We start from the raw sequence: 70,608 nt of genomic DNA, 5'->3' as shown, positions 1-70,608 counted from the left end.
TTTGCCCCACATGGTATAGTGAGTTCAAGTTTAGCTGTTTTCAATTTCCCTACGTCGGAACTCCCGACGTAGGTCGGAACTCTCGATGATTGGAAGTCACAGCTCGCACCGAGACTCCTGACCACCGGAAGTCCCAGCCCAATGCCAGGAGTCCCGATGCAGATCTGGGTCGTTCATTTTAACCACGCCGCGTCGTTTGATCTAGGGTTAAAATCTCATTTATAACCGGCCTGGCCCGTATTACTTCAGTTATTCTCTCCCTCCCAGCACTCCCATCACCCCGCATCCCTCTCCTTGTGCCGCCCCTCGTGCCGCCCTCACTCCTCCTCACGCTGCCGCATCGCGCATCGTCAGTGGCTCTAGCCTGCTCTAGGCCACCGAGAGCTCTAGCCCCCATCCCTTCCGGTTGTGCCGCCAAGGGTCCTACCGGCACTTCCATTCTCTCTGCCCCCTTTCCACCACCCATGTTTTGGTCTTCTTCCTCGGCTTAGTGGTGGAGATTCCATTCGTAGAGGTGCTAGTGCTCGTTGATTTGTTCGTGGCCTGTGGATTTTGTTTTTCCTCTGTCTCCTTTCCTCCTTGAAGGTACTACCATGGTGCCCTAACCCTAATGTCAATGTACCTTATGATTTTCCTCTAGTCCTTCTCCCTCTCTACTCCTCCATCCTCCTTGTGTGAAAATGTGTCAAGATTTGAAGCCCCATGAATGGCGTAGTCACCATGTGCGTCGGAGGTGCCAGTGACCGTTGGAACTCCTGATGTCGGCCAGAACTCCTGGCTATTGAAACTTTTGACTCCAGTCGGGACTCCCGACCCAATGGTCACCACTCCATTCATGGTTCTTCACTTCTCGATATTTGTTCGCTTCTCGTTGTCTTGTTTCTTAGTTCCCCTTCATATTTTTTGTAGCCATAGACGATGGTAGTCCCTCGCGTCTCAAGGAGAAGAGGTCCAAGAAGAATCAAGACCATGCTGTTGTCCCTAGGCCATCTGGCCACACCAAAGCAACCTGTCCCTATGCTAGTGCTGGTGGTTCTCGTGCTACCTGTTGCCATGATGATCAAGGCTCATCTGCTGCCGCTCCTCCTCCTGCTTTGCCTCTATTGGGGATGATCCTATTGTTGATGCAGAAGAAGCTCTTGAGCGTGCTAGCCGCACCATTGCTGCTACACCTGTTCGCACCCCAACTCACGGCCTAGGTTTCGTCAGTGAGCTCATCCTTTTCTCGGGGGTTTTGCTAATCATGCGGGAGCCTGCCATAGCTCCTAATCCTGCTGGTGGCTAGACACCTCCTCTACCAGTTAGACTACTGTCACTAGGTTTGGGACATCAGGTCCATGAGAGGTAGAAATCTTTATGCTGAGGAAGAGAAGGATCTTTGGCTTGAGTATCGCTTCTAGCACTCGTTTCACTTTGACTTCTATGATTCCATCATCTTTTGGAAGTTTTTAAAGAAGAGGGAGCCACCGGTTATTTAGATGAAATGCATTAATGCCTATTCTCTTGGTTTGTTCAAGGAGCCTGAGCTGGTGTAGATGGTTCATGATATGCGCTCAATGGGGTTGTCCTACTTGATGGAATTTAGGAAGCATTGGAACAATGAGATTATCTATCAGTTTTATGCTTCCCATCACCATGAGAAAGATCCTATCGATGCCATTGATATTATCCATTGGACCACTGAAGGAAAGCACTATAAGGTGGATTTTATTACTTTCTCTCGCCTTCTTGGTTTTAGTCACGCCGACCGCACTGCACCTGAACTCACTAAGTATGAAGATGTGGCTTTGGAGGAGTACCAGCACATGTACCTTGATGGACATCCAGCTGATGGACAGACTGTGTATCTAAAGCCCTACTACTATGTTCTCAATAACATTCTATGATAGATCTTGTATCCAAAGTGAGGTGACTCCACTTTCCTTCGTGATGATTCTTAGAAGGTGCTTCAGGGCTTTGGTGATGATTTTTAGCTGTTCTCCATCAGCCGATACATTTGGAACAAGATACATGATGCCACTGAGGATCCTATGAGGCACCTTCCCTATGCCCCCTACATCATGCATGTGATTGAGCAAGTGTCTGGCATTTGGTTCCCCACAAACATTCAGCACAACCTCCTCAAGATCTCCAACAAGACATATATCACAGTTGCAAAAGAACTAAGGAAGAAGGCTGATGTAGCCAAAGCCAAAGCCAAAGGTGCTTTGGGTTCTCGCTCTCGTCGTGGTGCTTCACCACCTATTGTTGCTTGCTCTTCTAGTACCGAGCCACTCTCTTCTTCCTCCTCTAGTAAGAAGCCCAACAAGTTCTAGTTCCTCATAACCTACATGTTTGGACAATGTTGTGCTAGTGCTCAACGTGAGCATGATATGCAAGAGAGGCTCTATCATTTGGAACAGCAGGCTGGTATTGTGTCTTCTCCTCTACCGCCGTTTGTGCCTCCCCATGATCCTTTGGCGCTCTATGATAAGGCTTGTGTGGCATATGAGGATGATGCTGCTTCTTGCCCTCATGGCAAGAGCAAGGCTACTGAAGAAGATGAGGACTACATGGAGGAAGATGATGATGCCAACGACGACGATGGTGGTGATAATGGTGACCAAGATGATGATGAGGACTACGAGGACGAGTAGTCGTTTCTTCACATGGCCTACCCCCTTTTTTGGCACTTGTTGATAAAGGGGGAGTGTTAGGCTTTGATCTATCTTGTAATAAGTTAGTTGGTCACTTAGTTTTGAGACTTTAAAACCTTTAGCTTGTATGAACTATGTCGTGTGGTGGCTAGTATGTGATGAAAAACTATATATATATATATATATATATATATATATATATATATATATATATGTGTGTGTGTGTGTGTGTGTGTGTGTGTGTGTGTGTGTGTGTGTGTGTGTGTGTGTGTGTGTGTGTGTGTGTGTTTGTGATGTGTGATTGTAGGACAAGTAATGGTTATCTATCTACCATATTAGCTTGTGCTTGTCTCTACTTGTGATGGTGGATGTATTTTGGATGGCCATGTGTTGCTTCAAGTTTCTACTTTGAAATCTTAGCCATCATTTTTTTACTTGTGTGAATATAACATGCCATATTGCATCTCTTCTCATGGATATATATTTGTTAACACACACTTGTTGCACCCTACGGATTACAAAATTTAGGGGGAGCTTTTGTCTTGATGTATGCAAATCATGTATAGATGATTCTAATTGAAATTGAAATTCATGCATACATCAAGGGGGAGCTCATCATAAATTTTAGATTTCAAAAGCTTTAAATTCTTTCATTCTTATAAAACTCTAAGTTGGTTGTCATCAATTACCAAAAAGGGAGAGATTGAAAGTGCATTTGCCCCCTATGTGGGTTTTGGTGTATTGATGATATCCAAATTAGGGACTAATGTGATCTTAATGAGATATGTCGCAGCTATTAGTCTCATGAAAGATTCAAAGAGTTGATAAAAATGAAATGGTATCCCACAATTCTTGAAGTTGTAAAGGTGGACGAACTCAAAGCACTCTCCAAAGGTTTTATTTTTGTTTTCGAGTTTAGGATCCACCGCACTATAAAGAGGGATGCAAACTTAGTTGGTCTGAGAAAGATAGAGTGCTCAAGCATAAAAATAAAATCAAAAGAGAGACACTTTAGCACTCCACGAGCATGTAGAATATTTTTTTGTGACTGTTGGTGTCAGAAGTCCCGACGTAATCTAGACCTCCTGACCGTCGGAAGTCATGACTCATGCCGGAAGTCCTAACGTCCAGTCACTTAGCCTGCGCGGTGACCGTGGCCGTCTAAAGTCCCGACGTGAGTTGGAACTCCCGACAGTCGGAAGTCCCGACCCAAGTCAAGAGTCCCAACACCTAGGGTTTTGCTGGTCGGCTATCTACGCCCGTCAAAAGTCTCAACATACGTCGAAACTCCCGATAGTCAGAAGTCCTGACCCATGTCAGGAGTCCCGACACTTGGGGTTTTGCTGGTCGGCTGTTTGCACACGTTGGAAGTCCCGACGTACGTCGGAAGTCCCAACATTTGTCGTGAGTTCTGACATTGACTTGGTCGTGCTGACTTTTGACCCTATGTGAACAGTGTTTTCTGTTAAGGTCGGAAGTTCCGAGATATGCGTTGGAACTTCCAACGTAGATATGAATGATTAGATTTCTACTATGAGTATAAATAGCCCTCTCCTCACTTCTAACCGTTACGGACTCATTCATAGCTCACCAACCTTTGTCCATAATAGTTCCCAAGCAACAAAGGCACCCCTCTCCTCTCTCCTTTGCTCAAATCTTTGATTCCCCTAGGGTTTTAAGTGAAAGGAGAGTGGATTAAGTGAGAGAATCACTTTGGCAAGCTTAAGCATTTGATTTCTTCATCAAGCCGATTGGATTTACGTCTATTACTCTTGGGGCATTGCCCCTAGCCGGCTAGGCGTTGCCCAAGAGCTTCTATCTTATGGAAGAGCCTTGAGAAGTTTGTATTACCCTTGATTTCTCAGTGAAAAGCTCAAGTGACCTTTTGTGGTTGCTTTGAGAGACGCAAGGAGGTGAAAGAGACTTCGACCTTTGTGGTCACCTCAACAACGAGGACATAGGAGCTCATTTGTGGGGTTGCCGAACCTTGAGATAAATCCTTGTGTCCTGTGTGCTTGTTGTTGTGTTTGCTCGAGATTACTTGTATTTGTTTGTCTCTCTTTCTCTCCCGAACTTTAATTTAGGGTTTGGACTCGATCTACGGTTTGGAAGCATTTCGGCGTCAAGGGAGTGAGCCAACATCTTCATCAAACCACTAGGAAGTGGGGTTGTAAGATTATTTATTCACAAAGTTAAATTTGGCACTGCTTTTGCAGTTCACGTAGGCGTCGGAACTTCTGACGTTTGTGCCAAAACTTCTGACGACGTCGAGAGTTCCGACCCAAACTGTCGGGACTTCTGACGTTGACTGACAAATTTGAACTTAGCATTTGTAGTTAATTTTTAGATACGCCTATTCACCCCCCTCTAGGCATTGTTAGATCCTTTCAGGAGGAAAATGTCCACATTACCTCCCTCAATTTTTGTGAAAGCCTATTTTTTTTTCTCTGAACTCTAAAACCGGGTAAACCACCTCCCTGAACTTTTAAACCCGTTCGTTTTACCTCCCTGACTGGTTATAAGCGATTTTCAAAGGCAGTTTTGTCTTTTTATTTTTTATTTATTTTGACTGAATCTTTGAAAAATCATAGTAAATTACAGAAAAATTATAAAAATAGAAAATTTAATTTTGTTGGACTCAACATGAGTAGATCTACACAGTGAACATATAATACGATAGGCTTTAGTACAAATTTTTTGCTATAGCTTTATATCTATGATTTTCTATAATTAATTCATAGCTGTAGTTTCCATGGTCCAATTGTGGTGAAATTTTTATGGTGAGCTAACTGTTATATGCTTGAACTGTAGTAAAAATTTCATACTCATTGGAGCATGTATACCTTAATTATAGATTTATAAATACTATTTAACAAGCATACACCTAAATAAATCTATAACTAGCTCAAGCATTATACATGATCCAATGAGTATGAAATTTTTACAATAATTCAAGCATAAAATAATTAGCTCACCATAAAAATTTCACCACAATTAAACAATAGAAACTGCAGCTATAAATTAATTACAGAAAAACATAAGATATAAAGCTATAGTAAAAAATTATGCTAAAGTATACCATATTATATGTTCACTGTGTAGATCTACTCATGTGGAGTCTAACAAAATTAGACTTTCCATTTTATGATTTTTCTGTGATTTACTATGATTTTTTTAAAAATTCAGCCAAAATAAAAAAAGGTCAAAACTGCCTTTGAAAACCGCCTATAACCGGTCAGGGAGGTAAAACGAAGGGTTTTAAAAGTTCAAGGAGGTGGTTTACCTGGTTTTAGAGTTTAGGTTAAAAAAACAGACTTTCACAAAAGTTGAAAAAGGTAATAAGAACTTTTTGCATGGTGGGACCATGATCAATCTACCAGCCATGGCCCTTCAGTCTGTCCGGGCTAGCACGGTCCCGACGGCCATTAGGCCGTGCCGTTCCTAGGCCAGGCCGAAACCCGTGCCTTGGGCCCGGCCGTGGACCATTTGGCCAGCTATAATATCAAGTTCTCAACCAGAATATGGAGGTAACTAAAGGTCACAAAATGTAAATAACCAAACACGATTTATTAATCACGGTTTGCCTGCGCATAACAACCAAACACCAAGACACTACATACACTTACGGTGGTTTAGGTACTAGTCATCATTTTCTTTTTGAAACAAAGGTATTAGCCATCATCACAAAATAGTTACTTTTTGGCAATCAAGAAAATTGCTTTTTCCTTGTTGTAAATGTAAGCTCTATTCTTCATTGAGGCAGTTTTTTTTATTGCAATAAACGCTTTGACATCATTTGTGCTTTGTACAGTTCGAGATTCTAGCTTGTAGTTCCATTTTATGTTTATCTTTGCCTGTGCCCACTATTCTGTATGTGCATCGGTTTATGTTTTCATCACAAAATAGTTACTTTTTGTACTTGTGCGCTGAGTTGTATAGTGTTGTGCTGTATGCTTCTTCATCCTATTGTCTCGCGCTTACACACGTCGTGACTTTCTTCTTGGCCAACCCATGCGTGTCTACGTTTTACAGCCGTATATCTCTAGCACAAGCACCCAAGTATAGTTATATTTCCTTTTACAAGGCGACACTCAATTTTTCCTTTTTATAAGGTGACAATCAGCCTACAACTACAAGATGAACATTACCAGCCTGTTCGCTGGGTCGTATTCGGCTTATAAGCCATGACTTATCAGTCAACTAACAATATCTTTCTCTCACACCAAATCAGTCAACAGTACTTTCAGCCACGGCTTATAAGCCAAACAAGCCCAAACGAACAGGGCGGTAAACTTTGTTCCAAAAGTTGATTTGTGTCGAAATAAATTTCTAGAGTACCTAAATTTTGGGAGTAAAACGTAGTAGGTCAAGTAAACAGCAGATCCCTGCAACATGTATAATTTGCAATTGGGCCAACTACGTTTGGATTTAAGAAGCCGTAGATCACATTTGCCATACAAAGTTACATCGTACAATAATGACAGGATAGTTCTTACAATTTCGTCATCTCACGTAACCATACAGCATTACCTGGAAATGTTGGAAAAAGGGGTGCTCGAGGCATCTCTGCCGCCCTCACTTTGACGTCGATGACCGAGCAGTGATGGAAGAGTGATACGTTGTGCTCCTTTGCTTACGATAAGAAGAATATACATCATCATACTGTCCCACCTCATTCGGATCGGCAGAAGCTCCGAGACCCAACCGACCGCTGGACCCTGGTTTACTGTCAACGCTACCATCAGCACGCATCCCTGTCTCAGGGTTTGTTACAAGCAGATTCGGTGGGGGAGGGATGCAAGCGCCTCCCTTTCGGGCAGGGAGTTCCCTCTCATAGTCATCATAGTCATCGGGCTCGCTTTGTCTCATTGGACCTTCTGATGGGTTTACCTCCCCAATATCACTGAAGAACTTCGACACACGCTCAAGGATCTCAGACTCTGGGACGGTTGATGGAGGGATGGTAGTGGGGATGTCAAGCAGGCTTAAGGGAGAGTATGGCACTCCACTACCTATTTGCATCTTCCGAACCATTCCAGGAATGAGGCCAGGGGGGAAGAGTGGATAAGGAGGTGGATTCGAATCATTTGTAGCAGCAGTGCTTTGAGGAGCCACAGAGGGAATTAACGATGGTTGCACTGGCAAAGATCCTGCAAAAGTAGTTTGGCCTACAGGAGGATAAACACCAGCTGGAAGTTGGTTTGCTGGAAATTGTGCAGAGGGAACAGATTGGGTTGCACCAGCAACAGGATGGATTGCTTTATCCTTCTCTGGAGGTTCCGAGGACCATTTTGAGCGCAGTGGCGCTGATCCTGCAAAAACATCTAGCAGCTTTTAGGTTTTTTTACTACCAAAAAGCAAAATGTACATGCATTACATTTTAAAAAGCTATTCCAAAAAGACATTGTAAGACCGGAGAATCAAACGACAGAATGATTTAACTGAGAAACACAAGTAAATCAGCCAGAGGATAAAGTTCTCTAATTGGATGATAGGTCAGATAGGTTTCCAGGAATGAATTCTAGAAAGTTATGAATCATTCTAAATAGTGGCTACAACATATAGCAGCTAGTGCAGTCCGGGGCTACTAGGATCACAGCTATGTGAGTTGACGAAACAAATGAAGAAAGATGGTAATCAGATGGAAACTCACAGGTTAAGTACTCAAAGAATACAAAATAGCATCCTTATTTCAGAGCTAGCATCGTCATCAGATAACAAAAAAAAAAGTTGAAGTACCTAGACTGAATGGGAAATAGAGGTAGTAAAGGAAGCAGAGAAAAAAGATACCTGAAAAGGTCGATGGATCTGGTGAAACATGTCGTGGCACCAAAGGATAAGGCAAGCCACCTTTCATCTCTCTTTCAAAATTAGCGATTGTTTCCTGGTCGTAAACTTCCTTTGAACCCCAAAACTGCAGGATTTTCTCAACGCGAGTCTGGTTGTCATCTTTACTCTGTGAATTATTGTAAACCCTTGCAAGCATGGAACCCAGTACAGACTTAAAAGCAATAGCCTCATTGTCAAGGTCCCGAATATTAGTTCGTCTTTGTAAGCTGTAGCATGTCAAATACATTCAGAAATCAGCAATGCATTAAATTAAATACGCATAGTTACAAGTCATGTGCACTTCGAAATTCTCAGAAGCTAGATTTGATCGGTCAAGGGTCAAGCATTAGCAGCTCCTTGAGGACAGGTGTTAAATATCCTAACCAAACAGAATCCTTAGTGATCTAAACCATTCCAATCTTCTTAGTTGGGTATTATTCAATATCATGAAAGATCAGCACATTTAAAACATATATAGCAAAACTTCGTTTCAACTTGATAATATATGCATGCATTTCTATTTTCCTACATGGGCCCCTCCTATTGCAGTGTCTAAATTTATACCAAATTTTAGCACTTCCTTATGCTACATGGAGACTAAGATCTGGTTACAGACAGAGTTGTCAATCTCATTCTGGTACAGGCCAGAACGTCCAGATTACCTCAGATCACCGTAGAGACTGGTACAACAGAGGTCAAATCCAGTACCAGTCATGGTTCTGGCTGATTTCGGCTGTACCAGGCGAAATCTAGCATTCTGTGGATGCCAGCACTAGTTAATAAAGGAGAGTCCCAGTTGTAGAAGAACAGATTCTTCGAGTTCAACTTGGGCGGGGGTGATAGCGATACTACAGGAGCAACCGCTGTTGCTTCTCCCTCCAGGCGGCTGTGACGCGATAAAAAAAAGTTTGGGATGGAGAAGATGTCTGCTTCCTAGACACGGACAGCCCCTGGAACCTCAACTCCATCTATGGCCTGCAGCTCAGGGCCATCCAGCCATGGCAGCGAGCCAGCAAGGATAAGAGAAAGGATAAGGCAGAGAGAGAATGAGATATACTTCTTTCTGGCTTTCACTGAGTGGAAGAAATAGGTAAGAGGAGACAAATGTACACGTCTGTGTAAGCCTTCTGAATATGCAGGTGGCAGTAGCTACCTTCCAAATAGGTAGTGAATATTTTTATTGGAAGAATGGTAGGGCCAGTAATATAGATACACGTGTGTGTAAACCTGATTGTAAGCAAGTAAATTCTAATTTATGCAGCACAGAAAATATGCATACATTGTTATATACAACAACAACAACAACAACATAGCCTTTCAGTCCCAAGCACAGAAAATATGCATACATTGTTATATCTATCCATAATATTAAATAGGCTAATTTTCGACACTTCTAGAGACCTCCTTCATTAGTTTCCCATCCTATTTCGCGCCTATGTCTTTCCCGTGCCTGGATAGGGCTGTGTTGCATGTTTGCCTAAACGGAAAAGCTGTCACACACACAAGGAAGGAACAGACTGCTACTATGGTACGACGCATAATTGAACTCAAGGAATAGCCTCCTACTATAGTACTCTTGCCCTGTTAAAGAAACGGTTCATGCAAGGCAACAAAAGCATTTATATGTAGGTTAGTCAAGCTGGCTAGGGCACACCATAGAATGATCTTGGTGGGGTCCCTCTCTGCATTAAGTGTGAGATATATCTTCGTCCCAATACATTTTAGCGATTCCGCTTTGAACGATAGTTCTAGCTATTTTTAGTCCCCTGTATCTGCCCCTCGCGTGTTCCGCATATGGGTCTAAACATGGTGTTTCTGGTTTCCATCATCTCCGCTCGAGTCTCACACTGATTTTCTGTGCTCACTATTGAACCATCGTTAATCGCGGGAGCACAGTGTTTGGCCTACTCTGAACAGATGTGGCATGTGGGCCTGGGTGACCTGCTACAGCTATACGCCTCCTAGGGGCTGGTTCAGACCTGCCAGCATATGACTATGGGGAATTTTTCTCTCCCGTTGCAAGCCACAGGTATGTTTGCTGGTTTTGGCAATAAATATATAAAAATATTTTAGCAAATAATTACTAATAAATATAAATGCATTTACAGTTTATTATACTCCAGAATGGTACACCGTACACAGATATTGTCTAGTATTGAAACATTCGGTTCCAATGGGTAATCCAGAATGGCATCCTGAATGGTATTGATAAGCTTGCTAGGGTCCCTCTGAACAAAAGGATGTATGCATTTGGTACAACAGAATATTGTTTAAAAAAGCACATCACAGCTTCACCAGGGTCTACCTGCTATGTCTATAACACTCAGTTTCTAATGGACCAAAAAATGTTAACAAGCTGGGGAGTACCACTTTCATCTGCATGAGAAAAGGTTCCTAAATTACAAGATATATGATCTCTCTTATCATTATGAAACAAAGTACCTGGGTATTTTTCTATGTTTATCGATTTTATAATCTGTCAAAAGACAAAAGTAGGTTTGTTTTTTTAAGGCCTTCTATTTGCCTAGAAGTACTTATCTTCCAATGTTAAAATGTTGGCCTTAGTAAAGTATAGTAGTTTTTGAAATGAATTAGGGTGAACTAAGATTGCATCAAGTACTCCCAATCTGGTGAGTGCTTATGAAGAGATAAATAGTGTGGATGCTGGAAATATGAATTGGTCACTCTACAAGCTGCGCGCTACAGCAATGAGATATGAAAACAATATACGCTCATTAGATAACACTTCATGCACTGGTATATCAGTCAGCAATTCAGCATGATAACTGAAGTATTCATCAAAAGGAACATAAGGACTATTTCTCAACAGAAGAACTACAATTAAAAAATAAAAGGCATAACGTAAGCAGTTCTACTTTAATAAAGATAGGAAACAAATCGAGCCATACCTTTCAAAAAGAATATCATTCACCAGGAAAATTATGTGCAGCTGCCGCTCCGAATCCTCCAACACAAATACTCTCTCCTTAAGAGCTTCAGCCAGAGCCGGTGCAAATGGCAATCTTTGCATAAACCATGACTTTGCTCCCTTTATTGATTCCTTAGTGCCGTTAAGATTGTTAAGCACGTCTTGCAGCTCAGCAGCAACATCTGCTGGGAGCGGCCCAGACAGTCCCTTGAACGGTTGTGCTGCAGCTTCATAGTCCCCATGGCCGTGAGCAGCAGCAAACTGCTGGTGCTGGTCATAGAATGGAGGGTACCCCGGCTGGTGGATCGGCGCCCCCCTCATCATAGGGCCCATAGGCGGCATCATATGCATCGAGCCCGGCGGGTAGGGCGCCGGCACCGGCGAGCGCGGCAAGAGCCAGAGCATGTACCTGTAGTAGGCGTGACCTTCCCCGCCGAAGACGAAGGCGTAGTCCGGGTTGTCGTGCTGCTTGTCGCGGATCATGGCCTCGAAATCCGGCCCGTTCTTGGCGATGTACTCGACGAGCTTGTCGATGCGCTTCTGGAGCTCCGGATCGGCGGGGGGCGCAGCCGGCGGCGGCGGGGCGGATTCGAACGGCGGCGGGTGCATGTAAGGGTGGTGCGGCGGCGGGGAGGGCGTGGACAAGACGTGCGGCGGTGGCGGGTGCGCCGCGTACGGGGGAGGCGGCTGCTGGTGCGGCGGCAGGTGCGAGTAGGCCGGCGGCATGGGGCGCGCGTAGGGCCCGGGCGGGTACTGCGGGAGCGGCGCGCCGTAAGGGTGGGGCGGGTACTGAGGCGGCGGCGCCTGCGGGTGGTACCCTCCGTACTGCGGCGGCGGTGGCTGCTGCCCCTGCGCGTACGCCATGGCCGCGGCCGCGTAGTCCTGGGGTTGCCGGTCCATGAGGGGCTCCGGCTAGAAGAAGGGTAGGGCTCCGAGAGCCGGCGACGGCGGCGGCGGAGACGGGACAGGGCCACAGGGGGAGAGGACACGAGGCCGAGGGACTCCGCGAGGTGTCCGAAATTTTTTTAGCCCTTTTAAAAAAGAGAAAAGTCTATTTTTGGCCATCGAACTTTTGGCGAAGTCCGGGAATGACCATCGAACTCAAAAACCAGGAATGTTTCACCATTTATTTTCTGAAACCGAACACAAAAGGCCATGGACCGCAGTCCACCTACACATTCCTGGTTTTGACAGAACTCCTCCCCTTCTCTCATTCTTCTCCTCCAAACCAGCCCTCTCCTCTTCTCACGTTACTCTCTCCTCCCCTTGCTCTCCCATGGCTGCCACTCCCTAAATCCCCTCTACAGCACCAAATCCTTGGGGGAAACTTGCAAATCGGATCGAGGACAACAACAGGAGCAAGAAGAGGTGCATCTTGCATGTGGATCGGTCCTTCCCCATCCCTTCCCGTCGCCCTAGGGTTTGTGGCTGACCAAGGTGAGTTGGATTTCCCCCTTCTCTACACAAGTTTGGTGTTTAGGGTGGATTTTAGCCATGGGAATAGGTGGACTAGTGGGGGAGAAAAGTTGCTTGAATGTTGTTCCTCGGATTTCAAATGAACAGTTTCTGCAGATTTTCTTGGGGAAACGATTAGGGCTACTTAGAGACCGAAATAAGTGTTTTGGTGAACTACAAAGTTGTAGAGGACCTTCAGATCTATTAGCTCGTGAAATTTCATGATTTTATCTCAAGCAGTTTCAGAGATATGTATTTTCGAAATTAGGTGTCATGCTGTGACGAAGTTCTGGACAGAACTGGATGTAGGGGCCTTTCGAAACCCTTAAATGTCTTATTAGACTTTCCAAATATGAGAAGCTTGTAGTACTTTCCATTAGCTTTTCAGATTGGTAAAGATTATGTCGCTTTGTTTGTTGTTTTGCTTGTATATCGGGTTGGGGAGTAGGAGTGCTTAATCCATTGTTTAATGCAGCCACAAACTTGTTTGTCATACAGGCAAGTGATAAAGTGTCCTGGGGATGGATCCATTTGAGTATCTTCCAGTCCGGTTCCATTTTAATGGAGAATTCATAAGAACAGGAAGACAAGTGCAGTACATCGGTGCTCGGATGGAGGTTTCCTTCATAGATAGGGATAAAGTGTCCCTGCCTGAGATTATTGGCCACCTAAAGGACCACTGCAATGTAAGTGAAAGGGCTCTTTTGCATTGGCTTCTTCCTGGGAAAGAGCTCAACAATGGTCTGAGGCTGCTTCTAGATGACAAAGGCTGCTTAGAGGTAGCAGGTACCATTGGGGATGGAGAGGTAGCTGAAATCTATGTTGAAGAACCTATTGCTTCGGAAGAAAGTGAATGTGACGAAGGCAGTGAATATGAAGAGGAGGAAGGAACAAGTGATGAAGATGACTCACTGAATGAGCAGGAAGTGCAAGAGGAATTGGATGATGAAGGACCTGAGATAGAAGAGGATACTCAGCCTGTGCATGCAGCCAATGAATTTTTAGGTGCAGCCATTGTTCCAAGTGGTAATAGAGCTGGGATCCAACAACCAATACAACTTGATGAGGGATGGAAAAATTCAAGGAAAGACAAAGGCAAGCAAGTAGTTGTCCATGATCCAAAGTCTGGGGATAGCAGTGACAGTGACTACTTACCTGGTGATGAGTGTTCTTCTGAGGATGATGATGAAGTTGTAGAAATTCTGACCAAGTTCAGGGTGTTTAAAAGGAGGTTAAAGGCTGGACAGGTAGCCAACTTAGATGAAGTCATATTGGACAGTCCCAAAGAGGTGCCAAATTTGTATGAGATAGAGGATGAAGGAAATTTGACCCCATATGATGGCAGCAGTGATGATGAGGATTTAGTAGAAGAGATGAGTGATGGGGATATTCAGAAGTGTACTAGTAAGTGTCCAAGATTTAATAAGAAGGAACCAATTCCTAAGTTTGAGATTGGAATGAAGTTTAGTGGAAAGAAACAATTCAAGAAGGCATGTATCAAACATGGTCTAGTTGAGAGGAAGCTTATCAAATTCTACAAGAATGAGGCATCAAGAATGATTGCAGTATGTGACTGGACCACATGTAAATGGAGGTGCATGGCTTCTGTCAATTCTAGGAGTAGTAGTTGGCAGATTGCTAGCTACAATGCTGAGCATACATGTCCACCCAGAAGGGACAATAGGTTGGTCACTGCTGGTAGAATTGCTGCCAAGTATGAGAAGATGATCATTGCCAACCCTGCTTGGGGTCTTGACTCAATGAAAACAACTGTGCAAGAGGACATGTTTGCTGATGTGAGTTTTAGCAAGCTTAAGAGGGCTAAGTCCATGGTAATGCAGAAGGCATTAGATGCTACTAAGGGTCAGTATCTACTCTTGTACAATTACCAGCTAGAGTTATTGAGAAGTAATCCTGGAAGCACAGTTATTGTGAGAAGACAAGGTGATACAGACATTTTTCAAAGGATGTACATATGCCTTGATGCTTTGAAGAAAGGGTTTAAGGCAGGATGTAGAAAAGTTGTTGGGCTAGATGGGTGCTTCTTCAAGGGAGCTACAAATGGTGAGCTGCTATGTGCAATTGGCAGAGATGCAAACAGCCAAATGTATCCTATTGCATGGGCTGTGGTGGAGAAAGAGAATAATGATAGTTGGGATTGGTTTTGTGATCTTTTGTTTAGAGATATAGAGGTGTATGGTGGCACTGGATGGGTTTTCATATCAGATCAGCAAAAGGGAATTTTGAATGTAGTGCAAAAATGGGCTCCAGATGCTGAGCATAGGAATTGTGCTAGGCATATATATGCCAATTGGAGGAAAAAGTTCAAAAAGAAGGAGTGGCAGACGAAATTTTGGGCTTGTGCAAAGGCCCCTTGTGTCACATTGTTCAACCTAGCCAAGGCAAGACTTGCAAAGGATACACAAGCTGGAGCTCAGGCTATAATGAACACTGATCCACATCACTGGAGCTGTGCCTGGTTCAAGTTAGGTTCTTTTTGTGATTCAGTTGACAACAATATGTGTGAATCTTTTAACAAATGGATTGTAGAGGCTAGATACTTTCCAATTATTACCATGCTTGAGACAATTAGGAGAAAAGTCATGGTTAGGATTCAGCACAACAGGACCAAATCAGATGGGTGGAACACAGTCATATGCCCAAATATCTTGAAAAAATTGAATGCATATATTAATTTATCTGGAGTTTGCCATGCAATATGTAATGGACAAGACCAATTTGAAGTGGTTCACTGGATTAACAGGTTCACTGTGGACCTGAACAAAAAGGAGTGTTCCTGTAGATATTGGCAACTATCTGGAATGCCATGTCCTCATGCCATATCTTGCATTTTCTTCAAGACAAATGATCTATCACCATTCATTGCTAGCTGCTACTCAGTGGAACAGTTCAAAAACACATATGACCATTGTCTATTGCCGGTGGAAGGAATGAATGCATGGCCTGTTTCAGAGAAAACACCACTGAAGGCTCCTGGATATGTAAAGATGCCAGGTAGGCCAAAGAAGGAAAGAAAGAGAGAAGCACATGAGAAACCAAAGTCTGAAAAGGCCTCAAAGGTGGGCACAATTATCAGGTGTACGAAATGCATGCAAATTGGTCACAACAGGTCCACATGTGACAAAAGGAATGGCCAGTCCCATAATGCTTCTCAGGTTTCAAGAGAACAAGGTGGAACTTCATCAAGTGCACCTCACCATAGCACTGCTGCATCCATGAAGAGGAAAGCAAATACAACTCCATGTACACAGAACAAAAGGACAAGGACAACCAAGGTATGGTTCCAAAACCAGTGTAACATTATTGCCAATTTATGATCCTCACAAAATATGTGTGTTCAATGATTTATTTTTTCTTTTGCAAGGCTGGAGGTTCAAATACATTGGCCAAGACATCTGCAAGTGCCAAAGTTGATACAACTCCTTCTGGTTCAGCAACTATGCACCTGCACTCCAATGTGCCATTTACCAAAGCTGGCTCAAGTGTGTCTATCACTATAAACTCAGGGAAAGCTGAAGTTCGTTTGAATGCTCAAGGACCATCCCCTCCAAAGAAGCTCCTAGTTAGAAGACCAGCCAAAGGCCCTATGTTCTTTCTGCCAGCACCTGGTGATGCCATCTGAAGTATCTGTGATGTCCATGTGCAATGCCAGAATGCTGGCTTAAGTTTATTTTGCTACCATCTGAACTATGGATTGTGAGGTGTAATGCCAGACTGTTGGCTTAAGTTCATGTTGCTACCATCTAAACTAGGAATTGTAATGTGTAATGCCTGACTGATGGCTTAATTTTACCTGACAGCATGTGAACTATGAATGTCATGTGTAGGTGGCGTCAAAACCGGCGTGGCGTCAAAACCAGGTGGACTGCAATCGATGGCCCTTTGTGTCCGGTTTCAGAAAATAAATGGTCAAAGATTACTGGTTTTAGAGTTCGATGGTCGTTCTCAGACTTTGCCAAATGTTCGATGGTCAAAAATGGACTTTTCTCTTTAAAAAAATCACAAATATGCCCCGAGGAAAGATTTCAAAATCTGGACCCCTAGCTCGACGCCATTGTTATCGGCGCCGAGCTTACATGTATTGGCGTCGAGCTCTTAGGCTCGAAGCAGACGTAGAGGTGACATGGCAGGAAACTTGGCGCCATAGATCCTAGCGCCGAGCTTGTATTTTAACACCGACCCCAACCTTCCTGTCCGAGCCTTCTTCCTCTTCTTTCTCCTCCCTCTCGGGTTTTTTCTCTCCCCACTTCGTCCTACCTCACGAATTGGAATATTGGACCTTGGAAACTTTGATTTGATCCGTAGATCTTTGAGAGCAAGGTATTCTTGCTCCCCTCCTAGTTTTTTTCGTATCGATTTGGTATATATTAGTCGGATTTTTAACCTAAGAATCGTCATTACTTAGGGTTTCATTCTATCCATCAATATTTGTATTATACAACCATAGGATGATGCTAAGGCGTCGAAAAGCTAGCAAACCTAGGTAACCGCAGCACATGTAGTTATGTTATGAGTTTATTATTGTGCATCAAATGGGAAACCCTAGTTTTAGGGTTTAATGTTAATTGCTTTCGGTTCTTAAAACGAAATTGGTTGTATTGTAGTTATGGTTCTCTTTGACATTTATTTGTGATGTTTTAATTTTTGTTTGTTAAATTACATCCGTTTTGTTAGATGCAAGAAATGCATCAGGAGGAGTTTTGACGAAAATGGGGTCGTCCTCAAGAATTATACCCCGACACATCTAGCAAAGATGCCCCCATCCCTCTTGACCTCCCTGCCCCTAACTGTGAGTGACTGTGGTTTCCCGACCCACATTTTTCAATCGAAATATTCAGACACAGCAGCACGGTGCTTCTACACATTCAGTCGTTTTAATATAAAAAATTGTTTCCACTATCTTTTTTCTTTATTTGTGTAAGTATGCTACTAATATTTTATTGGAATCTCGTTGTGTAGGATCATGAGAGATGTTTTTTCTTTCAGTGGATTGACGGTGTAGACAAGTTTGATCCTAGGTACCTCCTTTTCGATGATTGGTTTAGAGAGAGAGAGAGATCCACGTGAGCACTTCAAGCGGTGGGTTCCACCCCCTAACCCTCCACCAATGACGGCTAAAGAGAAGCTCCTAGCCGTAGTTAGACGACTCGAGGAACCTCCTCTGTGCGATTGCGGAGATCGAGATATGATAAACCCTAAGAATATGTTAGAGTTTGTGTGTCCAAACAAGCATAAAGTAAGTGCAAAGTGTATGTGTTGAAATGCTGAGCTATATTGTTCATGTACTAATATCACCTTATTTATGTGTTTTCAATGGCGAAGTGTCGTTTCAAGGAGTGGTTGTATGGTCCTAAGAACAAATGGCCGGAAGAACCACGAAATGTTAAGGAAAAGAAGAAAGAAAGGGTAATTTACAAAGCACCTCCTGTCATGTGCGAATGTGGTGTTAAATTCAACTATGGCCTAGTCCTTTCGGAGCTTGGAATATGCCATTATTGCGGCCATATGGTTGACTATGATGAGGTTGGTTATTTTTGTAATAAATATGAAATCGTATTTTATTTCTTTTGCTAACATATATGATATAATTTTTTGTTTGAACAGAGCACTAGAAAATGCATGTGGGAATGTTATGATGGTCAAGCTAAGTTCTTGGATGAACTGAAGGGGAGTCAAGTAATTGCATGGAAGAGGGGATATGTACCTGACTACGTCAACCTATTCGTTAAACATCATAAAGAAAAAGGTGCGTGAGTTTGCTAGACATCGCGGTATTTGTAACCCGATCGATGTTGGGCTTGACAAATGAGGATTGAAGAGACAAATGATGTTAGAGGAGGAGAGGGCAAAGAAGGAGACAAGGGAGGAGACAAAAGTACAGATACAGGTCTTGAACGAGCATGTTGTTGCATTATGTGCTAGTGAGTGCTTGAAAGCCTTTTTTCGTTGCCTGATTTTAAATGTAATATAATCGCGTTGCTAACTGATTACATTTTATACATGAAGGGATTGGATGCAGCAAGGAACATGTTATAGAGGTGACTCATACAAGGTATGAGGAAAAGAAGTTAGATGAGCACAGATCACGAGCTGGTCGCACCGTTCAATCACTGATTGTGTTGTCTAATAAGGGGGACGAGGATAAGGACGACACTAGCAGACTGAGTGAGCTCATCACTCTAGCAGAGACGAGCTTGTAGGCGGAGGAGGCTGAGGACGACACTAGCAGACTGAGCGAGCTCATCGCTCTAGTAGAGACGGGTTTGCAGATGGAGGAGGCTGAGGACGACACTGGCAGACTGAGTGAGCTCATCGGGCAGACTAAGTGAGCTCATCGCTCTAGTAGAGGCGGGCTTACAGGCGGAGGAGGCTGAGGATGATACTGGCAGACTGAGCGAGCTCATCGCTCTAGTAGAGGTGGGCTTACAGACGAAGGAGGTTGACGACGCATTCTTCACTCAGGCCGTAGAGGCCGCAAATGAAGCGGTGGTCACTTACTATAGACGATAGGTAGGTCAGAGCAATGCAGGTGAGCCTAGCCATAGCAACAGGGTTGTAGTAGAGGATTGGTACTCGTATGATGAGTTGCTTACTCAGTATATTTCAGACTGAGGATTTGAAAGTGCATTTGCCCTCTATGTCTACTGTAGGCGCATACTTCTAGTATTATTATGTTGTTTAATGTTGTATAGTATTATACTTTTCATTATGTGGTTGTTTTCATTATTTATGGTCATAATATTCAGCTTAATATTACGAGCGTATTGAAATGTGATCATGTGCTGCAAATAAAACCTAACGAAGTAGGGTATTATATAATTCAACACACAAAACACATGAAATGGCATGTGACAACATGTACCGAACTAGGGTACAGAGTTCTTTTGACTAAACCTAAGATGCCTTAGGTAATTAAACCAAACAACAAACATATAGATGCTGCATGCGAATAAGATAAAGTCATCCTAGTAGTGTGGGCACATAGCAAATTGTGTTGCACTTTCTTCAAAGTAGCCTCCTATTGTTGGTGGTGGCAGCGGGGGGTGGTGGTGGTGGAGGACCCTTGTTTCTGTTATTAGGGCAGGTGCAATATAGATCATTGCAGAGTGTCTCCTATGAACTAACATCATTGTTTTCGTCTTCCTATTCGTCGTTTTTGTAATCACTGCTAACTTTTCTTTCTAGATCAAAGATACGGTCCTACAGGTAGTAGATGTACTCCGCATGTGGATAAATAGGTCGAGGATCGACCTACCTAGTGAACCCATAGTTTTCTTCGACCAAGGAAGACTGCAATAAGTATATCATATAAGTTGTATAGACGAGGAACATATTGAAGAAACAAATACTAATAGCAATTACCCATGCTCGCGGGCATTTGAAGAAACGACGACCTCCATTTATTCCCTCGGTGAACATCTACACTAGGCAGTCCTCACCATGCATGCATTTTAGCTACTCTTCTTTTTGTTCATCGTATCCTCTCAGTGGTGCCTCTTTGGTGAAATCGCTTTTGCTCTCAACTAGGAACCTCTCATAAAGAGCTTCCTCAAAAAAATCAGGACAAAGAGGACTCTCCCACCTAATGGTTGTTCCCTTCCGCTTTCCTCTCCCTCTGGATAACCCTCCATACATTAGTACTGCAACAAAAGAAAATGCTTAGGAGTACTCTTTCTTCCTTGTTTTGTGTGTGAATGAGAGGGAGTGAGGGGTTATTTATAGGTTGAGAGGAGAAACGGAGGCCTCTCAATGTGCTATGTCAGCGATCCGTGTGCCTCTTCACCTTAGCCCTTGGATCAAACAAGCATAAGATGGATGGTGGAGATGAAGTGGAGTTGTGCTTCCTTGCATGCCAGTACTATGTCAGTGAAGTAATAAATCACTGCTGTCCTTGTAATTGAAAAGTCTATTTTTATTATCTAAAAAGCCTTTATTCGTTCACTGTTACTTGAAAAGCCTAAATTCATTTGCAAAGCGTCTGTACGATACGATTAGACTATACATGTTCTAATGAATTTACATTTAATCTGTGTACTACATTTGTGCCTTTTTAGCGGTGTAGAATGATTAATGATTCACGGAAAAAAAATCACAAGAGTTTCCCTTGTTTTAGGAGCATCTATAGTTACAAACAGAGATATCATTATATAATCCAGACATTTAATCATCCAAAGAGCACAATGCAACCACAACGAACACCACAATCAACATAACATGTCATGCACAACCCAAATAGTCCACAATATCCATATAGTCCCAAATAGTTACAGAAAAGTAAATACAAAATCCATAATAGTGCATACTAACATCTACCACAACCCTCATAGCCTCCTACTCTTACCCTTACCCTTGTGACCGAGAGCGCTCGTACCTGGAGTATAAGGGTTAGATGGACAACATCGCTTAGTGCCTGAAGGCTATGTAGGCTGAGTCGAGGGAGCGTCATGGAGCTAAGAGGGGTCAAGCTCCTCGTGCCTCTGGTCCACGTTGTCCTCGTCGTCATCCTCGTCCTCGTCCCCGTCCCCTGTAGCTACTAGGCTATAGGAACCTAAGCCTCCTCTGCCTATGAAAGGAACGTACACATCTTGCGTCATGTCTGTCCTACAACCACAACGAGCAGCCACACGGCGTAGTTGACATAATAGCCTCTGTTGTACAAAATTATGTTAACTAAAAGAATCTAACGTATTAATAATATGTTTGAAAGAATATTTTGAATCTTACGTCTAGGAAGCTACGCATGTAGTCGTCCCTAACTCTCGGCCGAATGCGCTCAATGTCTTCAATAGAGCATTTAAGTGTATTGCCCTGCAACAAAGTTGTCAGTAATAATACTTCTAAACAAATAGCTATAGGTTTTGTTTTCTTTTGTATAAGAATCTAATGTATTATAAGGATGATACAGCTCAAAGGTGGCACTAACTAAAATAGATAACTCTAACGTCTAATGTATTGGTATGCAACTTAATGTAGAAAAATAAGGCAATTGACTTACCACTCTGTCCAAGATCGGTCCTGCCTCCACCTACCTTCCTACATGAGTAGATTGGTCGTACGTCGTGTCTTCATCGTTGGAGGAATCGATGTCAGCGTAGTCATCTTCTATCCACTGTACCCTCAGCCTACAACATGTCGCACGCTGGTACCAAGCTTAGAGGCTGACCTTGGAACCACTCATGATGAGTTAGAACCTCTGGATGACCAACTGGAAGATGTGCCCACATCCACAGCTGGAGCAGGTACATGCATCCACCAAGTGATGCTATGGACGAAGTTCGATGACACCCCTCGCACAGCTGCCGGTATAGAAAACCCAAGACTACAGAGCCCCAGCTGTAGTGACCCACCTGGTCCCAGTCACTGAGGCAGTGGACCCACATCCAGGACATAGTGTCACTCGTGGCGTTGGGGAAGAGAACATAGGCAAACAGGTATAGGATCCACGCCCTACAGCAGTACCCAACTGTCTCCTCATCTGCCTCCTCGTGGCACTATGCAAACTCTTGCCGAAGCTAGGAGATGAGAACTCCAGAAGTGCGAGCCCCTTGCTCGCCAAGCTCATGCCTAAGGAAGGCCTCCACTCATGCTCTCTAGCCTTCTAACCTGCACTGCCTGGTGACTAGGTTGCCGTGAATCCTCAGGCCTAACATCTTCTGACAGTCCTGGAGCATGACTGTTATCTCCCCGAAAGGTAGGTGGAAGCTGTGAGTCTCCGGCCACCATCTATATTTTAGATAAAGCAAGATTACATGTAAAAAAGGCAAGCGCATGAACAAATGCCCATGAATGGAGGCAATGATTGAATATAATACCTATCAACCAACACAGTTATGACCGTTGAGTTGAACTTAGACAACCCACGACGAACCTAAAAAGAGATGACATCTAGGCTAGCTCTTTGTAGGAAAGGAGTGTACCTGTCATCGTACCGCATGTCCAAAAACCCATTGTGGGTTCTAGGATGAAGGAGCGGAAGGTTCTGCATGAAATAAAACATAGTCTCCTGTTACTTTATGAACATATGTACGCTCACCAAAATTTGAACAAAACATATAGATTATTACTTGCCCCTGCGCTATGAGACGTCCTCGGTGGGTCGCCTCGTATGTCGAGTCGAGTAGGTGGAATTGCGCCATCCTACAAAAAAGTCAATGTATTAGAAATTCAATATACAATGAAACATAAGCTTAGAAATGTACAAGTAATTGACAAAATTACAAGCATAAAATGAGACATGCATAATTAATTAAATAATTACGACAAATATGAAATAATAAAATCAACCAATAGTCACACCTCACTAATCTGTCAATGGTAACTTCGTGAATTATGGCCAAGTCTACCACACTTGCCACACTCGTACTGTTCGGGGTCAGTAACAAATGAGGTTCCTCTCCTATGCCTCATTCTTTCGGGTATCTGATCCATAACCATCCTGTGCCTCGTCCTCTTCATTGATCCACGCTTGTTCCAACGGTAAGCTGGATCCGCAATGTACTTCGGCCCATCATATGGAGGCCACTCTCTAGGGGCCTGAAAAGACACAAAGCGGGGGCTCCATGTGTGCACAAGCGTGTCGACATTGAACTCGTGAGGTATCCTACTCTCGATATTATAGTTGTGATGCCTAGCTACTGCCACCAAATGGGAACATAAAAAGTGGTACTACCTTGGTTTACCACAATTGCATTTGAAATCTTGGAGGACAGCCACATGCATCCTTGACTCTTGGACCTTGCCGTCGGACGTTGTACCACCCCTATGCTCAACCTGATAAGTCCTTATGGCATGGTCAAAGCATGTAACCTCATATGTGCTAGCCCTTTCATTTGCCTTCTCTAGGTGTGCCTTTGGTTTCGGAGCCCATATCTCTCCATCACTCCGCAACTTCAATGTATGGGCATGTCTATCGTTGAACCAGGCAACAAGCTTATAGAAGGTGAATTGAACGATTCATTCATGGGCATACCACGTAGACCTAATAGCAACTTATTGAATGACTCTGCCATGTTGCTGCACTAAAACTCGTACCTTCATCCATCGGCGTCGTGAGCTCTCATCCATTTCTCCAAATCCCTCATCAAACCTATGAGCCATTGTTTACCTTCTGCATTTAATGCGGTTCTGACCCGCTCCAACTTTTTCTGAAAGTACTTGTCCTCAAGCTGTCGAGTGGCCTCCTGGAATAGATCAAAGTCCCTTTCACACCATCCTTCATAATTTCAACACTATTGGAGCCACGTAATCCATCTCCACAGTGCACTTGCACAGCAACAGGGGGCACATCCACATTCTCACAAATGTCTCATGCAACATAAGTAGAGAAATAAGGAAAGAATAAAAGAAATGGATGTAAGGAAGGGGTAAGCTCCCAATAACCATGCGGTTAAGACACTTACTCAGATGATTCTGTATCAAAGGGATCTTATGAGGAGGATCTACCACAACAACATGAGTCAGACAAGCATCTCCAACTACCGCATTAGGGATAGATTGAGCATCAGAAACCATGGGTGCAACCTCCACATCCATATCAGGTTTCAGGATGGGAGGGTCGATGTGTGCCTGCTGACCCACTAGTGGGGAAAACCCATGAGGGATGGGATCAACTAACACCCAACGTACAACCACGTCCAAACATTGTAGCTGGCTCTTTATAGCCGATCTCACATAGTTCTCCCACTGATCTGCACACCTAATTGGGATCATTCGCCTGAGGATGTTGGGAGGAGAACCTAGGTGCAGGACACCCTCAACTGCAATGCCATCATCTCCAAGGCAATGCAGCTCCTCCTGAGCCCTTACAACCATCTCACTAAATGAAGGTCTATCATTGAATAGCACATGCACGCTTTGCATGTCAACAAACTCAATATATCCATAGCGATCGTATTCAACGGTGCCTCCATGATATATGGTCACTAGATTGTCTATCTAGTTCAAATACATAACGAAACACATGTCCTTTAGTCCAAATTAGACGATAGATAGTACCTAACAAGTACTTTCTAACTACAAACTAAGTAAATAAAATAATAACTATATACATAGATACAATGTACTAACTAAATATCTAGATCCTATTTAGTTAACTAAATATGTAACTACCTATCTAAGTAGCTATCTAACTATATCTATGTACCTATGTATCTATGTTTCTATCTATCTACATATCTATCTCACTAGATCACTAACTAAATCAACTACCTAAGTCATCATATTAACTAGTAAATAACAAATGCCAAAACTACTACACTACAATCAAAGCTAACTAAGTACACACATTGCAAATTCACAATTTTACCTGTCCGACGATGGAGTCACGGACGTCGACGGAGTCACAGCGGACGCGGGGCATGGGTTAGGCTGACGAGCCAGATCGGCGGTGGCATGGCCGGGCACTGCAGGTGCCAGGGCCGATGGGGGCGTGGTCAAGGATGGCGGTGGTGCGTGGCGGGTACGGGAAGCCCGACGCTCCGCGCGGTGAGGCGCGAACGGCACGTCGGGCGAGCCATGGGCGCAGGGACCGACGCGGCCATGGGACGCGAGGGGGCGGCGCGGCGTGGGTGGCCGGGTGCAGGGTGGACGCTGGGACCGGCGAGGGGACCGATGTGGTGCGAGAGGCCGACAATGGGACCGGCGCGGCGCGGGGCGCGGCGAGGGAGAGGGCGCGCGGGCACGGGCGGCGACGGCGGCGGTGGTTCTCTGCTCAGGCGAGGGAAAAGCGAGAGAGTGATAGAGGGAGAGGAAGAGAGAAAGATTGGGGCCCATATGTAAGACAGGCTCGGCGCCAGGGTTACTGGCGCTGAGCTGCGTGTCATGTCACCGCCACGTTGGCTTCGAGCCCAAAAGCTCGGCGCCAGGGACGCTGTTGCCGAGACGTGTTAGCTCGGCGCCAGCAACGATGGCGCCGACCTAAGGGTCCATATTTTGAAATCTTTCCTCTAGTGGCATATTTGTGAAATTTTTTCAAAAAAGGTCTAAAAATAAAAAATTTGGGCGAGGTGTCACGCTGGCCTCGCAAAGGGCTAATGGCCGCTAGACCAGACGGTTCCGATCCAGACTCCAATCGGCCCATCATGTAATAGGATGGTGTGGTGATTCGTTTTCATGATCCACTAGGCCCACCAATCAATTGCAGATCTGTTTTGGAATGGTTTTAAGGCGGGTTTATCTTTTTTAGTTATATAAATACTTGATAAGATTTTAAATATCTCTAAGCTTTTAAAATTTTCAAAAAAACTAGAGATTGACGAGATATTAGAAATCCAACAAAATATTAAGAACTCGTGAAATTATTTTTAAAAACTTCAAAAATTAGATTTAGATGTAGGAAAATGAGAAATATCCAAAAAAATAAAAAATACAAAACTATAATTGATGTATATTTTTTTAAAAAAACTTTGCATGCATAAGATGTAACCAACATGAATGCAACATACATTAATGTTGAATGCATTCATGCTAGTTGTACATTATGTTTTTGTTTCGAAAAGTTTTCAAAATATGTTTACATATCAATTATATTATAATGTTTTGAAAATTTTCTAGATTTTTATGAATATTTTTCCATTTTCCGAGGGCTAAATCTATTTTTAAGCATCTATAAATATTTTCATGAGCTTTAAATACTTTATTTGGATTTTTCATATCTCATATCTCTAGATTTTCTTCAGAATTCTTATAAGTTTAGATATTTTTTCTATGGTTTAAAAACCTTGTCAAGTGTTAATTGGTTTTTTAACTAAAAATAGACAAACCCACCTTCAAAACTGCTCCAAACCAAGATAGGCAAGTAATTTGAACGATTTAGAGTTTGGTGGGTAGGACATCTGGTTTTAAAGTTTAAGGAGAAAAATGATAGTTCAAGAACATAGAATTTACTTTTTCTTGGTACAAGATAGTGCAAATGCGTCTACTAAAAGAAATTTGGATTGGCAGGAATCAGTATCACAAGGAAATTGATTCTCTAGAGTTTCTGTAAAAAAAAGGATTCCTCGTTTACAGTCTTTATAAGAGCACATAGGTTACATGCATGGAAACAACCAAGCATAAGAATTTTATATACACACATAATTTTTAAGGTGGTGAGGCAAGACATGGTGAGCCACCCCTTTTGTAACAACCCAAAAATCCATACACTAAAAATACCAACTACAAAAATTTTCTTAGAACTCCCATGTGATGATGAGTGTCATGTATAGAAATCCAACCTAAGAGATGCATTAGGTCTAACCCCAACCCAAGTCAACACATAAGCATGTCATGTCATTAGTTAACTAGGTTTATTTAAATACTAACAAATAAAGTATTGCATACATTGTTAATTCAAAATGTGATTTGGATTTCCATTTGAGTTATGAACATGCTTAACAACTCCAATAAAGTAATAAACCATAAAATAATTAATACTCAAACCAAACAATAAAGGTTTAAAGAGAAAAACTAATTCTATTTTTGTATAACAAAACCACACCTATTTTTGTTATACAAAATAGCTAAATAAATTCCTAATATTTATATAAGAATGTTGTGGGCCTCATATCTAAAACTCCAATGAATTTGGTGCACCAATTTTTAAATTCGAATTTCCAAAACCAAATTTGAATTCAAAACAAAGAAGAAAAAGAAAATGGAAAAAGGAAAAGAAGAAAGAAACCTCACAACAGCCAGGCCTGCTCGGCTTCGCGGCCTAGCCAGCCCAACCGCGCCTGCCATTTCCCCTAGTGTGCGCGCACGTGGCCCAAAGCCAGCCTAGCACGCCGCGCACGCCCACGCGCCCTCCGCTTCGCCTGCAGTCGCTGCCTGCCGAGCCCCACCTGTCAGCTTTCCCCTGTTCATCTTCTCCACACCACGCTCAACCGCCCGCTCGACCAAGGACCGACAGCGGTGGCAAGAGCGGGCAGGGGGTCACGCCTAGGGCATGGCCTTGCTCCCCCTTGCGCCATGCTCACGCAACCTCATGCCACCGTTGGATGAGATGCACACGCCTCTGATTCCCCCTCAATCTCCAGCCACCGATCACCGAGCTCCATGGCCGAGCTCGGCTATAAAAGCCTCGGTCCCGGGAGCCCTAGAGCTTGTCCCATCGCCCCGCTGCCACCTTGGTGGCCATCCACGGCGCACCCAAGCCAAGAGAGTAGAGGGAGAAGAGGAAGAAGGGGGGAGTGTAGAAGCCGTGCGACACCGCCGGTGTTGCCAGAGCAGGAGACGACGCCACGACGCCGCGCTGCACTGCTTCTGGAGCTACACGGCTACGACCCGCCACTACACCGCCATCCCATCTTCCACAGCACCATCGGTGAGCTTCTTGCCGCTGAGACCCCCTCCTAGCCCCACGGACGCCGGAGCAGAGCATGCGCACCCCGTGTTCACGACGCCGCCACCATGGCGTGGTCACCGCTAGTGCACCCGGCCACCTCGCCGCACTGGAACATAGCTATAGAGCATCACTGTGACATCTAGACGATAGCCATGTAGACCGTAACCCCGTTAGCCGACCACAGCGCTCCAGCCACAAGCAACAGACCTCGGCTGGAGTCCCGTCGTGCACCGCCACCGCGGCCAGCCAACTGGAGCTGTCCAGCCACCTTGCTAGCTTCACTAGGGCACCCACCAAGGTAAGGCCGAGCTGTTGCCCACCTTAGTTGAGCACCCGTGCCGCTGGAAGGGGCTCACCGACAAGCACCGCCACGCCGAGCCGCCGACCACCATGGCCAAAGCCGTAGGAAGCCCTGGCAATCACCTAGACCCCACCACTGTGTTCGCCGAAGCCTGGTGAAGCGTTCCCCCACCTTGATTGGACGCCAGCGCCTACGGCAAGGCTCATTGACAAGGCACACCACTGGCGGGAGCACAGCCGTGGGAGAAACAGGGGAAAACTCCCCTCGTCGGCCGCCCGTGCCTACACCCGATGTACATGGACCCAGCCAGAGGAGAGAAGGGTGGACTTGGCCCACCATGGACCCTACCTTAGGTCCATGGACCGTGAACTTGGGTCCACCGTGAGCCACGCTCACGCCCACAGCCGTAGACCGCAGCCCAGTGGAGGCCCAAGGTTGTGATGTGGCTGCGTCACAGCCTGCCACGTGTCCAGCCCAACCCGACCCAGACCGGCCCAACCCGAGCCCACCAAAGCCCGTTTGAGACCCGGCCCATGTTGATCGTTGACCGGTCAACATTGACCGGTCAACGTTGACCGTTGACCTGGCCCCACAAGTCAGTGGCACAGACACTATGGGCCCACATGTCAGATGATGACATCATGCTGACATCACATGGGACCCACACGTTAGAAGCCAACACAGTCGGGGTGATGTCATGCTGACGTCGAGATGACATCAGCTGCTAACGTCAGCAGCCCAGGCCCCACATGTCAGTGACTCTGCCCATTGACCATTGACTCACCGTTGACTGACATTGACTTTGACTGGACCCACATGTCAGTGACCTAAGAGCCCCTAGACCCACATGTCAGAACTAATGACGTTGCTGACGTTAGCTGGACCCCACCTGTCAGCCCGGAACCGAGATGATGATGTCATGCTGACGTCATGCTAATGCCAACATGCCACGTAGACCAGTCACAGCGTGACACATGTCAGCCTAGGATTAATTCAGTCTTTTCCATTTTCAGAAATGATTTAAACTTCAGAAATTCATAACTAATTCAAATGACCTCAGAAAAATACGAAACTAGGACCAAAATTCATCTAAAATCAAGCTCCATGCAATGAACCTATGTTTGAGTGCATTTGGCTCTTTTGAATTTTCATTGCTTCTTTGTGCTATTCTATAGACGTCGCTAACGCGACTATGATGCGATCGATGCAGACTCGGAGGAGAACCAGACAGACGAGGATCATGAGTACCGTGAGGAGAACGGAGACGACTACACTGAAGGTGCCACATCCCACCCAATCTCGTAGCACCTATTACGCATGGCTAATATAGAACTGCTATTGCTTTACCTCACTGTTATAATCATACTATGATAGGACTTGCATGGTAGTATGCTTACTTGATGGCCTCTACCTTGATGCAACCTTACCCCTGCTTACCCTGCTATTAGGCTAGACACACGCTTGCTACTATATTTCATTGTTTATTACTTCTACTACGCTTGTACTACAGTGATGCGTGGTGAAAACTGGTGTTATCTGGACTATGGGGAGTGTTGTGTGTGTGCCTTGGGTGCGTGGAGGGTAAGGGTTGTGTCGACCAAGTTAGAGTATACGACGAGCCTGGGGCAAGTCTGGCCATGGGGTGCTACCTGGGCACCCCTAGAAATGGATACCTGTGGTGGGTAAATAATATATAAGGTGGTCCTGGGTGTGAACCTGTGATGGTAGGAGCCTAGGATGGAGGTGCTGCGGTGGCACGATAAATGGAAACCCTGATGGAGACATTCTGGCTTGGTCATCCCTAATGACTTACTAGTACTCAGATTCACTGAGAAGCCTTACGTACCACTCGCCCTATATGGTGCGGGACAGCCGGACTACTTGGTAGGATATTGCCACTACTACTAGGTTGATAGTGGACAGTGTAAGGAGGTACGGGGCATGGAGGATTCCCCCACACCCTTCCGAGACTTCATGGAGACCTTGTGGACCCGGCTCATGACTCACAGTTTCAGCCACCCTAGACTGGACTTGGGGTGTACTAGGGCTGAATGGTAGAGTGGCATTATCCTAGGCTAGCAAGCGGCCAAAATCAGCCTAGTTGACGACGGTCAGCGAAGAAGGCAGATCTTGTGGTTATGTAAAACCTCTGCAGAGTGTATGGTTGATCGATCGATATATGAGCCGACTTGTCGGCTATGGACCTTTCCTGGGTTTCGCTTAAACTAGATAGTGAGATGAGTCCTTCTCTTCTTCCCCCGTGAGAGAGTATCGGTCGTAGCCAGGGGCTACGGGCCTTGAGACAGTGCCAAGAGGGAGTTGGCCTATCGACTGAGCGATGGTATGGTGCCGGTGTGGAGATGGTGGTATATTGATCCCAGGATCGAAACCTGGCTCGGGAAAGGGAATGGGGTGGATGGTGTGTGGGAATGGTGTTAAAACTTGACCAACTATTATATACTTGATATGCTACTGCATAGGAAACTCCAGCCTCATAGGTTCCTTTTGACTATATCTAACTTGCATCCAATTTCCACAAAGCAATGCTCATAGGGTTGGGAGTGGCCAGTACAAATCGTACTGATAAATTTTGGCACACAGGTTCTGCTGAGGAGTATAGCTCCGAGGAGTTTGACGGATAAGGGGTTCGTGCCTACGCTCGAGTTTGGCGATCTTATCTTCAAGCTGTTCTGAATAAATACTGCTTTTGATTCTGCCAATGTGGCGATGTAATAATTTATATAATCCCGTACTATTTATACTCTGATAATATCGTTGTATGGATGTGATATTCGACTGGAATTTGGGTAATATGATCTACAATGATCTTATTACACTTGATGCTATGGATTTCCCTTTGCGGAAATCAGGGTCGTTTTAGTTGGTATCAGAGCCATACTTGACCATAGGACAAAACCCTTAGAAATAAACGACAGAATAGGACGTGAACAACTCTTCTTTTGGTTATATATCGACCCTGCATTTTCTTTTATGCAAGGCTTATCTAATATTGACCTGCTAACACCTATTCCTTAAAACATGCAGATGGCAACGAACGTCAACTGGCCACCTCTAGGACCACTACCTCTGGAACACGCCAAGCTTACCTTCGACCTGTGTGAGCTCAGGGGTTTTGCATAGACCCTCTGTCGAGTTCTCGTCATGTTAGGAGTCCCCAACGAGCTTGTCAAGGTCACCTGCACTGGGAAGCTAGCTCTGGAAGGAGGAATCGAAGGACCGGTTGTCGCCTTAGTCGAGTTCCCAGCTAGCACTACCTTACCTTTTGTCCTAGCTTTCATCGAGTTGACTATAGAGGACACAGTCGAGGAGGGAGTGCAAGCTATCTCACACAAGGCACTTCATAGAGTGATGAGGGACCACTATGAGCACCTGAAGATGACAGAGTTTCGTCTACTTCCCCAGGCCCTCGACCTTAGCCTTACCCCTAGTGAGCAGAGCTTTGTAGCCGGTAGAGTTATCTTTGCCAAGGAGGACAGATGCCTTCGTGTCTCACCTATCCACCTACTAGAGTAGGACAGGTACGTGACCCAGCTAGAGCAGAGGAGACATCAGGACCAGGCCCTTCAGTGGGAGTACTAGGAGCAAGACTCACAGGGAGCACAGGAGCGAGCTAGCCTACTAAAGACAGTTGCCAAGCTATAGGACGAACTCAACCGTCGTGAAGAAGTCCACAAAACCAAGGTCACAGACTTACAGGACAAAGTCGCTGACCTAGGCAATAGGAACTGCTACCTCAATAGCAAGGTCTTGGAGTTATAGAGAGAGTTGGATGACAAGAAGGCTAAGTTCAACTGCAGAGGAGACAGAGAGAGATCCAAAGGGATTGATATGCTGAAGATTCAATCTCGAAACAAGACCATGACTCAAGAGCTAGAGGAGCTTAGGAAGAAGGCCGTTTGCAACCAGGGTCACCTGATCGAGGCACTTAGGCAGAACGAGTACCTACAGGATAAGTGTGAGAGGACATGGCAGGCTTGGCAGAAGTTTGATAGGAAGCGCCTTAGGGAGATGAAGGGTATGTGGGATCAGCTGCCCAAGGAGATTCGTAGCAAGACGAAGCCTAGGATAGAGGAGTTTGAGCTAGCCCTGACTTGCCTTAACCTAGACGCCTGCCCTACTCTACCTGGAGCCAAGCCTATTGAGGAGCTCGCCGAGGCCTTGAAGTACGTGTCCTGACTTCACAAGTCTGATGAGGAGATTGAGATCGAGAATGGTCGTATCCCAGCGGTGGTGTATGAGTTAGAGTAGGATGACCCTGCGTGGTCATGAGTCATGTCAGTAGCTTCCGTAAGTTGTACCCCATGATGTACCCCTTATGAGATATATTATACATTGTGCGTAGTACGATTCTCGCACGTCTTCAAGTGTAGCTACTGGAGATGATGCTATGTAATAAAACCCATGTGATGAATGTTTTAGATCTTACTGCATTTTATGGACCTTATTGCTTCTTTGTGATGAGTGTTGGATAGAATAAATGTTTTCTTTAAATCGTCGAAATCATGCAATCATATTGAATTATAAGCACTTATGGCACAAACACTAAAATTCTCTATGATCCGTGTTGCAGATGTCGAACCGTAGACTAATCGCCTAATGAACCATGGACGTGCGCCCACCCCCAAACCAGTCGAACCAAATGGGGGGCGTGGTGGCAACAACCGTGGCCGTGGCCATGGTCGTGGACATGGAGGGATGCCCTTCCACCTGGAGAATACCCCACCGCCTGAGGAGAACATTCCACCACCACCACCACTGAACCTGGTAGAAGTGATGGCACAATAGACCCAGCTTCTTACAGCTCTTGTTGAAGGAGCAAACCATTACTAGGGAGGTCAGCAGAATAACTTCCAAAGGAAACTAGAAGGATTCCTGAAGCTAAGGCCACCTACCTATGATGGCACCGACCCTGACCCACTTGTAGCTGATGACTAGCTCAAGGAGATGGAGAAGAAGCTAGACCTCACTACTTTCACCGACGATGAGTGTGTTGGAGCAGCCGCACACCAGCTCACAGGTGCAGCACGCGCCTGGTGGGACAGTTTCAGTAACTCCCATGAAGACCCTGCCAACATCTCATGGGATGAGTTCGCCGAAGCATTCACTGAGTATCACATTCCCAAGGGTGTCATGGAGGCTAAAGCTGAGGAGTTCCACAACATTAAGATGGGAAAGGACAGGGTGACTGAGTACACTACTCATTTCACCAACCTTCTATGCTATGCACCTTCCTATGTTGTGAACTCTGAGAAGGAGAAGCTATACTATTACCACAAGGGACTTAACCCGCATATCAAGCTGAAGTTTGGCGGTATTAAGAGTAACATGTTGCATGCTCTGGTGGATCGCTGCATCTAGATCGAGAAAGATCATGCTAAAGCCAGAGAAGAGTATAGGGAGAGGAAGCGTAAGCCTGAGTCCTTCCATGGATGTGATCACAAGAGGTTCCACAGAGATGCACCCTCTAGGGAATGCTCTCGCCACAATAGGGATGACAACCCTAGATCGAGTAGGAGTAGTGGAGGCTACACCGCCAAATACTCCCGCCCTACTCAGGATCGTTACACCCAGGACCGTTATGCATAGGACCGCAACACTCAGGACCGTTTCAACCGTCCCCGCTCAGCGAATGAACGCCCAGCACAGAACCGCCCTGCACCAAGCACTAGAAACTGGAAGGCACCCACGCCAACCCCTACAGGCGGTACACCTTTCACCTACTTTGCTTGTGGCCAACCAGGTCACAAAGCCGCTGAGTACCCTCAGAACTCAGCTGCTCAGAAGTCTCAGTTCAAGGGATCTGCTACTCATGAACATCTCAACCATCTGGACATCGAGGAAGCACAGGCTACCCCTGACGTTGTGTATGGTATGTTTTTAGTTAATGGCAATACTGCATCAGTTCTATTTGACTCTGGAGCAACTTGTTCTTACATATCATCCAAGTTTGCACGAGAACATAACCTGCCTATAACCCCACGTGAAAATCCTATCATCACTAGTTCACCTTTAGAAGACCTAAAATGCACCCACATCTGTAAGGGAGTGAGTCTTACCATTGAGGGTCTTATCTTTAAAGCCGACCTAACCCTGCTACCTTCCACAAACCTAGATGTCATCTTAGGTATGGATTGACTAACCCTTCACCGAGGTATCATATCATGTTCACCTAGATATGTCCAAGTGACCCACCCATCAGGCCAAGTCATTAGATGTGAACCCCAGTCCAGAAAGTCCACCTCTATCCCGTGTGCCCTTAAAGCCAGTTCAGAATCACAGAAAGAGGAGAAGACAATTCATGATGTGCCTATGGTCAGAGACTATCCTGATGTATTCCCTAAAGAATTACCGGGTATGCCACCAGACCGTGATGTAGAGTTCATCATTAATCTATTGCCAGGAATAGGACCCATTGCTAAGAGACCCTATCGCATGTCAGTTGATGAACTGGCCGAGCTCAAGAAATAGCTTAATGAGCTCATCTTGAAGGGATATATCAGACCTAGTGCTTTACCCTGGGGATCCCTTGTTCTATTTGTTAAGAAGAAGGATGGCTCAATGAGAATGTGCATTGATTACCGGAACTTGAACGCAGTCACCATCAAGAACAAGTACCCTCTGCCGAGAATCGATGATCTGCTTGATCAGCTTCGAGGTGCCAAGTATTTCTCCAAGATTGATCTCAGATCCGGCTATCATCAGATGAAGATTCAAGAGAGTAATATTCCAAAGACAACTTTCGTGACTAGGTATGGACAGTTTGAGTTCACCGTGGTGTCCTTTGGACACACGAATGCTCCTGCATACTTCATGAACATGATGAATAAGGTTTTCATGGATGAACTGGATAAGTTCATGGTGGTATTCATTGATGACATCCTTGTCTATTCAACCACCGCTGAAGAACATAAACATCATTTGAGAACCATGCTTGAGAAATTGGCCCAACATCAGCTCTACGCAAAGTTCAGCAAATGCAAGTTTTGGCTACATGAAGTTGCCTTCCTAGGCCATGTACTAACAACTGAAGGTGTTGCTATTGACCCAGCTAAGATTGAAGCTGTGAAAGAATGGGATCAACCCCGCAATGTGACAGAAGTCAGAAGTTTCTTAAGATTGGCTAGATATTATCGTCGATTCATCGAGAACTTCTCCAAGATAGCCCGTCCAATGACCAACCTTTTGAAAAAGACTAAGGAGTTTGAATGGACGCCCGAGTGCGAACAAAGCTTCTAGGAATTGAAACAGAAGCTTACCACAACTCCTATGCTAGCATTGCCTGATATCAGCAAAGATTTCGTGGTCTATTGTGATGCATCCCGTCAAGGACTTGGTTGTGTATTGATGCAAGATGGAAGAGTGATAGCATATGCGTCCCGACAGTTGAAAGAACATGAGAACCATTACCCAACCCATGATCTTGAGTTAGCAGCAGTTGTGCATGCCTTGAAGATCTAGAGACACTACTTGATAGGCAACAAGTGTGATATCTATACGGATCACAAGAGCTTGAAGTACTTTTTTACTCAGGAAGATCTAAATATGAGGCAACGCCGATGGCTAGAGTTGATCAAGGATTATGACCTAGAAATTCACTATCATCCAGGAAAAGCTAATGTAGTCGCAGATGCTCTTAGTCGCAAGAGTTACTGTCACACCTTGATCACTGAATCTGTACCACCTGAGCTCAAGGAAGAGATTGATGATTTCCAACTAGAGATACTACCGCATGGCTTATTGAATGAGCTCCGCATACAGTATGATCTCACAGATCGCATCCATCAAGCTCAGGAAAGTTGCGAAGAGATCGAATATCTCCGTGGTCTAATGAAACTAGGCTACAAGACCAACCACCAAGAAGATAAACAAGGAACCATCTGGTTCAAGAATAGAATCTGTGTTCCATCTGACCTAGTACTACGAGAGGAAATTCTATCAGAAGCTCACGATTCCAAGTACTGTATTCACCCTGGAGGTTCAAAGATGTACAAAGACTTAAAGAAATAGTTCTAGTGGAAGGGCATGAAGACAGACATTGTAGGACATGTGGCACGTTGTGACACCTATAATAGAGTCAAGGCTGAACATCAAAGGCCTGTAGGTTTGCTAAAGCCTCTTGACGTTCCCGAGTGGAAGTGGGAGAGCATATCCATGGATTTCATAGTTGGATTGCCCCATTCACAGAAAGGCAATGATTCCATCTGGGTGATCGTTGATTGTCTGACCAAGATTGCTCACTTTGTACTAGTGAAGGCCAAGACCAATGCAGAAAAATTAGCAGATCTATATGTTGAGCATATTCTCAGACTGCATGGAGCTCCTTCTAGTATTGTATCTGATCGTGGTCCTCAGTTTGTGTCCCAATTCTGGGAAGCTCTGCACAAGTCCATTGGAACCAAACTTGATTTCAGTACCGCTTATCACCCACAGACAGATGAACAGACAGAATGAGTAAATCAGATCTTAGAAGACATGCTTTGCGCTAGTGTACTGAATTATGGCTCTGATTGGGAGAAATGCCTACCCCATGCAGAGTTCTCTTACAACAACAGCTACCAAGCTAGTATCAAGATGTCGCCATTTGAAGCTCTATATGGTAGACCTTGTAAGACACCTTTGATGTGGTCCCAACCGGGAGAAAGATCATTCTTTGACTCCGCTAAGATCCAAGATGCAGAAGGAGTTGCGCAAGTGAAGGAGAATTTGAGAATTGCCCAAAGCCGATACAAGAGTTATGCTGACAAAAGGAGAAGAGAACTTGAGTTCAATGTGGGAGATTTCGTCTATCTCAAGGTATCCCCGCTACGTGGAACTGTCAGATTCCATGTGAAAGGATTGGAAAGCTCGCCTACAAACTTGAGCTACCTGAGGAATTGATGGGTGTACATCCTGTATTCCATGTCTCATAGCTACGCAAGTGTTTGAGAGTGCCCGATAAAGTAGTTTCAACTGATACACTTGACATTCAAGATACACTCGAGTATAAAGAACATCCTATCAGAATTCTAGGCAGAGATACCAAAGAGACCCGAAGCAAGACTATTCCTATGTGCAAGATCCAATAGAGCAATCACACAGAGAGAGAAGCAATATGGGAGAAAGAGTCTGACCTCCGGCTACACTATCCTTATCTTTTCGAAGAGTACGTTACGCTTTAATCTCGGGGACGAGATTCTGTTAAGGGGGTAGGACTGTAACAACCCAAAAATCCATACACTAAAAATACCAACTACAAAATTTTTCTTAGAACTCCCATGTGATGATGAGTGTCATGTATAGAAACCCAACCTAAGAGATGCATTAGGTCTAACCCCAACCCAAGTCAACACATAAGCATGGCATGTCATTAGTTAACTGGGTTTATTTAAATACTAACAAATAAAGTATTGCATACATTGTTAATTCAAAATGTGATTTGGATTTCCATTTGAGTTATGAATATGCTTAACAACTCCAATAAAGTAATAAACCATAAAATAATTAATACTCAAACCAAAGAATAAAGGTTTAAAGAGAAAAACTAATTCTATTTTTGTATAACAAGACCACACCTATTTTTGTTATACAAAATAGCTAAATAAATTCCTAATATTTATATAAGAATGTTGTGGGCCTCATATCTAAAACTCCAATGAATTTGGTGCACCAATTTTTAAATTCAAATTTCCAAAACCAAATTTGAATTCAAAACAAAGAAGAAGAAAAACAAAATGGAAAAAGAAAAAGAAGAAAGAAACCTCACAGCAGCCAGGCCTGCTCGGCTTCACGGCCCAGCCAGCCCAACCGCGCCCGCCATTTCCCCCCCAGCGCGCACACGTGGCCCATGAGCCGGCCTAGCACGCCGCGCCCGCTCGCGTGCCCTCCGCTTCGCCTGCAGTCGCTGCCTACCGAGCCCCACCTGTCAGCTTTCCCCTGTTCATCTTCTCCACGCCACACTCAACCGCCCGCGCGACCAAGGATCGACAGCGGTGGCAGGAGCGGGCCAGGGGGTCACGGCCGGGGCATGGCCTTGCTCCCCCTTGCGCCGCGCTCACGCAACCTCACGCCACTGTTGGATGAGATGCACACGCCTCCGATTCCCCCTCAATCTCTAGCCACCGATCACCGAGCTCCATGGCCGAGCTCGGCTATAAAAGCCTTAGCCCCGAGAGCCCTAGAGCTTGTCCCATCACCCCACTGCCACCTTGGTGGCCGTCCACGGCGCACCCGAGCCAAGAGAGCAGAGGGAGAAGAGGAAGAAGGGGGGAGTGCAGAAGCCGTGCGATGCCGCCGGTGTCGCTAGAGCAGGAGATGACGCCATGACGCCGCGCTACACTGCTTCCGGAGCTACACGGCTACGACCCGCCACTACACCACCATCCCATCTTCCACAGCACCGTCGGTGAGCTTCTCGCCGCTAAGACCCCCTCCTAGCCCCACGGACGCCGGAGCAGAGCATGCGCACCCCACGCTCACGACGCCGCCGCCATGGCGCGGTCACCGCTGGTGCACCCGGCCGCCTCGCCGCACTAGAACGTAGCTGTAGAGCATCACCGTGACATCTGGATGATAGCCGTGTAGACCGTAACCCCGTTAGCCGACCACAGCGCTCCAGCCACGAGCACCAGACCTCGGCTGGAGTCCCGCCGTGCACCACCACCGCGGCCAGCCAACTGGAGCCATCCAGCCACCTTGCTAGCTTCACCAGGGCACCCACCAAGGTAAGGCCGAGTTGTTGCCCACCTTAGTTGAGCACCCACGTCGCTGGGAGGGGCTCGCCGATGAGCACCGCCACGCTGAGTCACCGACCACCGTGGCCAAAGCCGTAGGAAGCCCTAGCAATCACCTAGACCCCACCACTGTGTTCGCCGAAGCCTGGTGAAGCGTTCCCCCACCTTGATTGGACGCCAGCGCCTACGGCAAGGCTCGCCGACGAGGCACGCCACCGGTGGGAGCACAGCCGCGGGAGAAATAGGGGAAAACTCCCCTCGCCGGCCGCCCGCGCCTACACCCGGTGTACATGGACCCAGCCAGAGGAGAGAAGGGTGGACTTGGCCCACCATGGACCCTACCTTAGGTCCATGGACCGTGAACATGGGTCCACCGTGAGCCACGCTCACGCCCACAGCCGTAGACCACAGCTCAGTGGAGGCCCAAGGTTGTGACGTGGCTACATCACAGCCTGCCACGTGTTTGGCCCGGACCGGCCCAACCCGAGCCCACCAAAGCCCGTTTGAGACCCGGCCCATGTTGACCGTTGATCGGTCAATGTTGACCATTGACCTGGCCCCACAAGTCAGTGGCACAGACACTATGGGCCCACATGTCAGATGATGATGTCATGCTGACGTCACACGGGACCCACACGTTAGAAGCCAACACAGCCGGGGTGACATCATGCTGACGTCGAGATGACATCAGCTCCTGACATCAGCAGCCCAGGCCCCACATGTCAGTGACTCTGCCCATTGACCGTTGACTCACCGTTGACTGACATTGACTTTGACTGGACCCACATGTCAGTGACCTAAGAGCCCCTAGACCCACATGTCAGAACTAATGACGTTGCTGACGTTAGCTGGACCCCACCTGTCAGCCCGGAACCGAGATGATGATGTCATGCTGACGTCATGCTAATGCCAACATGCCACGTAGACCAGTCACAGCGTGACACATGTCAGCCTAGGATTAATTCAGTCTTTTCCATTTTCAGAAATGATTTAAACTTCAGAAATTCATAACTAATTCAAATGACCTCAGAAAAATACGAAACTAGGACCAAAATTCATCTAAAATCAAGCTCCATGCAATGAACCTATGTTTGAGTGCATTTGGCTCTTTTGAATTTTCATTGCTTCTTTGTGCTATTCTATAGACGTCGCTAACGCGACTATGATGCGATCGATGCAGACTCGGAGGAGAACCAGACAGACGAGGATCATGAGTACCGTGAGGAGAACGGAGACGACTACACTGAAGGTGCCACATCCCACCCAATCTCGTAGCACCTATTACGCATGGCTAATATAGAACTGCTATTGCTTTACCTCACTGTTATAATCATACTATGATAGGACTTGCATGGTAGTATGCTTACTTGATGGCCTCTACCTTGATGCAACCTTACCCCTGCTTACCCTGCTATTAGGCTAGACACACGCTTGCTACTATATTTCATTGTTTATTACTTCTACTACGCTTGTACTACAGTGATGCGTGGTGAAAACTGGTGTTATCTGGACTATGGGGAGTGTTGTGTGTGTGCCTTGGGTGCGTGGAGGGTAAGGGTTGTGTCGACCAAGTTAGAGTATACGACGAGCCTGGGGCAAGTCTGGCCATGGGGTGCTACCTGGGCACCCCTAGAAATGGATACCTATGGTGGGTAAATAATATATAAGGTGGTCCTGGGTGTGAACCTGTGATGGGAGGAGCCTAGGATGGAGGTGCTGCGGTGGCACGATAAATGGAAACCCTGATGGAGACATTCTGGCTTGGTCATCCCTAATGACTTACTAGTACTCAGATTCACTGAGAAGCCTTACGTACCACTCGCCCTATATGGTGCGGGACAGTCGGACTACTTGGTAGGATATTGCCACTACTGCTAGGTTGATAGCGGACAGTGTAAGGAGGTACGGGGCGCGGAGGATTCCCCCACACCCTTCCGAGACTTCATGGAGACCTTGTGGACCCGGCTCATGATTCACAGTTTCAACCACCCCAGACTAGACTTGGGGTGTACCAGGGCTGAATGGTAGAGTGGCATGATCCTAGACTAGCAAGCGGCCGGAATTAGCCTAGTTGACGACGGTCAGCGAAGAAGGCAGATCTTGTGGTTATGTAAAACCTCTGCAGAGTGTATGGTTGATCGATCGATACATGAGCCGACTTGTCGGCTATGGACCTTTCCTGGGTTTCGCTTAAACTAGATAGTGAGATGAGTCATTCTTTTCTTCCCCCGTGAGAGAGTGTCGGTCGTAGCCAGGGGCTACGGGCCTTGAGACAGTGCCAAGAGGGAGTTGGCCTGTCGACTGAGCGATGGTATGGTGCCGGTGTGGAGATGGTGGTATATCGATCCCAGGATCGAAACCTGACTCGAGAAAGGGAATGGGGTGGATGGTGTGTGGGAATGGTGTTAAAACTTGACCAACTATTATATACTTGATATGCTACTGCATAGGAAACCTCAGCCTTATAGGTTCCTTTTGACTATATCCAACTTGCATCCAATTTCCACAAAGCAATGCTCATAAGGTTGGGAGTGGCCAGTACAAATCGTACTGATAAATTTTAGCACACAGGTTCTGCTGAGGAGTATAGCTCCGAGGAGTTTGACGGATAAGGGGTTCGTGCCTACGCTCGAGTTTGACGATCTTATCTTCAAGCTGTTCTGAATGAATGCTGCTTTTGATTCCGCCAATGCGATGATGTAATAATTTATGTAATTCCGCACTATTTATACTCTGATAATATCGTTGTATGAAAGTGATATTCGACTGGAATTTGGGTAATATGATCTACAACGGTCTTATTACACTTCGACACTATGGATTTCCCTTCGCGGAAATCGGGGTCGTTTCACCTTTGAGTCGCCTAGGCGACACCTAGGCGGTCATAAAGGCAAGACGTCGCCATTTGATTTATTGGAAACTTCAAAGGAGTGGCATGGAGGAGAGAGAAAAATGAAAATGAAAAAAAAAAGAAAAGGAGAAGGCACACAAAAAAAAAGGCCTAGTCGACCAGCCAGTCCATATAACCTTTGTGGCACGTTGCATGACCTTTTGTTGTCCTCCCAAACCAACGTCGAGCATCTCCAACGACCTCTTCCCTTCCCTTCCTCGCTTCCTCACGTCTGGTGCCACCCCCTTCCAGATCCCCATCCCCTTCCTCACTGCTGGCGCTACCTTCTTTCCAAATCCTTCTAGAGCCCCCTCCTAGATATGCAATCTCTCAGAAATTTGCTGGTGAAGAAAGTTGCAATGGCCATGGGAACTAGAGCGGATGGAGATGGGTGCTCAGCCTTGCGTGGTCCTCCAGTTCTCTTCTCCCTCCCCTTTAGCATCTGGACACCTAGGCAACGCCTTCAAAACCATGATTATACATACTGTTGATTTCCTAAGACAAGCATGTCATAGTTAGCATGTCATTCAAGCATAAAATGCTCAGAACGCCCTAAGGTTGCTAACATGTGGAGATTCCATGTTGACAAGTCAAACTCGTAAAGATTTTTTGTGCACTTTGAACATAAGTGCACAGCTTTATGAACCTAAAGTATCAGAATTCATAGACTTAGAAGACATTTGGTAAGTTTAAGGATCACGCATGCATTTCATGACAGGTAGATGAATCATGGATGCATGGCAGAATAACACAACCAATCCAAAAGTCTACTCAAACTGGCTAAGAATAATACATGAAGCGAGTACAGATTAGGATCCTCTTCGAGTCTCAGGAAACACAAAAGGGAAAAAGAATGTACTCATATGTTTGACAGCATCACAACTCAGTCTAAGCACATAAATAGCTACCAAATATACCAGTCCCTATTACCCGATGCAAAAGGCATACAAGTAGTTTTAGAAGCTGGCATCGATGTCGTCTGTTGAAATCGCTTCCTACAGCTTAAATCATTATCAACCACCGACAGCATCCGCTCACTAATCAACATCAACTTCCTCATCATCACCCTTGTACTGAAAAACAGAAGGCATAGTGTCAAGAGTTTGTTTCAAGAACTGCATACAGAAGCTAATTTTCAAAACATATTCAAATGTCTTCCAAAAATGATAAATGAGCTGTTAGTATCCGAAACAGAAAGTGGCACTAACAAAACTTTAGAGCAATGGAGAAAAATCAAAATACATTTTTAAGTCAAGTCGGGCAAACTACAACATAATATTCCATGATACACTAAAATGTTTTAAAAGTTAAATTATAGGTTAGTAAGAGATATGTAGACGACTCGAAATACCAGAAGAATCCATCAGACCCTAAAAAAACACTGCAAACTTCTTGAAAATGATCCAAGGTGACAAGTATTTTTACAACTTCTACATGACTAAGATTTGCCTCATGACATAATTATTGCAAATAATAAGATGCATATCAATGAGTTGCTTGACCAAGAAGGGAATGCTAAAATTAGGCTGTTTCATGTTCTACATAATAGATAATAACAAAGAAAATTAATGGTATCATAACCCAGTTGCTGGATACTACTTGGTAACATGGGGCTACATATAGATAGATAAAGTTATTATTGCTGAACAATTGAAATGTCGATCACCATAACCATTACTGGTGCGACCTATATGGCTACATGAAGATTTAGTCCTATGTCCACATTATTTTGTACAAAAACAGACATCTGTTCCTCCACAGTTAGTGAATCATTCAGTAAGATTGCCCAAAAGATAGCATAGCCTAGAGGGTAGAGGCTCGCCCAGGCAACCAAACACCTCTAGAGAATGAGTGCAACATATCGATGTGTGGCTCTCCTGTTCGTCTCATCTCTTGTGCTGCCATTCCTGCTGGTTGGACCTTCACCATCCATGCTCCACCCTTGCACCGCACCCTCCTCAGCACCGTGTCCTGAGCATGCTCCGGAATTGTGCCCCTGCGAGCCCGCGGCTGAATATCACTTGTCCTGATGCGCCGCCTAAGGACGCCAGCCGCTGCTCTGGAGTTGCGCTGCGGCAGCCAGCTCCAGCAACGTGGAGTGGGCAAAATGCCAGAACAGGAAGCAACAACACAGAATCAAGGTTGGGAAGGTGCATGAGGAGGTAGTATGGGAGGTGCATACTGGCCGGCAGCTCACCTTCAAGGAGTGTGAGCTCTGCATTGGTCGCTCATCAATCGTGCATGAACTAATGAAGCTGTTGACAACTGCCACGGCCTCGTCCACCCCCACAACCAAGCCCCAGAGGAAGCCACAGGAGGATGGCTGCATGGCATCAAGCACTTGGCCACTGTCACGTATGGGCGCCGTAGCACCAAGTAAGGGGAGAAGGAGAAGGAAGTTTAGCGCCTCAATTCTGCCACCTGGACAGCCTTGATGGCATTGGCTCGTGCAATGCTGGAAGGGCCAGGTGCAGCTGTACGGGAAGACGTGCAAGGGGCTCACTCAGTCAGGAGTTGGCTGCCCACATGGGCTCTGTGTGGTGCATCAACTCCAGCCTGGTCGGATCATACCTTGCAATGGCTGGAGAGGACCCTGTGATCCATGTGTGGGAGGTGACAGGGAGGAAGAAAGTGTGAGTTGCTCGGGGAATGATTCACCAGAGAGAGCAAGTGACTGTGGACAGTGGTCGGCCTCCAGATGTATTGTGCGAAGGGATAAGAGGCAACTGCATAATGGTCCACTAACATGTGTTGGGAAATAAAATGGAAAAGGAAAATAAGGGAAACAGAGAAAATGGGGTAGAAACACCTGAAATAAAGACTGGGTGTCTCTAGTGTCAAATTTCGGAAGTCGCGAGAATTGAGTGTTATATCTTAGTGAGGCATGTGTATTGAGAACCATATTCTGAAACCTCTCCTAAATTCTATGATACCAAACTCACAAAACTACATAAATTTCCATGGAATTTGCAGAACTAATAGCTTTAGGATAACAAAGGGCATTAAAGAGAACGTCTAATAATAACATAATGAGGCATCAGATCATGACATACTTAGTAAATGATTATAAACAATTTTGCTAAATGAGTTAATGCAAGAAAGACGTCTCACCCTATCCGCAAAAATATTGCTTGAAGAGACAATGTTTCCTACATCAACATAGTCACCCTCCCTTAACTTCTTCACTGTAAATGATTCTGGTAGATCAGTTGCCTTGCTATCTTGGACATGTTCTAGAGCATCTTCAGGTCTATAGTTCTCTGATGTTGGGACCATATCTTCGTCATTCTCTCTCTGTCTCTTTTCTGAAAAAGAACAGTTTGCACATGAAAAAAAAATGTGGTAAAATGTGCACATATTCAAGATAATGATGCCCAAGTGTGAGAACAGGAGATATGTCAAGCATCAACCATTAAGAGGGGAAAGTGGAGAATAGATAATAACTATCTTGACAGACTTGATCAATATGGATAAACAATATCATTCCAGGATCAAATTTATGTCTACAAAGATTTCATGTAGGTTTACCAGTTTTTGCTTCTTCACTTGTTGGGAGGGAAATAGGTCTTTTTCTCGATGCTGAAACATGGTTTTGTCTTTGGTCACTTGGGTTCATTTCATTAGCATTATATGGATCTTCATTAGCAGTAATCCCGATGGAACCCTGCTCCTTGGTACAAGGCTTCAAAATATCTGAAGCAAGCAAATCTGCTAGCCTCTCAAAGCGAGCCTGAGACCTGCAGACCTCAAAATGGTGAACAGCTATGTGGCAATCATGTAAGGACTAAAACTAGGAGTGCTATTATGTTTTATTTCAGACCATACACAAGTTCAGGTACATTTAATATATGGGGAAAAGAAACCTGCCTCTTTAAATCCTCCTGTGCTTTTATATAACGCCCATGTGCTTTGATTAGCTTTTTGGTTTTGGAGATCATCCTAAATTGAAAAGGAGGCATTAGGGGGGAAAACAAATACTTGGTGATCTTCTCTTACGCTGAAGAACCCACCAATTGATATGAAAAGAAGTATTTTGTAGAAATATAAGACCTTTGGCAATCTTCTTTGTCTTTGTTCAATTGCAATTCAAGATCTTCTACTCTGCTACAAAGTTTGCGCTCTTCATCAGTCTTCTTCTCCAATATCGCCTGCGATATAGTGAACCAGTGAAAAATTGTAATATCTATATATACAGCCAAGGTTGATTATGCTAATTTGATGATCAGGACTGTTGCTTAGTCCTCATCCACAGAAGTTCTACTTGGTCTTAATGGATTAATTTAAATGTCTTGTAACATAGATGAGAAATTCCACAACAATAAAGTTTCGTCACAATAATTACAGTTAAGGCAGAAAAATAACAAAAATGAGGGAAGAATTCAAATCAGAGTGATAGGACCCGGTCATAACATAGAGTAACTAAAAAAATCACAACCGTGATCAACTGATAAATAAAATGACTCATGGAGATATATTAACAACTCGAGGTGATAAGTAATCAATATGTAAGACATGTCCTGAAAAATCATAACTAACCTCCAGCTTTGATTTATCTTCACGCAATGCTTCCATGTCCAGATGCATTTGTTTCAGCTGCAGGGCACATGTAAATATATAAAAAGGTCTAGGAATATGGGGATAGATTCACTTGTATGTTATCATGGCAATTTGATGGATTGCATAGTTCAAACTTACTTGTTCTTCACGACCATTTTTCTCATCACTGCTTAAGTACCTTTCATCTTTTCCTCTGTCTTCGTTATCAGAACTTCTATAACTTATGGATGAATCGGTTTTTCCACCATCAGGACTTTTGCTATGTTTTCTCTCACTGAACAGTCCATAGAACATAAACATAAAGATAGGCAATTTCAGAAGCCATAAAAAGTTACAAATAATAGCATGTATACAGGTCACATGTCTAACATATAAGATCAAAACTCTCCTTGGTTAAACCAACACTAAGACCCTACACCTCCACCCAAAGTTATAAATGGATAATAATTAGACTCCATGGTAGATTGTGGTTGAACAATAGAATAAAGGGTCTCATAAACCACAAACTTAACATTGCAGCTCGCACAGATAAAAAATTAAAGGAAACCAATAAATTATCAGGGATTAAGTCATGATGTCACGCGAAGATAGACTAGCCCGATGGAATAAACAAATTTAAGTATATACAGAGTTAACTGAACGCACAACAAACTGAACAGCGGCCAGATTCTGAAATGAATCCCTAATAATCTTTCCTACATACCTCTTCCTAATAGGTGATCTTGAACGACTAGATCCTGCAAATCAAATTTCAGGGAGTAGTTAGAGGATAGAATGGACAATGGCGAATAATTTTTATTGGCACAAGTGTGCACAGAAAAAGTGATTACCCCTATCTTCAGAACTTGGTCTCTTATCACGAAAGGAACGACGCCTGATATCTCTTTCGGGGGAATACCTCGGTGAGTGTCTTCTCTCAGGCCTGAGTCTAAACTCATGATCTCTGTAATCCCTTCTCCCTACAAACCAGGAAGGTGGAAGATTTACCCAAAAAACATTATGCCATCAAAGAACAAAAGTTAGATGGAACTGCATAGATACAAGGCAACACAGAAACCCATTAAGCTTACCACAACCTTGAGCCATATGGTTATTCAATTAGCTACAAGAATTAGAGGGTCCACAATAATATCAATACACCATAGGCCATAAACACAGACGAGCCAATACAACTAATGAAAGAGAAGATGCCAATGCATGATTATACATCATGATTCACCAATTAGAATAGATCCAGTACTTGTAATACCAATCACCTGAAGTACACTTGGATGGAATCACCAAAATTAATTATAATTAGCTATCATATTCCAATCATCATGACGTAAAATCTTCCAAAACTCCAATAGCACCAAATAAATTTAATTTCACTTGACCAGATGTTATCCATATGACTGCCAAAAATCTTGTTCCAAGATGATGCTTGAAGAGCAGGTAACAATAAAGCCACGGATATAGCTTGATGCAGCATATTCAAAGGGCGTGTTTCACTTAGTTGCAAAAACTTCTAACAGCATTGTTAAAGCTCACTGACCATAGCATGAATCTCATCGAGAAGATAAAATGTATGATATCTTCCATATTAAGTTCTTCTGAGGCAGGTTAAGCATTCAAGTGATCAGAAATGACTGATTGCCAACTGAAAAGAAGGCCAGGATGGAAATAGGATGTGTCATCCTCTGGAAGCAGTCAATCTCAATCTCAACAAATCTGCCCATGAGACATCTATTGTAAAAATCAAAATAATAACCAGCAATGCCATTGCCAAGATTATCTGCAATGAAATCAGGCTTGTTGATGATTTTTGTGTTCTGCAACAGCAAGCACTCAGTTCAAGTACCACTACACAGGAATCATAGTGTATATGCACCATAAGACGATAAGATATAACGCGGACTGAGAAAAGATTCAGGTGCCAAATCATCATACTGTTATGCAATTGAAGTGTAGAGTCTTCTCAGCCACGAGTAGAAACTATAAAGCCTCCCAGAATGGTCAGCTATTAACATTTGCACCCCCATTTGTACATCCTCCAAGGATGCACTTGCAAGTTGTTACCATTATATAATTCTTGCGGTTGCAACTATCTTCCCTGTTTGCTAGATCTGCACCTGAGACCATATGATTCAGATCTCATTGCTATCTGCCAGTGTTTGCTGCACCACTAGCATTCAAACATTGGGCTGTGCCTCCAGTCATCAACCAATCATCCCAATAACTCGATCAATAAACAGACAGAAGATGCATCACTCTGAAGAAGAGCGCGCTAGTGTCTCTTGCTCGGATTGAAACCACCGAAATAACCTAATCCGACAGACTGACATAGAATCGACAACATTTTGGGTACGGCAAAACCCAGAAGCAGACGGTAAGGCGATGCAAAGCCCTAAAACGACAAACTAAGCGCGGATCGAGAATGAGAGCGGGAGGGACGGACGGACGGAGGTGCGCGTGGTGCATACCAGGTCGAGGGCGAGGCTGGAAGGAGGCGCGCGGGGGTGGCCTCCGGAGCTCAGCCTCGCCGTGGGCGAAACCGCAGTTGGGGCGGGGGCAGCCGCCCCTGCCCCTCCAAAGCGCGCACAGCTTCGTCTTGTACGACGGGCCGCGGAAGGGAGGAGGGCCCGACGCATCCGGGCTCCCGCCTCTGTCCCTCTCCCTCATCCCCTCCCGCATGGCTCCTGGACGCGGCGGACGGCGACCCCGCTTGCTACAGTCCAGACGGCGGCCGGGAGGGTGAGCCGAAGACGACGAATGCCACGAAGGGAAATGGGAGGACAACAGGGAAGGCCGGAAGGCCTATAGGCGGCCCATGGGAGTTTTCGAGCCCAGCAAGCTCAAGCCTTGGCGAGCTTCGGTGGAAGTGGAATCGAGCTCGAGCCTGTCTGTAGGCTCTGCCGTTTCTCAAGGTCGGCTCGACGCTTGAACTCGGGACATCTAATTATTTGCCACTCTTACGGAGGTCGCCTATCTGATTGCCAACTTTGTGGTGGCAACTACAAAAATATCTCAGAAAATAGTAACTCGTCTAATTTTTTTGTCATTTTTGCTGACGTGGCATGCCAGATCAGCCAGCCAGCTTGGGAACGGGTCGTTGACGCTCGAAGACCGAAGGCAAAAGACCATTCTGCCCCCGCCGTGTATTGCTTAACGAGCGCCATCTCCTTCCATCTGCTCAGTCCCAACTGTTTTCGAAGGATCTCAGGGGCTAGACTGCAAATATAGTTTGACTGGACGGTTGAATAGCCAACAAAGATGACGTGGCTGCTGACCGAGTACGTGGCGCATGCTGATTGGAAGATAAAAGATGATGTGGCCTCAACATGACTTTGGTTGACCAACGGTCAAGATGAAATTGTGGCCGTCGATCTGGAAACGGATGGCCAAGAGGAGCCTCTGCTCTGGTTGTCTTCACAGCAGCAGGGACGTCGGCGTGGTGGTGCTCCCGTGCGGCGGGGGCTCGACGGCGTTGGCCGGGTTGCGGCTCCGGTGGCCGGGGACGCGCGGCGACCGGCGGAAAAGGAAGAGGCGACCGCAGCGTGTATGTTGGTGGTCCTCTTTGTCAGCAGAATGGCTCGGGGTGGTCTGGAGACGACGAACGACGAAGAGGTGCGGGCGGACGGTGGTGGCGGAGCTCGGTGGAGTTCGACGATGCGGCCACGGATCGACGATGAGGAGTAGCGGGGTGAGCTCGTGGCGACCCTGCGGTGCCGGCGAAGAACCGATCGAGTCCAGAGGTGGTGGGAGGTGGGAGATCACGAGCTCGAGCCGACCCGGCAATGGCGGCGACGGCGAAAGTTGGGGGTGCTGGCGCGGGAAAGAAGTTGCGGGGAGGGGCGTAGGAGCAGCAGCATGCACTTGCGACCTCGTTCCAGTTTTTATAGGGAGGAACGATGAACGTGGACTGGAATGGAGCTCGGTTCATTGCCATCAACGGCGCCCGGAGTAACGGACAGAGGAAATGGAGGAACGTCCATTTGATGTAGGGATATTGAAGAGCAACGTTATAGCAGCACTATTATGGAATTTAATTGCCGCAGGAGTAAAGGAGGTGGGCTCTTTGGAGCTCGGATTCTCCGTTAATGGAGAAGAGAGAGAGGGAGGAATTCCTGACGGAGGTTGAAGACAACATGACAGGTGGGCCCGCCCTGGCAGTGAGCAGGCCAAAGAGAACCGTTGGGACTGAGCACATGAGAGGAGACAGCGCTCGCTAAGCAATACACGGCGGGGGCAGAATGGTCTTTTGCCTTCAGTCTTCGAGCGTCAACGACCCGTTCCTAAGTTGGTTGGCTGATCTGGCATGCCATGTCAGCAAAAATGGCAAAAAATTAGGCGAGTTACTATTTTCTGGGACATTTTTGTAGTTGCCACTATAAAGTTGACAATCAGAAAGGCGGCTTCATAAGAGTGGCAAATAATTAGATGTCCCCTTGAACTCGGCTTCGCCGGTATGCCGTTTGCCCTAGACCCGTTCGCCGCCACGGAGGCTATAAAAAAAAGCCAACCCGTGCTCCTCTTATCCTCTTACCTACCGGCTACCTCTAGGGTTTCAGGAACCAGCACGCCGCCGCCGCCACCACGTAGCCTAAGCTTTCGCTTGTCATCCCGGTTGCCCCCGCCCCATCATCGTCTAAGCTTTCGTTTGTCGTCAGCGTTGCAGTCTGCTTCTCTCGTTTCACACTTATCTTTTGCCGGACGGAGTTGTTTTGCATCGTTTTGATTTGTACAGTACTGTCTTCCTCTCCTGTTCATAACGGCGGGGGCACGAATTTCCCGTGCTGCGCCGCCCACGCAAGGAGGGGATAGATCGACGCGTCAAGAAATCGTTTCTGTTGCCATGACTCCAGTAGGCAATATGATTGTTGCTTGACTACAGTTTTGTCTCCCACTGCTTCGCCTTTATTCCGTTTGTTTTATTTTAAAATCTCGCTCGCGATTTGAAGATCTAGCTCGGTTTCTGCACGGTGCTAACCCCGGGCTTGTCGGATTTACTACTTGAAGAAGGAAGCCCCAGTGCCTGTGCTAGATCCACTATGCCATTCAGTGTTGCAGGCCCTGATGAATCTTGTGATTGGTCTGTGTCAAAGTAATGGATACAGATATTCGTAGTGCATCATTTCTTATTATGTTTGGTTTGCTCTTTCGTTTGATTGAATTGATGATTGATGGCAGTGATTTGACATTACCCGCGCTTCTGATCTAACCCGTGAAGCAAATGGAAAAAATAATGGTTGAATTTCTTAATATGAGCCATCTAGTAATCATTCAATTGTCTCTTGTTATTTTCTGCATTAGGTCATTTCGTTCATGTGATTGATTTGGCAGTGATGATACAACCTTCAGCTTACAACGCCAGTTCTGCTTCTGATAACTCATGACAGATAAAGCTGATTCATATCTGAGCCTTATCAGTGTCATGCTTTGACAAATCTATACTTAGGATCATGCATTTTTCTTGGTGCAAACCTTGCATCCCATTGGCCACTCATGAAGTCGTCCAATGTTTGGAGTCTGCAATCGGCTCAAGTTCCTGCGTAGCTCCTACTTGGAGCTGCGGCACCCGCATGACAAGACTGGGCAGTGTCCAAATGTATTTGCAGTTTAGTAATAGTATTGTAGTTTAGTTATTTCTCTCAAATAATTATACTGGGTAAATCGGAACCGAGTTTAACTATCCTTGCACTAGTGCTTTCTGATCTGTGTTGAGGCTGAAAAACTCGGAGAGTGTGTGTTGTCATCAGCTTCGGCTCTGTACTGTGAGTTGGGAGTTAAATAACAGCGCAAGATTGTTTACTTCTGTGGGTTTAAGCCACATATTTTGCCTTTTCGTTGCAACATAATTATTTTTTCAGCCTTCAGAACAAGGAAGTTAGCTACTTATGTCAAACTAATTCATCTGTCTGATGTACAACCTCTGTAGTTTTGGCTGCCTTTGCATGTAGCTCACGCCCTCTATTGACTAGTTGTATTTCTAACAGGACTGACCAAATTGATTTGAGCTTGTATAGAAACCATTGGAATTATTTGCTAGGTTGGTCTGGCTAGTGGCTACTTCCTTTTGTACAGTTTTCAAGTCTCAGTTAGATTTGGTCCCCCCCCCCCCCCCCCCCCCCCCCCCCCCCCCTCCATTTTCACGCTTTCATTATTCATTTATTTTATTACATTATATTATTATAATTATTATAAACTTATGATTATGCTGAAGAGTACATTGATCACAAATCTAACTGTATCAAATATTCAAATCTGTATTATAATAGTTAAAAATTATTGGCCAAATTATTTGTCAAAGATTGTAAAGTTTGATTCTTGATATACATGTGACTTATAAACTAGACTGGATTGGTAGTTTATAACTAAATCTAAAGTCCAAAATGCATTCTATGCAGCATAATGATGCCTAGAAACCCTGAGGGCAGAGGTATTAAATAGCTTTAGGCACATCCCTTCAATCTCTTGTCCTTGCCTAGGCTTCTAAGCATAAGCTGTGCAGCTGTGGCACGAAGCTGTAGCTCAGTGTCTTGTCCTGGTTCTGGTCTATTTTCTCTTTGTTCCAGGCAGCATCATAGACTGGATTCGTGTCTTCTTTTCTGTGTGGTTACATTGGTTCATTTGAAATGAGAGTGGTGAAGAGCAACTTTTGTGGACTAGAGTTTCAGATATTATCATGGTAGTATTTGACGATCAAACCCTTGGCTGTCTGAGCTCCTAAGTACCAGTTCTCAACCTTTTTATTATTAGTTTACATACATTTTTCTTTACTTCCTGCTCTGAGAAGTTAGATTTTGAGTGGTGACGAGCAATTGTGTTTTGGACTAGAGTTTCTGATACTACTTGAGGTAGTTGAAGACCAAACCCTTGGCTGTCTGAACTCATCTAACAAGTGAGCAATATCTTTGTCATTTTAGATGTAGATTTTTTTTCCTTTTTTTTCCATTTGATGCGTCGATTACCAATTCTGGAGGATGACTCTGTTCCTCTTTGTATAATGGCTCGGACGTGACATGCTATTCTAGATAGTTGTGTCGTTATATCCTGATTGGTGGCGTTCTTTGTGTCAATCCAATCCTGGAAAGGCCACATATATTCCATCGCATGCAAAGCTGATAAATTTTCCATGTGTTTTTGGGATATAAAATAATGTAAAACTTTGAAAGTGAAAGCGCCTGATCTGTCCCTGAAACTTTTTTTTTATTGTTCAAGTGGTCTAGTTAGAGGTGTGGATGACGATAACAAAGTAAGTTATCCCTGTCTTATTCCTTCCAAAGGGTGCTGAGAAAACTTATGACACAACTATGTACTTATAGTAGTTTGAAGTTTCTCCTTTCAGCTGCATTTTATTTTAAATCTGAACAAAAGTTGATTGTCTGATTCCGTTTTTCTTCGATCTTGGCCTTCGATGAGATGATTGTTGCAGAACAGGCAAACTTTTGCCTATTATCTGTTGATCTCTCATGAACTAGTGCGGTGTCAGACCATTTGTTCAGTTGTGAGTCACTAATTTTAAATGTTGGTTGATTTGATATCTTGATAAATGAATTTAAGAGTGATGGCAGTGATGACATGGTAATATTCAAGCTCAACAGACCAAATCACATGTCAATCTCTTTAAATGAGATTAAACCTGTATGCCGAATATCCCGCTGAGCTGAGCCATCTGAATTATCTTGTTGTCCTCTGCTTTATTTTCTAAACTGTTTGTATCGTATGTATATATGTATCATGTTAATCTTGCTTGTTTTGAGGTTTCTCTTCAACAATTATCACTGTTAATATTGTGTCTTGAGAGGCAACAAATTAGAGTCTCTGATGTGCTTCTTTTCTGTAGCGCATTCAGTGCTGTACGTTGCCAATAGCGAGCTTGGAATAAGTTATCATGCATTCACTGTCTTCAAACAGTGTGTGCATCCCGATGTCCAACATTCCTCACTTTGCTCGAATCCTTTGCAAAATTTCTTCTGCAGATATGTGTATGGTCTTTGGTTTTTCCATTGTTGGTTGACCACAAGGTATTGTAGGATGACTGCTTTATTCTTGCCTTTGTTATAATACCAATAATTTCCCTAGTTTGATGTGATAAGTTTTTTCTTTAGTTTGCTTTGCTGTCATTTTAGTTGTTAAAGTTCTGCTATCTAGACCAGTGAAGATCTCAACACTCATAGATAGGAAGTGCCGTTTGACTCTAAATAGCAGCGTTCTCAACTTTAGATGTCCATTTCTACCATAGTCTTTGTGGTTTTTTCTGGGATGGAGCTCACATGTGCAGCTGTTTGATTCACCTGTGGGGGGTGATTTAAATAGGTTCATTGATGGATTCTACATAAAACATCTTGTTGATGTGTACGGTCCTGATGTTTTTTTGGGGTGCTGTTTTGTTTGCGCTATATGGAATTCTTGAATGAGTGTTTTTCAGGGCTACATGTTTGCTTTCTTGTCTCCTGACATTATTCTCCATTTTTTCGTGTTGGTTTGTTTGTGCTATACAGAGTTCTTGAGTATGAATGATTCCTGAGGACCAGATGTTGGATCGCTGAATGTTATTTGAGGTCAAATCCAATTGTTGCTTATGTTCTCCAGAGTCCAGAGCTTTTTCACTTTGTGAAAGCAGTTTGATGGAAATATAATTAGATGATCAATTAGCGGCAGTTAATTATACATTAGTTTCTTTAGTCATATGCTACTTAGGATTAGATGACGTCATACCTTGGGAAGGGACATGTCCTTCCCAAAGACCCAAATAGTCATGAACTCGGCATCACTTGTTATCCATCAGTATATCATTTATTCTTTCACTCTCTTTCCAATTACAATCAGTTTCAATACGTTGTCACTCCTAAGATGACATTAGAGAGAACGGGAGGCATAAGACACACACGCATCTACATCACCTGTTTAAAGTATGTGTTCACTGTATTCATTGCCGCAACCGATGCATTTTCCCATAGATCTCATTTGTTGATCTGTGCACTATGCTTTTTCTCGTAGATTATCTCATTTTTTGATACCTTTTCCCGTAAATCTCATCTGTTGATACTAGATATTAGGATCAGGAACAGTTGGTTAAGTCATTAAAGTAAAATGTTCTTTGGACATTTAGAACCAGTAGTTGCCAAGCATAGGATCATTTTCTATATTAGGATCAAGAACCGTTAGTTATGTAGTCAAAGGAATTCTTTGGATATTTAGTTAACAATAACTTTCAGGAGCAGGAACAGTATGTCATCAAAGGAACATGCCACCATTCATAAGGGATGACTCTTTCGAAAATTTGTCTATTCAAAATAGCAATAGTCACGTGTCCAAGAGTTTATGAAATATATTTCACTTTTAACAGTGAATACTGTTAAGACAACTCATACTGTTGAGGGTGCCCTCTCAGTATGCAAAGTTAGGGCTTGTTTGGTTCTGGCTCCTCTCAAAACCGCTCTGGCTCTGGCTCTTAGCGGCTTCTCTAAAGGAGTAGAAGCCCTTTTGAAAAAACATTTGGTAAAATAGCTTCTCATGTTTTGGCTCTTCTGATGGTCGATATTAAAAAGGCTATTTTACACCACATTTATGTGGAAGAGATAGCACAAAATGTGTCATGAGAATAAAGAAAAATGTTTCAAGCAAAAGAGAGAATTTTCATAGTTGTATTTCTAAATAAAAATATTAACTTTTTAATAAAAAATCAAAATAGAATCATGTTTGATCTTATTTTATTTCATTAATTGTAAATAACATCATGGTCAAAACGGATTTAGAAACGGATGCATGGTTTAGAAGAAAATTGCTTTCAAAATTTCAAAAGCACACTATTTGTTTTGTCATGGCCCACGGCCTTTTCATTTGTTCAGACATCATACTCCGGCCAACCATGGTTGTGCACGTGGCCAGAGAAAAGGAGAGAAGCCGCATTCGAGCTCCTAGTTCATTTTCTGGGCCGCTCCTTGGCCGGAGCCCTTCTAGAGGCGTTTGGCAGGGCTTTACCAGGAGCCAGAGTCGGAGCTGCTCAAGAAGTCCTGCAAACAACCTCTGGCAGGGCTCCGCGAGCGGCTCCGGCTCCTGCCGAAGCCCTGCCAAACACCGATGAGTAAACCAGCTCCGCTGCCGAAGCCACAAGGGAGCCATAGCATTTCTTGTGCTGCGTGGACGGAGCCCCAAAACCGAGCTTCTCCTGGCTCTTCGTCCATCCTCGAGTGAAAAGACATGGAGGCCACGACGACGTGAGCGCGTGGCAGCGGTGGCGAGGCCATGGGTGTCGTGGGCGCCGCCCTGCGAAGGGCTAGCAACGCAGAAAGAGGAGGATCCGCTAACAAGGATAGGAGAAAAGAAAGGGTTCCCAATGTAAAAATATAAGAGAAAAAGAAAACAATTGATGCTCTAATAATTTAGAAATAGACCAAGGTTCTCAATGCAAAAGCAACTATTAGCTTCTCATTACAGGTTCAAAATCGCCTGGTACTTGTAAAATATGTAATAAATCACAAAAATATAAATAAAATGTAAAACCAAGTTAAAGCAAAGGCAATATGGACATTCACCCTCTTCCATCCATTCTACAAAAACAAAAGGAGCCGTTTTGCCAAATGTTTTTAAAAACGGCTTCAGCTTCTCCAGAGAAGCTGCTCCTTCAGAGGAGCCAGAGCTGGAGCCATTTTCAAAGGAGCCAGAGCTGGAGCCATTTTCAGAGGAGCCAGAGCCCTGCCAAACAAGACCTTAATGTTCACATTCAATTACGCTACGGAGCAACTTTGTGAAGTGCAGTTCTAACTGAACTTCAAATCTTAAGTTACTGCCTCTTTTAACTAGATTTTGATCATACCCAATCAACTCTGCTTCTAGCTATGATATTTTTCCTTCATTCTGAACTCAGGTCCACAAAACATGCCATAAAAAATATTATTACAAAATAGTATGCACGGATTATGTCTTTATGTGATTATAGAACAAGCACCACATTGGTACTGAGCAACTATTTTGAATTAATATTAGCATAGGGTGTTGGGATACATTAGCCCATATGTTATATGTATAGTTTTTTAATTCAATCCAACTCATGGTGAGTGTCATGATCTTCACATATTAGCAGATAACCTCTAATATATTTTTGAAACAAGTTGTCAGCTTCGTCAACCAATTTATGCAGAACGGTGGTACTACTTGACAACGCCAATGATCATCTGTACTATAATTTTACCGTACTAATCAATACACGATGTTTACCTTTGTTCACATCAAAACATAGATTCTATTCTAATGGTTCGTGCTTCATGAAAACTCGTGTAATATTGATGATTGGCTACAAACAGAATGTTAAAAACACCACACTCAAAGCATCGTTCTTTATAATATAGGGATTTGCTAAATTTCAGGTGCCTTAATTTTAGTTTTTCTTTCGGGCGCCGCTTATTGAATATATTTTATACTAAAATTACAGTTTTAGTTCGTTGCAATTTCTATAGATACAATCTATAATTTTTTGTCCAAGAAGAAAAAATAAGTTAAACAAAACCACAAACATGATAAAATTTAATATGTGTTGGTACAAAGACAATTTAAAAATTGACAATTATTTTCTATAGTAAGACAAGGACAAAAATTTGATATGTTATGACACAGAGATAAATAACAAATCACAAAAGCAACAATTTACTTCTACTAATTGTAGTACAAAAGTGTTGCCTGAAATTATCTTAAAATTCAGGCACCTGGAATATAGGAAAAGTGTATAATATAACATGTATTCAAACTCGAATTATCATGTGCTATTATTTTTCAACGGACGGGCATGATTCTAGTTATTGAAAAAAATACAAAAATACGGATATACAGGTGGGGTGGGAGCCATCTACCGTGTACCGATGCTGAATTTGAGCCCGCCAGACCGTGCCCACCGCATGCTCCAGGTTCGGCGAGGCCACGCGCCGAGAGGCCGGTGTCGAAGCCGGTCAGGAACACCCGCGTCACCGGCGGCCCGCTCGGCCACGCCACGACGAAGTTGTTGCGTCGGACCAGGACGAGCCGCGGCTACTGCTCCCGACGGTCGGACCAGGACGCGCAGGCAGAACGAGGCGCAGGTGGCCAAGGGAGCTCCGTCCGGTCCCGCGGTCCCGCGGCCCCGCGTCGAGGAAGAAGACGAAGCTGCTGGTTCGTAAGGATGGCCAGGAGCATGCAGGCGGCTGACGCGGCGGGCCGGCTAAGCGCGCTGCGCCGGCTCCTCGCCGTGCTCCAGCTGCGCGGTCGTGCTCGCCGTGCTCCAGTCGTGCTCGCCCTACTCCAGCTGTGCTCTAGTCGTGCTCACCCTGCTCTGCTGTGCTCGCCGTGGTGCCGTCGCGCCCGCCCTGCCGTGTCCACCATGGTGCCACCAAGCTCGTTCTGCTCGCCCTGCTCTGCCGTGTCCACCGTTGTGCTCGCTGACCACCATTTGTTCGAGGAAATGCCTAAAAGAGGGTAACCTTACCAATTTGCAGAAGAGGTAATCGTATCAAAAACAAACCAGACAACCAAACACACCTTAGTGCTAGCCAGGCTTAGACATCACACTCAACCAAACAATCAGGGGTTGGCTTGGTGGGATCAGACTAAGACTGCCCAGGCTAGGATTCTAGCCAACAAACCAAACACACCCTTAGTAAGCGTTTGACACTTGGGTTGAACTGCAGTCGTCGCTGGCCCGTGGGATCTGAACCTTGATTTGGACCCACCTAGCAAAGACACCATCAAACTAGGCAAGCCGCAAAACCCACATGTTGATGAGAAAACCATAGTCCGTTCGATCTATCCCACATTTCTGCTGTCACCGACCACCAACCAAGGTGGCATGCCGCCGCCGCCGCCATAGCTGATGGAGGAGCTCGTGGAGGAGGTCCTCCTCCGCCTCCCGCCGGAGGACCCCGCGAGCCTCGTCCGGAAGCTCTAGTGCCGCCTCGTCTACGGCGCCGGGGATATTTAACTTATTGCCATCCTTACGGATGGTACCTCTCCAATTGCCAGCTTTAGAATGGACCCTACAGAATTGACATACAAAACAGTGAACTTCCTACGTTTTTACCACTTTTGATGATGTGGCGCATCACGTGAGCTTGCCAGCGCGGTAGCGCCCATAGGAGCCCTAACTTAGCACGGAAAAGACTGTTTTGCTCCTGCCTCCTTCTGCCTTTGTGGCCCCAGCGTTCGACGCCGATCTCCATTCTCTTCCCCGCTGGTCTCCATTCTCTCCCTGTCGCACCAGCGTCGACACGTCGCTCCCCGCTGTTGACTCGCTCGTCGCGGTGTCGCTCGCCCTCGCCCTCGCCGGCGCCGGCACCCGCGACCGACGTGGAGGTACGCCAGTCCGTGCACCATGCCCACACGCGCGTGTAGCTAGGCCGCCTACTCCAGCTCCAGCGTGCCGACGCCAGCATGGGGGATGGAAGAGCGTCTAGTTCAGTAAGTCTTGGTTCATGTACTCGTACACCAGCTGCTGTCGCCCGGCGCCCTCGACCTAGAACCCGCGGAGCTTCACCAGGTTCACGTCATGGACGTTGCCGATCACGGCGATCTCCGCCAGGAACTCGCGCTGGCCCTGCGTGCCTAGCCCGTTCATCCGCTTCACCGCCACGGTGCTCTGGTCAGGGAGCTCGCTGCGGAACACGGAGCCGATCTGCCACTTGAAGCCGTCCGTCGCCGCGTCGTGGCGTCCTGGTCGGCAGGCCGGGATGAACACGTTCTCGTCGAGGCCCTCGACTTCAGACGGGGCGGAGGACGCAGCCCGCGCCAACGATAGCATAGCCAGCAGCTTGAACCAGCTGCTGCTGCTCTTCTTGACGTGCTGCGGGCTGTGGCTGGCACCTCGTGAGCCACTGCGTGGCCATGGTGTAGAGCAGGTGGTTGCAGTTGTTGGCCGGCGTGGCCCTGAAACATTCGGCTGGCGGCGGCGGCATCAGTCCGTACAGACATGGGCCGCCTAACGCTGGCAGTGATGATGGCGCTGCTCGTCGTCCTAGTGGCCGTGTCCGGGCTCCCAGCGATCAACGTGACGACGATGGCGTTTGAGGACGCGTACACGCCGCTGTTCACCACGACAACATGCCAACATCCTCCGCTCCACTGACCACGGCACCGATGATTGTCTGTTACCAAGTTTTCATGCACGCCTTTGTCAAACGCATTCATCAATAAACAATTCAATTGCTGGATTGCTGGATTGCTTGTCGATCATATTCGAAAACATCTATCTGATGAGCGAGCAATTATTAATCCGATTGATGAACGAGAATGCATTTGAGGTGGATTAATTTGTTGTAGGGTCTGGTTTCATCTCCTCGTCCATGTATGTACCAGCACGGCTTCTTCAGTGCGTCCATCAAGCTTCCCTCCGACTACATGCTTCCTGCCTTCCTGCATGCTGCCTGCAGGCGTCCACCGGTGACGTGTTGGAGAAGCGGCACAACAAGCTGGACTTCGAGTTCCTGGGCAACATTCGGGGCAAGCCACGGCGGGTACATGCAGACCAACATGTGTAGGGTCGAGATGGCGGACTAGAGGGGTGGGTGAATAGTCCTTTCTAAAATTAATCGCGTCGGCTAACCGAAACAAGCGCGGAATTAAAACTATCAGTCTAGCCAAGACTACACCCCTTGATTTATGTTCTCTATCACCTTTCAAAGATATTAATTAAGCAACAAAGGTGCTGGGCTAGCTAGAGCTCACCTAACCAATTCTAGAAGCAAGGTCACACAAACCTATGTCACTAGTACCTCAAGCAACATGGGAGCTCCTACACAAGCTAGTAAGCAAAAGCACAAAGTCACCTAAGCTCACTAGCAATGCTCAATAACAAGGCAATCAATGTCAAATTAGAGAGCACAATTACTTAGCTACACAAACTAAGCAATGTGACTAACAAGGTCCCACAAACCAAATTAGCCACGCAAGGGAGCTACTTCTATGCTACACAAACAAGAAGGTAACTAGTAAGCTACAAAAGCTAACTAATTACAAGAGCAACTACACAAGCACAATGTATACAAAAGTAATTACAAGCTTGTGTAACGAGGATGCAAACCAACAGGAAGAACAAGGTTGACACGGTGATTTTTCTCCCGAGATTCACGTGTTTGCCAACACGTTAGTCCCCGTTGTGTCGACCGCTCACTTAGTTCGGCGGCTAATTGGCATCATCCACCAAGCCCGCACGTTGAGCATCGCAAGAACCTACCCCGAAAGTAAGGGTAGCTCAATGACACGCTCAACTAGAGTTGCTCTTCGCGGCTTCCACGGGACGAGCACAATGCTCCTCACAAAGCTCTTCTCCGGAGCACCGCACAAGCTTCTTGCGGGCTTCGATGGAGACCACCACCAAGCCATCTAGGAGGTGGCAACCTCCAAGAGTAATAAGCACCACCGGCTTACAACTCGATCACCTAGTGCCACTCGATGCAACCTCACGATACAGTCGCACTAGAATTGCTCTCTCACACAATCGGATGATCACTATTAAGTATATGTGAGATGGAGGGCTCCCAAGCACTATCAAGTATAGAAACAAAGTCCCCCGAGGTGCTCAGCTCTAGCCATGGCCGAGACCACCTTCTATTTATAGCCCCACGGGCTAAACTAGCCGTTACCCTTTCACTGGGCAAAACTCAGGACGACCGGACGCTTTGGTCAGATCGATCGGACGCTGGACCTCAGCGTCCGGTCGTGCGATGCACGCCACGTATCCCCTGCTTCAAACGTTGATCACCCGATCTCAATGGTCAAGTTGCGATCGGACGCAGCTACTCAAAGTGACTGGACGCAGCAACCCTAGCGTCCGGTCGTTTCTAGTAAGGTACAACTGCGACCGGACGCGTCCGGTCGGTCACGATCGAACGTAGCATCAGTGTTCGGTCCTTCTCTAACTTTTCTATGTCGCCTACGTCACCGTATGTCAATCTGACCGGACGTACCCTGCTAGCGTCCGGTCACTTTCAGCGCCAGCGTCCGGTCGAAGACCGACGCCTACACACTCTCTACCGCCACTGACCGGACACAGGACCCTAGCGTCCGGTCACCACGTGACCAGCGTCTGGTCCACTCTATGAGACCCTTTCTTTTCTGTATAGGGCGTCGATAGAGTTTTGAACCTTTCTCGCCTCTGTTCCATCGCCGAGTTGATCCACATCAACTCCAACTTCATCTCCTTTATAAATGTGCCAACACCACCAAGTGTACACCATCATGTATATGTGTGTTAGCATTTTCACAATTATTTTCCAAAGGATTAGCCACTCAACTTGCCACGCCACTCAATCCTAACGATGATGCAAAGTTAGATCACTCGAGTGGCACTAGATGACCGATATGTAAACAAGTTTGCCCCTCTTGATAGTACGACCATCTATCCTAAACCCGGTCATCCACTTCTCTACACACCTATGACCGGTGAAATGAAATGCCCTAGGTTATACCTTTGCTTTGCGCATTCTATTCCATCTCCTCCAATGTTGATGCAACACATGCACCAACATGATCAACAATGATATGATCCACTTCATATCATCACGTGATCATATTGGTTCATCTTGACTTCACTTGCTTTTCACTATTGCCTTCGTCCATCGGCGCCAAGTCTTGCTCAAGCTTCACCACCACGCAGTCCATCGCTCCAAAGCATTCGACTTGCCCTTCACGCTTGCAACTGATCCATCAATCCAAGTCTTGTCATGATCTTCTCCACCTTGATCACATGACTCAATGTCATGTCTCATGTGCAATAAGCTTCTTCATCATCACATGTGTGAGCTTTGCAACATCTCCAAGCCATTTTTACCTTCATGGCATATGTTGCTCACACATATGTACCTATGGACTAATCATATGTGTATCTCATATAAACACAATTAGTCCACCTAGGTTGTCACTCAATTACCAAAACCACACAAGGACCTTTCAATCTCCTCCTTTTTGGTAATTGATGACAACTCTACAAAGATATGGAAAATAAGCTCTTTTGAATTCATGTTGCTTGCCCAAGCAATTTTACCATGTATAAATGATTTTGGACAAGTACTACAAATCTAAAATTGTAGTATTAGCTCCCCCTACATATGTGCTAGAGTGTTTGTTTTGAAGCTCGCACATATGCATAGATTGAAATTGTGGGAGAGTAATTACTACTAAATGATGCTAAGGTATATAGAATACACCTTTGAAGTGTGTACTAATCGGAGTTGCACCTTTAAGTTCATCCTTAGCACCATGATTAGCTAGATATCACTTGGAAATAAAAGCACTAGATACCTTATAAGATCAACATTAAAAGCAAGGTACTAGCATTACTTGAAAAGCATACCAAGTGTGTAGCTATCATCCTATGCATGCTAGTTATCAAATCATCATTCAAGTTCTACAACTAGCATACACCACACAAGCATGCATATTGAAATTGAAAGCTTATGCAATGCAAGCAAGCAAGCACATGAATATGCACATATCAAATGCAATCAATCAAAGTTCATGAGCTTGCTCCCCCTACTTGTGTGCTTCTCTTGTCCAAGAATTTTGATCCATCTCTTTTCTTCAATGTTGCTCCCTCTTTGTCCATGTCCATGTCCAACCTCTACTTCTTTGAGCTTTTATATCTTATCTCTCTCCCTTGTACAATCTCAATCTCAAAGCTTTCATATCTTTGTACAATCTCTCCCCTTTTGTCATCAATTTCCATAAAAAGGTGAGCTTCTCATTGATGCAAAGGTATACGTTTGGGGTAGATGGTTGAGACTTGAGTCTTGTATTTTTTATGGACATCACTTGATTGTTGGAATGACACTACTTGTAGATACAATTGAGCTCTTGTAGGTGATGGATGCATTCTTCATTTGATGATCACTTAAAGTTGAGGATCACTTGTGGAACCATCGTCTTGCATGATTCATACCACATGTAGATATGATACCACTTAAAAGATTTTTCTAGCATGGAACCACTTGTTGGATTTATCAATAAAAACCATTTCTTGAACATTTGCTATCTTCATAAGTACCACTTGTAGGATATTACTTGTGAGTTGATCTAGACATCATTTATAGATTTTTGATGAAATACTTGAGTCTAGATACCACTTGTAACAAACAAACTAGATATCCATTTGCATTGTTGTCTTATGCTTGTACTCTTATCACTATCATAAGCTTCTATGGTTGACTTAAACTAAATTGATTTGCTTAAGCTTCCAAGTCTGGTTTGAACCAATGACAAGCTTCTTCACACCTCTTGTAAGGGTTATCTTGCCAATGTTGTATTTGTCACTTGTTAGCAATCCAAATTAAGTCAAGTAATTGGTTTTACTAGCTCATGAATAAATTCATATACTAACCACTACATCAATTTACCATTCAAGCAATAGTGGTAGGCTATGAATTTAAACATTTCATTTGTTATGTATGATCCTATGAAGCATGTACTATATGCACTAACCACATACTAGTAAGGGATGAAATGATTCCATTCGTCACCCATATGAAATAAATACCACTTATGATCAAATACACTTTCTTGTTGTGGTTGGCTTGCTTCATCTTTTGATCTTTGCTTGCATGAGAGAACTTATTTGGAATACTACTTGAAATATCATGATTAGTTCTCTTTTGGGCGTTGCTTGCTTTTCTTGATCAATCATTTTGATTGCTTCAACTAAGTATCTCAAATATTCCTTAGATCACCACTTCTATGTTAGCCTTCCAAGTATCACACTTGGTTCACCTACTCATAGGCGGCAAGCCCCTACACTAGGGAGAAGTGACCTCTCTCTAAGAACCATTGTTGATACTCACTTGAAATGACTTGATTGTTTGATCCAAGTAACGGACTTAACTTGATGAGTAACCATGATTCCTTCTTTAAGTCCTTTTCTTTCTACTTGTTTAAGTCCTTTTCTTTCTACCAAATGATCTCCAATCATATCTAGAACTTAAACTTCATCTTCACCTTGAGTTTGATCTTCATCTTCATCTTGAGTACCAAAAATGTGCAAAGTACACTCTACAATCAAATGGCCTTGTACTCTTTGCTTGTCATGCTTCTAGATCGTCTCAAAACCAACTTAGATACCTCAGTTACTCTTAAACATGTTTTTAATTTGAGGACCTTTCAATCAAAGTGACTCCAGATCAATTCAACATTTGTCACTTTTATGGTAGATTTTGTACCTTTCAAAGAAATAAGCATATCTTTCAAAGTATAAATCCAAACATCACTAAATTTGGTGAAGATGTGCTTCACTAAGTTATCTAGCAGCTGTAAAAATTTGAGCTTCATTTGACTTCTAGATTGCTACCAGATTTTAATTCTTCCACCACTGCTACATACTGAAAACTGTTGCACTATAGCTGATAAGATCCACTCAAAAACCAAAGCATCTCTTATCTAATTATCATGAAATTTATACAACATCTTATACCATAAGTCTAGAGCATGTACACCAATTTTTATACCAATCCAATAAGTTTTGATCACTCAAACATGTCTAAGATTATAGCTAGCTCAGATTTTGCAATATAGAATAGATTTCAATAATTGAGCTATACTTCGTCAAATATGAATCAAACTTGAAACTAACTTATTTGAATACTTTCACAAGACATAAATACATTCAATCCACTTACTAAATGTCATCTTATGAACTTATCCAGGGAGTTCTGTGACAGAACCGTCTGAAATAACATGTTTTCAGAGGCGCTCGTCTTCCACAAAACACTAAGCACCCCGAAAGTTAACTACATCGGGTAGTTCTGTCGAGCCCACCCCAAAGGAGAACTCAAAACAATCCATATTTTACCGCCAAGATCCAATAATGAGTACGAGCTTACAACACTTAGTCCATTTCATACAACAAGAGTTTTTAAAAATTATTTATTACAATACCAAAGTTTAGAGTGTAGTAATTAAACAGCGGAATGGAAATAAACATCTAACAGAAACGATACAAGGATCCGTCTGTGCCCACCAGAAGAATCATCCACACAAGAGCTACTCCTCAAGCTGCACCTGCAACAGGGGTAAAATAAACCCTGAGTACACAGTGTACTCGCAAGACTTACCCGACTAGTGGGAATATTTTTCCAACTCCAAAAAATATGATAAGCAATATGGGTTTACTATTTTCTTTTTGTTTGAGAAAAGCATCACTAATAGTTCATCCTTACAATCAAGTTTTATTAGCAGTCATGATTATTTCATTAGCTAACCATTCTAGGTAAGCACATGTTCTACTTTCAATCAAGGGTTGAGCCATCAGAACCATTTTATTATATTTTATCTTCCAGTTCTTACTACGGTGCCAGACCAAAGCCAAGTCGTACCGTCTCACGGAAACGATGATTCGCAAACCAATGTATCCCAGCTGGGTACCTCAAAACACACGTCCCGCTTGTACCCCAAGCACAAACAAGACCAACCTATTCCACTCCTATCACGGGGTCTAGGTCCCCATCCAAACTTGGACTCCAAGCCCCCACACTTTAGATTCGGCCTCAGTATGGTGCTTAGACCTCCACCTGTCCCTGCCTCCAATCGGTCGGTCCGAAAAAGCCGGAATCCACGACAAATGCATAACGAGCCTTCCCGCTCCCATAAGCAAGTATGTGCTTAGGATAATAAGTCTGTGACCTGACTATCATCCACAGCAATGGACAGTCCTTAATCGACACAAATAGGGAAAACAGTGTAACCAAACTAAGCCCCGATGACCATGGGACACAACCTGTTACACCCACTAATACCCATACCTTATCCCTGCCATGTCTCTATTTTTCCTTTCATTATTTTATAATGAGAGTAATTATAATCACCTATTATGAGTAATAGCAGGTTACTCACACTACCAAAAGCCTAAGCATAGTAGCTACTCGAACCTATACTAGTAGGACTCATATGACAGTTATATCTATGCATGTAGTTTTCATAAAATTCTTGTAACATAAATGCACATCACACACACACACACACACACACACACACACACACACACACACACACACACACATATATATATATATATATATATATATATATATATATATATATATATATATATATATATTCAGTGATTATAAAAAATAAGGGTTATGCACCGGGGCTTGCCTTAGCCAGACGCGGTGTTAGCTGAGTCAGTCAGTAGCGACTCTGGGACCTCCTCCTATGCGAGAATCTTCTCCTCGAACTCATGATCGCCGGTGGTCACGATCTCTGCCAACTCGTTCTCTACATGCATGTGATGATGATGCAACACTTAGCATTTATGCAACAGCAACTCTTAAAATAAGAATACACATACTAAGCTACTAAACTAGCTCTAATGACTAAGATACTAAGCTAACTATCATCTTCATCAAGCAAAGTATTGGGTTCAACTAACAAACACCTAGCTTTACAAATGAAGCATATATCTTTATTTCTACTAATGATTTAATATATATTTAAAACAAAGAGCATTTAAATACCCTAATGTTTAGTCTATTCTAAAGCTACAAAAATTACAGTGAGCATATAATAATACCATAAAACTACTATAAAATTTTTAGGACTAAAGCTATCACCAATCTACCACAAAAATTCTTACAATATTTAACCTAATAATATTAAGCACTCTCAAATGATTTAATAGCTCCTGGTATCAACATGTATATATATGAACTAAATACACTAATAGATAGAGCATAATTTTAGGAACCTAACAAAATTTGTTTCATAATTTATGGACACCTACATGATTTTATATGATTTACCAAAGATTAGTTCAAAAATTAAATTAGAAAACTATTTTTAATTCCTTATGAAAAAGAAAAATGAATTCTCCCGCGTAGAGCACACGCGCGCCCCAGCGACGCCGGCCCACGCGGAGACAGCCCGCGGCGGGGAAATCCCGCGCGCGCTGACGTTTTTGCAAAATAGGCATCGCACTTCTCTCGAATTACAACTAAGTACTAACATTATTTTTCCCTATCTCAAACATTCTCACGTAACCTCTTGATTTTTTCCTAATTCACCCACGCATACCCCCGGCAACTCAGTGCACAGCGGCGCGGCGAGCGGCGGCACTGAACGCCTACGCCGTCCACCTGGGACCTATGCGGGCCCACCTAACGCGTCGATCACCATCTCTGATCCGAGTAGCTACGCTAAGCGGCGACGAGGGGTGGCAGGACATGTTGGAGCGAGCTGCAGCGATGCGCGACCGTCTGCTACTGCGGCGCAGCTGCCCAGGTGATCTAGAGCACCTAAGAACCCTACTGGCTAGCGAGGGAGCATTAGTAAACTACCATGGACATAGCCGAGGTGACGGTTGGGGTGGAGGATGGCGGAGGAGGGTGGGCCATGTGCGGCCGAGCCGTGTGGCGGCGCACCGCGGCGGCACGGTCGCGTTAGTGACGACGGGGAGGCGGTAGCGGTTCGGTTAAGGCGCGCAAGTTGGAGAGGGAGGCAAGGTGAGGCTAGTGGTGCAAGTGAATTGGCTCGGGAGGGACGGTAGAAGGGCTGCCCACATCCACGGCCGGACGCGGCCTTATCGGCACGGCGGCAGAAGAAACTCCAAATTGGGGCTTGGCCGGGCACGGTTCAAGGCTGGGTAGGGTCGGGCAGCGAGAGGACCTAATGGCGAAGCCATGGATACAATGAATTGAATGGAGGTGATCGTTCGCTGGTAAATTAGATGGCGCAGCTCGTGGTGACGGCAGAGGGAGAAAGAGAGAAAGACGAGGCACGGTAGGTGGGCTCGACTCGTCCTTGCCTTGTTGGGATGCGGTCGGCGTGAACGTGGAGGCACGCACACAGACACTACGGACAAGCGCGCGCGTCTACGACCGGCATGGCCCGCGCGGCCGTAGTGTCTTAAATGACAACGCGACGGCGAGCCCGGCCACGTGCGCGTGGTAGTGGCGGCCTCGAACTGGGCCGGCAGCGGCGCAGAGGGTACAGCGGACAGGCGCGGACGCAATGACGATGCGACGGCAGCGGCAACGTCGCGGTGCGAGGCGGGTCGGCAGCGCGGCGAGGCAACAGTTCTCACTAGGATTTATTCCCATAATAACATTTCAACGAAGCCTCTCAACGCGTGGTGCCACAAGGGGACTGCGACGTACCCGTCGCCTATTGAGCCTTCATGTTTCTAGTAATCTCTCAAGTACGCGTCTTCATATATGTGTATAGTTGTAGATCTGGTTGTGTACAAATGGTGTGAATGAGGTGTTCGTGTGTGTGGTGTAGGTGTGTGTCTGTATACGAACAGATGCTACAGCTGAAGCATAGAGATAAATTCTAGTAAGGTCAGGAAAGTAGCCAACTACTGCCGCGGCGACAAGGATGTTGTTCCTTACATAAGCTTCTGCACTCCAACCTCCAGGGTCCAGGTACAGCAGTACAACTTTGCTTGCTTATGATTTTCCGTACATTTAAAACATGTATTATGTTCCATACACTTGGTACACAAGTGTTCCATACACTTTTGTATATGTGCTCCTACCTATTCTTTATGAACCATTGTTGAAATTGTAAAGACGGGGTTCCTGATAACTTATCTAAATCTAGGCTCATCAGTTAGGAAGGGATTGATGAGCAGGATGTCATGGAAACCAAAAGAATTAATAACCTACACTAGCTTCTACGCTCCAGAGAATTAATCTCGTCATGCTTATGCATAGCTGATGATCTCAAATGCCTGACAATGCCACTTAATAGCAGCATAGAAACAGGAATGAAAACAGAGTTATTTCTAGTTTATATGGAGGTCTGAATCTGTCGTATGTTTGTAGTTTTGCTTTTAAGTATCTGCGTGTAGTGAGTTATCTTGGGTTGTTTAGTTAACTGCTGAGTAACAAATGTTCAAGCAAACATTAATTTCTCAATTAGTTGATTCTCTCTGTTTTTTTTATATAAAAAAATGTTTATGTTTCTGCAGCACTAGGATGTGCCTCCAGGGGTGAGAAACCTAGGGCTGGTT

At 44.8% G+C, this 70,608-nt stretch overlaps 3 protein-coding genes, 10 non-coding genes and 1 pseudogene across 18 annotated transcripts; 12 read left to right on the top strand and 2 right to left on the bottom strand.

Moving 5' to 3' along the window:
* Nucleotides 1–6,916: 6,916 nt before the first annotated feature.
* On the bottom strand, nt 6,917–12,395 carry LOC136520639 (uncharacterized). Its single transcript, XM_066514218.1, has 3 exons — nt 11,375–12,395; nt 8,427–8,692; nt 6,917–7,948 (listed from the first exon to the last, which is right to left on the bottom strand). The coding sequence occupies exons 1-3, from the start codon at nt 12,292–12,294 to the stop codon at nt 7,212–7,214; spliced, it is 1,923 nt and encodes a 640-aa protein (XP_066370315.1). The 5' UTR covers nt 12,295–12,395; the 3' UTR covers nt 6,917–7,211.
* Nucleotides 12,396–13,370: 975 nt separating this feature from the next.
* LOC136524482 (uncharacterized) lies at nt 13,371–16,492 on the top strand. The gene is made up of 2 exons (XM_066517840.1): nt 13,371–16,145; nt 16,235–16,492. Exons 1-2 carry the CDS (start codon nt 13,371–13,373, stop codon nt 16,490–16,492), a joined length of 3,033 nt encoding a protein of 1,010 aa, XP_066373937.1.
* Nucleotides 16,493–42,859: 26,367 nt separating this feature from the next.
* On the bottom strand, nt 42,860–49,456 carry LOC136520129 (zinc finger CCCH domain-containing protein 13-like). Of its 6 annotated transcripts, none has more exons than XM_066513546.1 (11): nt 49,133–49,270; nt 47,741–48,444; nt 47,501–47,629; nt 47,374–47,407; nt 46,809–46,944; nt 46,650–46,706; nt 46,164–46,261; nt 45,981–46,052; nt 45,642–45,850; nt 45,225–45,418; nt 42,860–43,186 (listed from the first exon to the last, which is right to left on the bottom strand). In XM_066513546.1, the coding sequence occupies exons 2-11, from the start codon at nt 47,754–47,756 to the stop codon at nt 43,151–43,153; spliced, it is 981 nt and encodes a 326-aa protein (XP_066369643.1). In that variant the 5' UTR covers nt 47,757–48,444; nt 49,133–49,270; the 3' UTR covers nt 42,860–43,150. The 6 variants fall into 6 exon arrangements, with proteins under 6 accessions (XP_066369643.1, XP_066369642.1, XP_066369644.1 ...); XM_066513545.1 differs by having other exon boundaries at nt 47,741–48,481; nt 49,133–49,252; XM_066513547.1 differs by having other exon boundaries at nt 47,741–47,772; nt 49,133–49,227.
* Nucleotides 49,457–51,417: 1,961 nt separating this feature from the next.
* On the top strand, nt 51,418–51,543 carry LOC136525061 (small nucleolar RNA snoR111). The gene has a single exon (XR_010776390.1). It is a non-coding gene; the product is annotated as a small nucleolar RNA snoR111 (small nucleolar RNA).
* An 81-nt stretch (nt 51,544–51,624) lies between these two features.
* On the top strand, nt 51,625–51,768 carry LOC136525074 (small nucleolar RNA snoR134). Its single transcript, XR_010776402.1, has one exon. It is a non-coding gene; the product is annotated as a small nucleolar RNA snoR134 (small nucleolar RNA).
* A 65-nt stretch (nt 51,769–51,833) lies between these two features.
* On the top strand, nt 51,834–51,920 carry LOC136525068 (small nucleolar RNA U36a). Its single transcript, XR_010776397.1, has one exon. It is a non-coding gene; the product is annotated as a small nucleolar RNA U36a (small nucleolar RNA).
* A 63-nt stretch (nt 51,921–51,983) lies between these two features.
* On the top strand, nt 51,984–52,076 carry LOC136524980 (small nucleolar RNA Z223). Its single transcript, XR_010776320.1, has one exon. It is a non-coding gene; the product is annotated as a small nucleolar RNA Z223 (small nucleolar RNA).
* A 74-nt stretch (nt 52,077–52,150) lies between these two features.
* LOC136524995 (small nucleolar RNA Z278) lies at nt 52,151–52,249 on the top strand (annotated as a pseudogene).
* Nucleotides 52,250–52,354: 105 nt separating this feature from the next.
* LOC136525053 (small nucleolar RNA snoR97) lies at nt 52,355–52,456 on the top strand. Its single transcript, XR_010776383.1, has one exon. It is a non-coding gene; the product is annotated as a small nucleolar RNA snoR97 (small nucleolar RNA).
* Nucleotides 52,457–53,284: 828 nt separating this feature from the next.
* LOC136525026 (small nucleolar RNA Z157/R69/R10) lies at nt 53,285–53,379 on the top strand. Its single transcript, XR_010776360.1, has one exon. It is a non-coding gene; the product is annotated as a small nucleolar RNA Z157/R69/R10 (small nucleolar RNA).
* Nucleotides 53,380–53,450: 71 nt separating this feature from the next.
* Nucleotides 53,451–53,545, top strand: LOC136525024 (small nucleolar RNA Z157/R69/R10). The gene has a single exon (XR_010776357.1). It is a non-coding gene; the product is annotated as a small nucleolar RNA Z157/R69/R10 (small nucleolar RNA).
* Nucleotides 53,546–53,618: 73 nt separating this feature from the next.
* On the top strand, nt 53,619–53,756 carry LOC136525059 (small nucleolar RNA snoR80). Its single transcript, XR_010776388.1, has one exon. It is a non-coding gene; the product is annotated as a small nucleolar RNA snoR80 (small nucleolar RNA).
* A 459-nt stretch (nt 53,757–54,215) lies between these two features.
* On the top strand, nt 54,216–54,325 carry LOC136525042 (small nucleolar RNA Z107/R87). Its single transcript, XR_010776372.1, has one exon. It is a non-coding gene; the product is annotated as a small nucleolar RNA Z107/R87 (small nucleolar RNA).
* A 477-nt stretch (nt 54,326–54,802) lies between these two features.
* Nucleotides 54,803–54,982, top strand: LOC136525029 (small nucleolar RNA Z112). The gene has a single exon (XR_010776363.1). It is a non-coding gene; the product is annotated as a small nucleolar RNA Z112 (small nucleolar RNA).
* The last annotated feature ends 15,626 nt before the right edge of the window (nt 54,983–70,608 follow it).

The sequence above is a fragment of the Miscanthus floridulus genome, chromosome 18 (assembly GCF_019320115.1).
Source record: "Miscanthus floridulus cultivar M001 chromosome 18, ASM1932011v1, whole genome shotgun sequence".
Taxonomy (NCBI): domain Eukaryota; kingdom Viridiplantae; phylum Streptophyta; class Magnoliopsida; order Poales; family Poaceae; genus Miscanthus; species Miscanthus floridulus.
Note: the sequence above shows the minus strand (reverse complement) of the source record. Positions and strands in the feature narration are given on the sequence as shown.

Coding starts and splice junctions, on each gene's coding strand:
- LOC136524482 (XM_066517840.1), top strand. CDS start 13,371: ATGGATCCATTTGAGTATCTTCCAGTCCGGTTCCATTTTAATGGAGAA. Junction 16,146..16,234: donor AAAGGACAAGGACAACCAAG/GTATGGTTCCAA, acceptor TTCTTTTGCAAG/GCTGGAGGTTCAAATACATT.
- LOC136520129 (XM_066513543.1), bottom strand. CDS start 49,343: ATGCGGGAGGGGATGAGGGAGAGGGACAGAGGCGGGAGCCCGGATGCG. Junction 46,707..46,808: donor AAAATGGTCGTGAAGAACAA/GTAAGTTTGAAC, acceptor TGTGCCCTGCAG/CTGAAACAAATGCATCTGGA. Junction 43,187..45,224: donor GCAATATTTTTGCGGATAGG/GTGAGACGTCTT, acceptor TCTGTTTTTCAG/TACAAGGGTGATGATGAGGA.
- LOC136520639 (XM_066514218.1), bottom strand. CDS start 12,294: ATGGACCGGCAACCCCAGGACTACGCGGCCGCGGCCATGGCGTACGCG. Junction 8,693..11,374: donor AATGATATTCTTTTTGAAAG/GTATGGCTCGAT, acceptor GACATGCTACAG/CTTACAAAGACGAACTAATA. Junction 7,949..8,426: donor AGATCCATCGACCTTTTCAG/GTATCTTTTTTC, acceptor ATGTTTTTGCAG/GATCAGCGCCACTGCGCTCA.